General features: G+C 38.4%; 8 protein-coding genes and 1 long non-coding RNA gene across 13 annotated transcripts; 3 read left to right on the top strand and 6 right to left on the bottom strand.

Annotated features, from left to right (window-relative positions):
• Positions 1-7,374: 7,374 nt before the first annotated feature.
• On the bottom strand, positions 7,375-9,021 carry LOC137965371 (WUSCHEL-related homeobox 3-like). The gene is made up of 2 exons (XM_068811672.1): positions 8,698-9,021; positions 7,375-7,744 (listed from the first exon to the last, which is right to left on the bottom strand). Exons 1-2 carry the CDS (start codon positions 9,019-9,021, stop codon positions 7,508-7,510), a joined length of 561 nt encoding a protein of 186 aa, XP_068667773.1. The 3' UTR covers positions 7,375-7,507.
• Positions 9,022-12,764: 3,743 nt separating this feature from the next.
• LOC137965370 (embryo-specific protein ATS3A-like) lies at positions 12,765-13,337 on the bottom strand. The gene has a single exon (XM_068811671.1). It carries the CDS (start codon positions 13,335-13,337, stop codon positions 12,765-12,767), a length of 573 nt encoding a protein of 190 aa, XP_068667772.1.
• A 269-nt stretch (positions 13,338-13,606) lies between these two features.
• On the bottom strand, positions 13,607-19,242 carry LOC137966549 (uncharacterized). Its single transcript, XM_068813211.1, has 6 exons — positions 18,938-19,242; positions 17,407-17,542; positions 16,939-17,023; positions 16,800-16,847; positions 14,176-14,276; positions 13,607-14,058 (listed from the first exon to the last, which is right to left on the bottom strand). The coding sequence occupies exons 1-6, from the start codon at positions 19,104-19,106 to the stop codon at positions 13,926-13,928; spliced, it is 672 nt and encodes a 223-aa protein (XP_068669312.1). The 5' UTR covers positions 19,107-19,242; the 3' UTR covers positions 13,607-13,925.
• A 7,595-nt stretch (positions 19,243-26,837) lies between these two features.
• Positions 26,838-28,189, top strand: LOC137965369 (two-component response regulator-like PRR1). Its single transcript, XM_068811670.1, has 3 exons — positions 26,838-27,203; positions 27,476-27,649; positions 27,761-28,189. The coding sequence occupies exons 1-3, from the start codon at positions 26,838-26,840 to the stop codon at positions 27,941-27,943; spliced, it is 723 nt and encodes a 240-aa protein (XP_068667771.1). The 3' UTR covers positions 27,944-28,189.
• Positions 28,190-29,948: 1,759 nt separating this feature from the next.
• LOC137965496 (uncharacterized) lies at positions 29,949-34,505 on the bottom strand. Its single transcript, XR_011116082.1, has 3 exons — positions 34,451-34,505; positions 33,503-33,577; positions 29,949-30,145 (listed from the first exon to the last, which is right to left on the bottom strand). It is a non-coding gene; the product is annotated as an uncharacterized lncRNA (long non-coding RNA).
• Positions 34,506-36,920: 2,415 nt separating this feature from the next.
• Positions 36,921-44,926, bottom strand: LOC137966722 (protein GAMETOPHYTE DEFECTIVE 1-like). 3 transcript variants are annotated; one of them, XM_068813413.1, is made up of 3 exons: positions 44,517-44,926; positions 40,012-40,092; positions 36,921-37,144 (listed from the first exon to the last, which is right to left on the bottom strand). In XM_068813413.1, exons 1-3 carry the CDS (start codon positions 44,844-44,846, stop codon positions 36,947-36,949), a joined length of 609 nt encoding a protein of 202 aa, XP_068669514.1. In that variant the 5' UTR covers positions 44,847-44,926; the 3' UTR covers positions 36,921-36,946. The 3 variants fall into 3 exon arrangements, 2 of the variants coding, with proteins under 2 accessions (XP_068669514.1, XP_068669515.1); XM_068813414.1 differs by lacking the exon at positions 40,012-40,092 and having other exon boundaries at positions 44,526-44,926; XR_011116239.1 differs by lacking the exons at positions 36,921-37,144; positions 40,012-40,092 and adding an exon at positions 42,037-42,454.
• Positions 44,927-47,305: 2,379 nt separating this feature from the next.
• Positions 47,306-49,995, top strand: LOC137966642 (uncharacterized). Its single transcript, XM_068813328.1, has 4 exons — positions 47,306-47,523; positions 48,143-48,318; positions 49,341-49,539; positions 49,628-49,995. Exons 1-4 carry the CDS (start codon positions 47,451-47,453, stop codon positions 49,855-49,857), a joined length of 678 nt encoding a protein of 225 aa, XP_068669429.1. The 5' UTR covers positions 47,306-47,450; the 3' UTR covers positions 49,858-49,995.
• Positions 49,996-51,103: 1,108 nt separating this feature from the next.
• Positions 51,104-54,771, top strand: LOC137966479 (serine/arginine-rich splicing factor RS2Z33-like). Of its 2 annotated transcripts, none has more exons than XM_068813105.1 (7): positions 51,104-51,126; positions 52,308-52,421; positions 53,079-53,118; positions 53,248-53,343; positions 53,630-53,826; positions 53,907-53,984; positions 54,134-54,771. In XM_068813105.1, exons 2-7 carry the CDS (start codon positions 52,315-52,317, stop codon positions 54,555-54,557), a joined length of 942 nt encoding a protein of 313 aa, XP_068669206.1. In that variant the 5' UTR covers positions 51,104-51,126; positions 52,308-52,314; the 3' UTR covers positions 54,558-54,771. The 2 variants fall into 2 exon arrangements, with proteins under 2 accessions (XP_068669206.1, XP_068669205.1); XM_068813104.1 differs by having other exon boundaries at positions 53,630-53,829.
• Positions 54,772-55,137: 366 nt separating this feature from the next.
• On the bottom strand, positions 55,138-57,665 carry LOC137966196 (glycine-rich protein A3-like). Of its 2 annotated transcripts, none has more exons than XM_068812745.1 (3): positions 57,566-57,665; positions 55,631-55,934; positions 55,138-55,523 (listed from the first exon to the last, which is right to left on the bottom strand). In XM_068812745.1, the coding sequence occupies exons 2-3, from the start codon at positions 55,923-55,925 to the stop codon at positions 55,273-55,275; spliced, it is 546 nt and encodes a 181-aa protein (XP_068668846.1). In that variant the 5' UTR covers positions 55,926-55,934; positions 57,566-57,665; the 3' UTR covers positions 55,138-55,272. The 2 variants fall into 2 exon arrangements, with proteins under 2 accessions (XP_068668846.1, XP_068668847.1); XM_068812746.1 differs by lacking the exon at positions 57,566-57,665 and adding an exon at positions 57,353-57,519.
• Positions 57,666-61,788: the final 4,123 nt, after the last annotated feature.

Raw genomic sequence — 61,788 nt, 5'->3', positions numbered from 1 at the left:
AAGGGAATCTTGTCACTTGGAAAAGCAAAAAACAGAAGGTAGTATCAAGATCAAGTGCTGAAGCTGAATTTCAAGGTATGGCTCATGGTGTATGCAAGTTGTTATGGATACGGAATATACTGAGAGACTTAAGGATTGAATACGACAAACCTATGAATCTTCACTGTGATAACAAGGCAGCTATCGCAATTGCACAAAATCCAGTTCAACATGGTCGCACTAAACATGTTGAAGTTGATCGTCATTTCATCAAAGAGAACCTCGATGCAAAGATTATACAATTCCCCTTTATTCAATCTGCGAGTCAGATGGCTGATATGCTCACGAAGGCAGTATCAGGGAAAACATTTCATGGTATAATTGACAAGTTGGGTTTAACTGATATCTATGCACCAACTTGAGGGGGAGTGTTGAAATGTATAGTTGTATAACGTGATCGGAGGAAACTGTATAGCGTGATTGTTTCCTCCGATCCCGTGATTATATTCTTGATTCTATTCCTTGATTTTAGGATCTAAATTGATCCTAAAATCAACTTGTAATGTATTATAAATAGTCTCCTAACGGAGAAGAATAAATTCATCGGAAAACCATTCGTTCAATCTCTGTTATTATTTTCGGCTCTCTGTTTTACACAAACAAAATCAACTCTTACGTGAAGAATAAAAGACTTAACTCATACTAAATATTTGATGCACTCATAAACTTTATAGGTAGTGGGTCTAAGCATTGCTTTGAAGTAGTGAAAATTTGAATAAATACTAGAAGAAAACACTAAGAGCAATAAATATACTTTAACTGGAATGAGGCAGTTATGCAGCACTTGTACTTCCAAACGAATCTATGAACTTTAAATAGAAGGAGGCGACAATGCAACACTCTACTTTAAACTGAGTTCTTTAAACTGAGTTCTTAAAGAAAATAAGAAGAACTTGCTTATCAAATCGATAATGAGTGTCCTATTTTTATTTTTATTTTAAAAAAGACAGCATAATTTTTAGAGATGACGATATGGAAGATACACAACCAATGCAAACAAGCAAATTGCTTGATGGATGGGACGACGAACTTGATTGTCACATCATCAATGAGGAGCTGGTATGCTCTCACTGTAATTTAAAAGCCATCCCTGTTTTTTTTTTTCCTCCTTCAAGAGAATTTCTTTGGTAGAAGTTCTCATCTAAGCTCTATGATTGAGTTTCTGGTAGTGCATGAAATTTCCCGTGGTTGCTTCCAAAAAAGTTTCCTGCAGCTTCTGTCCTTTGGGGTTGTTCCGTTGCTGTTTGGCCTGTGGAAATAGTTGAAAATGCATCTTGTTATTATTTCAAATTTGAAAGTTGCAATGTTGGATCGTCAAATGTTAAAGAACTAAAATGATTGATAACTCAAAGTTAAGATGACAATACACAAAGAGAGATAGTCAATTACATTGTCTAGGACACTGCTATATGGGTAAAAACAATGCCTGTAAAATTCATTAGCAAGCTCTTCATTTGTCTGATTTACTTCCCCTCTAACATCCCTCCACTCAATGGCATGTGGTTTAGGAATTAGGGTTACTCAATCTGCTAAAACATGGCTGCTGCTGTATCAACATCATGATCTCTCTTGGGTAGCCACAAGAATAGAATTTTTGGAACTTCGTGGTGCTTACATCAAAGAGAGCTGGGCAGTGATTGCTGCAATGCCTATCAGCAAACCCCATGCTAACCAGGAAGGGCCTGCATTAATCCAATGTTATTAAGATGAATTTTGATGGCAACTCCATGGGCAACCCTTGTCCAACTGGTTTTGGTGGCGTCTTTAGACCACTACAGTACCAGCTTACTGTTAATCCTTTTCATCCTTGTTTGCTAATAAACTTGGAATCAGAAGCCTTCCTGTTACGATTGAATCAAATTCTACATGCCATTGACAACAGACTCCAGTCAAAGTGAGGCTTAATAAGTTGCAAAGAGGTATGTTTATCTAGTACATGTTATTCCTTCCAATTTGACACTAACTTGCAAGGCCAAGGAATGGCCCAGACCTCGGAGGAACTGATCCAATACCGGGTGGTAGTTTCACAAAATACAGAAACTTGTCACTCCATTGTAGTGATCTGAAATGTTAAGGCAGGTAATTTGGCTTGCAGGTTGTCAGAAGGGTGACTGCTGTGGGACTAACTACGATCTCCACAGGAAATATACTCAAAAAGGGTGACCGACTATGTATGAAAGCCAGTGTAATTAGCAGAGAGAGTTGCATAAAAATGGCTCTTAGATGAAACAGAAACATCTATTTTTCATTTGGATTAAAAGGGGAGTTTCAGAAAGTTTCCCCTCTTAAGCTTGTTATCAGATTGAAGACACAGAGATTTTGTTAGTTCGGTGCTCGAGGATTCTCCCTCGAACTGAAGTCACTATTTAATCATAAAATTTTTCTATAGGCATCTAAATAAGATAAAAGAAATCTGTTTTCTTTTATTTTCTCTCCATTCTTGTGTTCAAAACCCACAGGAATTGTAGTTGTTCAGGAGGGGACTCAATGCTGTTCATTTTTTATAATTCATTTTCCTCTGAGGGTGTGCCAAGTATCAGCCATAAAACAAGCTGCACTGATTATGGGAGAGGAAGAATCCTCTCGGGAACTCCGGAAGAAAGCGCAGGATTCCTCCTCTCAGGAATACTGGAGATCTTATGAAATTCTTGGATTCTCTGTACCGAATTTGTGGTAAATGATAGTTATGGTGGGACTCTGCAACTCTAAATTGGTATCATCATCCTAGGCTAGACCAAGAAATGATTCCTTTCTGATGTGAAATAAATCTCATCGAGTACAGTCAAATTCAAGGCAAAGTTCTTCCTTCTGTCATCATCTTCTCCATCCATCGTGCGTGAAGCCAAAGAAAATTATGTTTCAGAAGCACAAACGAGGTACAGTCAAGCATTAGCCCTCGTTACTCTTTCAGTTTTGTCGATCATGGCATTGTTCTTGTGTATTTGATTTCTGGGTTCATTCAATCTTCTCAACAAACACGGTGGGAAAAGATGCAGTTATAAATGGAATTAACGGCCTAATTTCAAACTAACAAGAGCAATAATAATAAATACAGAAAAAAAACAAACATGAAAAAAGACAAGATTTATTATGTTCTGTTTTTTGCCGCTACAGTAATTACTAGGGGTGGCATCGAGTCGAGCCCGAACCTGCCTATGTTTGAGCCGAGCTTGATTTAAATATTTCGAACTCAAACTCGAGTCTTAAATTGTTATCGAACTTGAGGCCAATAATTTTAACCGAACTCGAGCTTCAACATTCATTTTAAACTTTTTAAAAATTATATGTCTCGAGTTCGAGCTCCAACATATATTTAAAACTTTTCAAAAAATGCATGTCAAATAAATTGTATATAAAATTATACATACATTTTACATAAAATTGGGTATACATTTTACATAAAATTGGGCATGACCTCTACTTAAAATTGAGCATAAGGGTAGCATCGAATCCAGCTGAGTCTGAACCTTCCTATGTTCGAGCCGAGCTTGATTTAAAGATTTCAAACTCGAGCTCGAGCCGACCTAGCCTCGAGCCTAAAATTGTAATCGAACTAAAGCCTAATAATTTTAACTGAGTTCTAGTTCGAGGTTAACCTACATTTAATACTCTACATAAAATATATGTCAAATAAATTATCTATAAAATTATGCATACATTTAAAAAAAAAGAATAATAGGGTGGGTTCGAGATTGAATCTCGATAATATATTAGAACCCACCAATATTAAAAAAATTTACCCCAAATGTTGTCTAGCTTAATTTGTAATTTTTGAATATGGCCATAAATTTACTATGGCCTCCTTAGTGCCTTGATTGAAAATTTATATTCTAGGAAAAACTAGAAATGTTAATGTTTTTCCTAGGATACACATTTCCAAAAAAAACCTTTAAATAAAATCCTATTACTATTAGAGACTTACTAGAAAATTACAATAAATATTTTAAAATTTTCTTAGGAAAGTTAAATGGACCTCTTATTGCCACTTATAGGGAAATAAATAAAAATTAATAATCAATTTAATATATTACTATACTTATCGATAAAATTTTAATCAAATAAAATGTCAAACACAAAATTGCTATGAAAATTGCCTCATGCTAAAAGTATTATACCATCAATTGTCAAATACTTATTCAAAATTTTTCTATACAATTTTCTATCTCATCTGGGTAAGAAAATCTTATTTAAAAAATTATATATTTTTTAATAAAAATATATAATTAAAAAAATATTTCCAAAAAAATGAGGCACTAATGGTCCCTATATTTCTACTAAAAATATTTTTTTAATATTTATTGAGAAAACCACTAATAGTCTCTAGAAACGTATTTCTACTAAAATGTCTTTTCAATTTTTTCAAGAGCCATGAGGAAGGGACAAAGAGTTATTTTATTTATTTTTACTTGTTTATGATCTCACAAGTGTGATCACACGTGCGAAATCGTCTAGCGTGGGGTTTCATTGGTTTATGATCTCGCACTGTGACTTTCACACGTGTGAAATCGACTTCACGCGGGGGTGGGAGAAATTATTTTCTCCCAACTTAGGTATCTCTCTATGCTCTCGTTTTTCGTCGAGACGACGCAAAGCCAAGGTGTGGCGCCGGCGAGGACTTGTCGTCAGCAATGGAGGCGGCGGCAATGAAAGTAGCGGCGACGAAAACAGAGGAGGCGAAGAAATCGAAGGGAATGGGATGTAGGAACCGGCAAGGAGCTGTCGATGGCGACAGAGGCGGCCAAACCAGTGGACAGGAGGGGCTCTATGTCCCCTCCCCCCCTCTCCCCCGCTCCCGATCCCGCGACTCGCCCGTTAACGAGTTGACTCGTGAGCTTTCGAGTTGAACCTTGATTCGGTCGAGCTCGGCTCGTTAACTCAAACGAGCCAATTTCGGATCTCAAACTCGACTAGAGCTCGAGAGATACCGAATTAAATCGAACCGAACTCGAGCCGCTCGCGAGCCGGCTCGGTTCGAAGCCACCCCTGGTAATCACTATGAAAATGAAATAGTTTACTAAAGAAATAATTTATCTAACCTCTCTCTACTGCAACTAATGATCCTCCTCAATGATCTTACTCAGGGTGATAAAACCCTAACAACAACGCCCTTAAATATATAAAAAAAAAAAAAAATAGGCCAATCGAATACCTGATGCAAAATTTAATTACATCGGCTTTTATACCTCGCAAGTGTACGAATTGTTCATGTAATCTAGCGGGAAGCGAGGGTCATATCCACAGGGAGGACTGAATTTTTTGTATTCTTCAATCAACTAGCCTAACCAAATATGATGAATTAATCTAAACTAAACACTAATTATATCCTAAATTATCAAACCATCATCTGGTTAACTACTTCCACAACAGGAAACGTCAACTCTGGATTTTACCGTGATACATGCCTCTCTCGAGCGCCACGTAACCACGAATTCGAATTCTCAATTCTTGCATCTAGCCCCTCTCGGGCGCCTAGATTTAATGACAGAGATTGGATTACAATAGAATTTCCTATTGTGATGATACTAAAATTATCAACTCTGGATTTTACTATGATTCGTGCCTCTCTCGAGCGCCACATAACCACGGATCCGATTTCTCAATCCTTGCGTCTAGCCCCTCTCGGGCGCATAGAGTGAAAGACAGAAATCAGATTAAAATACCAAAATCCAACCTAAATTATAATCCTACCCTAACTATTTAATTTAATCAAATATCGGGAAAAAAAATATTCAATAAATATTAATTATCAAATCACATTTAATAAACATTCAAAACCTAAGTTCAAACTATAGAAAAATTAAATTCGAAAATGACGGATTACTCCCCTTCTCCTTCCTCTCGCTGGGGCAGCAGACTCGTTCTCACGGGTGCTGCAATTTCCCGAAATCAATGGCTTCGGGTTGGCAAGAGTGAGTGGCCGGAGGTAGAAACGACGCCGGCGACGAAGGTTGGAAGCCGACGGACAGAGTTAACATCCGGCGAAGAATGAAACAGAGCTGACGTTCTCTAACCGGCTCTCTCGAGTCTCGGTCAGAGTTGGAATAGCTCCGGGAATGGTCGAAAATATGTGATAGACGCCGGAGGATGGTCGAAAAGCGGAATTGGCACCGGAGAAGCCCTCTCGGATCCCCTCTCGGCCTGGCGAGCGACGACTGTCGAACTCACCTCGACGGAGACTCTCTCGAGCTCTCCTCGGGTTTGTTCTCGGTTTCTGGGCTCGGTGGACGGCGGTGGCGCGGTGAAAGGTCGTGGCCCAGCGAACGACGGTGGGGAACTCCTCTCGGATCCTCCCCTGTTTCCGGTCCAAGGTCCTCTGTTTTGGTCTCTGTTTTCTCTTAACGCTCCCCTCTCGGGTCTCCCCTTTCGGGTCTCCCCCCTGTTTTTCGTTCGACGCTCTCCTCCCTCCTTTAATACCATCTTATTTATTTTAAAACAATTTGACCTAAAAATCACCTCCATTTCACTAAGGGCATTTTGGTAAATATCTCCTTCTCCACCAAAATTCTCCTTAAATTCCATAATTAAATCTATAAAAAGCATTTCAGGAAGAAATAAATCTTAAAAATAATGAAATATAATTCAGGAGAAAAATATGCAATATCGACAGTGATTAATACCAAATTCAATAAATACTCATTTTATTTGAAAACCGATAAATAACCACCTATAACACAATTATAAAGATTATTCTATTATAATTAACATAGATCTCATGTCAGAATATGACATTTATCACCCTTAATAAAACAGTAGTTAATATATCATAGATTTGGCCGGGATTCCGTCCCCCTTCGACTGGCATACCGACTCAGGGTAAAACGTTAATTAAGATAGACAACTTGGACAACTTTCAATTGCCTCTTTGCTTCAAATCTTCGATCTCACTGCTGTCGGAAGCTAAAAACAATTTAATGAAATCTAAGAGATCAAACCCCATGAGTTATCTGGTAAGTGCCTGTCCGGATTCCTGTTTTTAAGTAGTTAAAAACCAAATTATTAGTAAAAGAAGATGACAACTAGAGAGAGAAGAATGCAGATGAGCTCAATTTTCTCTGTTCGGTCTGACAGGTCTAAAAATACAATAAAGCCTGATTCTACAAGTCGCTACTCGCAAGTACTGATTTGCTATCTGTCAGCTTTAAGAAGTCGGAAGCTGCTGCTGCTGCTTCTGTTCGCGAGAAAATGGTAGCAAAAACAAGAAGGAACCTGGTTAATTTTTCATGATCGGGAGATTCTAATTTGGAAAAAAAACAGTAACTGTTGTAGCGTACGAGTTAGACAAGAGGCTTCCGCGACCAGTCATTACACACCAGAGCATTAACATGATCGAGCAGGAAAAAAGAAGCACAAAGAAAAAAGTGAGAAGCAGATGGAGAAGATTGAGGATTGGAAGGATGGAGATACGGGAGAGCTGAGTGCCATGCAGGAGAAGTATTAAAAAGTTTCAGTTGATGGGCATGGAGCAGGCCTAGGAGGTTGTTTTGGACGTGCTTCCTTCGTCTTTCAGGCTGCCACTGCTTTCGACGGGAAAAAGCTCCAGGGTTTTGACGGGTCTGCAGAAGGGAGAAGGAGAGAAACTCATGCCCATCATCACCAACCAGTCTTGCTCGTAAGTAACTGGTTGCTTGCCCACTTCTTCCCTCTCTGAAGCGTCCAACTTGCACAGAAAATTCATCACCTGGCTCGTCTCTTCCATCCCTCCTCCCTATTCACACAGAAAACCAGCAGGGAACTCGAGTGAAAATGAAAATCAACAACCAATAACGAAGATGACCACAGTTCACAACATTTTTCGCTGTTTGTTATCTTCAAGAAATTCACGGCTCGTATTTTACATCAAAATCAAACTCTGTCCAAATCATACATTAATTATGCTGCAGAATTTCATCGAGAAAAGCAACTAATAGGTCTCTAGGATCAGAAAAAATAGGCGGATCAGAAACTCTACTCTACACTTTGTCTAAGATCTTTAGGGATTTTCTACTGAAAAAACACATTGACCGAAGAGCGATGAAGTTGATGTGAAGCCTTTCAGGTTCAGAGAAGGCCCAACAGCGTTCATTCTCTTGTTGTTTCTTTTTGGTGAGGAGTTTCATTTTCTCAGAGAAAGAGAAAACAAACAAGGGTTACTACCCCTCTTCAATCTTCATCCCTAGTATGACTCTTCAAACAGGTTTCTGGGGTGAATGAAGAATGAAAATCTCGTCAAACCTCAACAGTATTTAGGAAGTGAAGATATGTGCTGTGTTCAGTCTTTTTCAACTGATGTTTTCTGTAAATCTTATGAGAATTTCTCGTCTGTTACAGTGAGAAAACACCTTATCTAGCTGACCATGCAGAGTTTGCAATGCTTTTCATGGCATAAAGATAGTAGGTTGAACCACTCTTCCTTCTGTTACGAGTAAAGGGTATTATTCCTCGTTTAGAGTAAACTTATGGAAGCTCATGATTCATGAAGTGCCTTATAATGAGATGGAGCTTACAAAGAGAGAAACTATCATGCAAAATCAGAACCTAGAACTGGAGGGAGAACCTCTTGACTTCTCAATCTGGGTCAAAAGACATGAAGTAATAAATCTTGAAGAACAGAAAGAAAAGAAAGAGGGAAATTTAATGTTTTCGTGTTTTTTCTTTAAAAGTGGGGAAAAGTAGCATTACCTGGTGGAAAAAGTAAGGTGGGGTTTGATTTGGAAGAACAGATGGGATAATTTCAGTATGTTGGTTACTCTGATGCTGCTGGAGGTGTTGCAGTTGCTGTTGCTTACTGAGCCTTCGGCGGAGCTTTTGCCTATCCCTGGCCTTGTGATTCTGAAACCAGTAGAAAACGTTCTTCCCCTCAATTTTCCCATAGAAAGAGAGATGGGCAGTTATATGTTGTATCTGCGACGCATTGGGAGTTCTGATCCCTCCTCTGTACATTTCTTCCAGGATCATCAGCTGCTCCGGCGTCGGGCACCACCTGGTTGAAGACGCTTGAGGCATGTTGCTAGAGACCGCTAAGACTCAAGAAAGCAAGAAAAGAGGGAGGCAGAAGAAGGAGAGACAAAAAGGATAGTGACGAGAAGCTGCTAAAAGAAAGGTCGAAAGGGAAGAGAAGTACTGAAGCTTGTCATGCTGATGCCCCCACATGAGAAGAGAGAGTTTCCCTTGTCTTTTCAAATAAATTATACAGAGACAAAGAGAGAGAGAAAGAATGAGAAGGCATCTGCCCGTCGGAGACTTGATGGGTTGGAATGACTGGCTGCGTAATACAGGTCTTGTGTGCTGTAGAGAAGTAAATTATATGGTGATGATGACGGAATCATTCCAACAAGTAATCTTCTTCACTCCCACTTTTTTATTACAGAGAATCGAAGGAGACTGACCCAAGCATTTCACCATCGAAACCAAGAGTGCATGCAAAAGTATGCAGCCCTAACCCTAGATATGGGCCATTTGCTGTCAGTTTCAGAAGCTTAACTAGTCGGAGAGGAACTGTCTTTCTGAGTGCATTTCTTGTGTTTAAAGTTCCATGGGGATTTTACTGATTTAGAGAAGAACCAAGCTCAAGCAAGTATACTCAGAAAGATACCTGATCACCTTTGGATCATGGAGATGTTAATGCTTATACTCCACATAACTAAATATACATCAAACGATCGCCACTCCTCAGATGTAACCGCTGAAAAGGAGGATGAATCCATTAACGTCTCTCTTTCTGCTTCAGGCTCACTGGGTTGCTGGGAATTCTCATGATGTTTAACGTCGCGATTGATCAATAGACTTGCTTTTGTTTCGGTTCTTCATCTCAAACCTCCAGAGAGAGTTCAATTTGATATCAGCCAAGATCCATGGATAGCCAGGAAGAATTTTAAACTGTGTTCCTATTATCACATTGTTACCTCGTCGTCGCCATGGAGATTTCCGGTCATGGTGACATATTGAGCACCAAATAACTACGAAGAAGAAGAATGGAAACGGAGAGTAGAACTCCATTTTACATGCTTCATATATTCGAAAAGTAAGCTCAAACATCTGATCATCACCAAACACACTCCTAAAAATGAATGAAAATCTCGCTCTCATTTTTGGAGCAAGAATGCCGTCAAAAGCAGAAAAAGAAGACCCATTTCGATTCGAATCCCAACAAGATTCTTGCAGTATGACTGGTTAAAGCAAATTAGAACGGGTTTAGCTAACTTTCATTCTTGAATCATTCTCTTCATCTTCCAACTCAATCTCCAGAACTTCATTACAGGCAGACGACTTCAACTGTGTCATTTTTCTCCAGTCTACACAATGATTCATTGCATTAACTTTTAACTGAATGATAAAACAAATCTATTTGGATTCTTTCAGTGAAGAAGCCCAAGCTTCATCATCAAAATTCTGAAAATTGCTTAAAAAATTAAACCATAGTAACACAAGCCATAACTCAATTTTTTCGTTTCCTTTGCAGCACCAGTAACTCTTCCATGGACAGATGCACGAACTTGAACTAGAGGTTCTTCTTCTGCTAAAATGGTAATTAGCCATCATGGCACCAAAGGAGTTTCAACCCAATAAATTGAGGTCAATGAAAACATAAGAAAACATTTATCAAAGACAAAAACCTAAATATTTCAAAAAGTTAAGCTAGCCTAACCAGTCAAAACAGCTAAAACTCCTAGATGCCAAACTAGCAGCGAAAAACAGAAAAATAGAGAGGATGACACCTTTACCTGACAGTTCTTGCCATCCATCTTGTTGAGACGAAAAAGCATTCTAAGCTGACAACCAGCTTAAGTTCGATTTATAAGTTTACTATGCAAAAACCATCCCCATTTATGTTGATCCAATTCTTGAAGTATAAAGCATTAATGCCAAACCAGACAGGAATAGTTTCTAGAGTTCCCATGAACATGGCTTTCTAACAGTAGACATTAACAAGGCCATCAACCAGTTACAGGCTTGACAATTATGATACATAAATGCATCATTAAGATAAAGATGACTAATGGGTCTGCTGCAACCACCCAGAAGCAAGTTTAAAACTTCACAAAAGAAAAAAGAAAAAAAAGAAAAAAAACGAAAAGAGAGAGAAGGGTGAGTACACCAAATGATATAAGAATCTTACATCACTTCAAACCAAAAAAATTCTCTTTCATGAAACAATTATTCAGGTAGTAACAAAAGTTCAGAGGGCAAACTGGAATTTGGAGACTGAAGCAACTTTTGATCCGGTTCTTAGAGAATGGACAGTGAAGAATCGAGACGAGTAGTCACACTCCATTGACTAAGAAGGCTATGGCAGTGGTGACATCTGATTGGAGTCAAATCAATATGATATCAATGAGATCATCTCACAGCTACCAAACTACTGCATTTGTTTCAGCTTGTCTCGATAAATATGAAAAACCCAACTATTGGACACAATGGAAATGCTCGCGGAAGATTAAAAATGGAATTTGCTCATTGTCTCATTCAACTCGAGCGAGAAACGGGGGAGAATCTTGTTATGAACCAGTTTCACTCTCGTGTCTCATCCATCTTGTTATATGTGTGGAGATATGATCGATCTCCATTTCAACCAAAGCAGCTTCTGAACTTTAATTAAGGCTGACAACTCAACAGTTAATAGAAGAAACTAGAGGAATGAGGCGTGCAATCTTCGGAAAGAAGAGAAAAATTTATTAATCGTTTCACTGAGGAAAGGGGGAGAGGATACTTTTCATGGGTTGCTTTCTCACAAGTCGCTCAGCTCAATCAGAAGCTTAGTACAGATCCTTCGGCCCTTTTTGACCTTGGCTCCGGTCATGTACAGAAAAGCACAGTAGACGGCACTTCAGTTCTGCCTCCAAAGACGAGCTGGAACAAAGGAAAGAGAGAAAAAGAGGGTTGAATCGTGAACTACGTCTCTCTCTCTCCCTCTCTGCAGAATTGCAGATTCCATTCGCGTACGGAGGGATTGAGAGATGATGACAGGAGCGGTCAGGGGGTTCATCTTCCTTCCCCAAGACCCATCATCTTTACCTTCTTGAATCACCCTCTTTTCTCCCACTCTAACGCGACCCGAGCAGAGGGGCATCATCTGATTTCTATTTATTTCTCGCTCGTACGTTACATCTTGGTTTTTTTTAGCAAAAAATCGTACGTGACCGTCTGGCAAAATAGATTTTCTTCTCGCTGTTCGATGAAATTCCAGTTTGGACTCTTTCTGCGAAGACAAAACAAGGCCAGATTTTTTTCTTCCATATTCAATTCGTTTATCCAAGTCTGCTGCAACTCCTGCCCCTCCTCGAAATCGAATATACACACCTCTCAAAAACTCTGGTTGTAGTCGACATTACGTAAACTTTCATTGCAGAAAATGACAGAACAATGGAATTCCAAGCCGGTTCCAGTGATACTGGAGTCCAAGGCAGGAGCCCAAAAATCGAAAATCAGGTGTGGGATGGGCACCTGGCATACACTGGTACAGATTTCTTGAGCAGCTTCTTAGAACGAGATAGAATAAGAATCATTCGTAAAAAATTCTCGAAGATTGAAAACAGCCCTCGATGGGAATCCATCAATAGGTACTTGATTCCATCCATATTGCGGCGTGTCACTAGGGAAGATTGAAAACAAGTACTTTTATACCAAAGTCAAACCAAGTACCCATGTTACAGAGCTACTACATGTACATGAACAGCCATTAACAAGCTCGCTCCAGATAGTTACAGCCTAAAGTTAAGAGATACAAAAGCAATCTTCCAGGCTATATCTCAAGTTTCCCCGTCAAGATCATTCACAACCTCAGGCAGTGGTGGGCGGTTTGAATCGCAGTAATTAAACCCAAACCACACATTTTCAGGCACAAATACGCGAAAATAGAAAGGATAAGAAAAGGTTGAGGACCGGCCATCTACCCGGAGTCTGACGACTTTGATCCAATCCGGCCTCCACTCGTCAGAGCCCAACCGCTTGACGTAGAGAGAGCAAACCCTTTTGTTCATACAATCTCCATTGGCTTCGAATTGATCGATCGCGCACGCCTCCAACCCATTGTAGTCACTTCCTTGTTTGCTACCTCTTCTTGGGCTGTAGAGCAGCTTTGGGTTCTTGAGATGTCTGACAACAATGGCGTTTTCAATTGAATCCCCAAACCTAACACCGATGATGGAGGTAGTTCCGGCGGATGGGGTGCAAGAGGTCTCCACCTCAATAGCGTACGAGCAATTGCGCTGAGAGAGAGAACGTTTTGAGGGGAAACTCCCATTAGCCAAATGGGAAAAACCCAGAAGATAGATGGTAGTGGTGATGCAGATAAGGCCAAAGGCTTGCCTTGATTGCTTCATTGCTTTCAGGCTACCCAAGATTGATTGGTTACTGGAGTTTCTTCCATTTATACATACGCAGCTCAGGTTAGATTCGCCAGTGAAACAAAAAGTGAAGGGACAAAGGGAATCCTTAAAAGGGTAAGCGTCTCCATTATGACAAAGCATCTATCATAAAATAAGCAAATAGCTTTCGAGAAAGATCTTCATGGCCTTCAGTCATCCTTAAAGATGACGCTTTAGCCATAGCTTTTCTTTTAATAAACTTTATTTTCACATTTACAGTTTTAATATGGATCAGATCGCAGTCATTTCATTTGATCAGAATCAGCCCACAACAGTTACAGATAAAATGCAGACATGATGCTCATAAACAAATTTGTGCTTAATCTAAAGCTGGACTGGGAAGCTACTAAAGAAAACCATTGCCTACATCTATGCTCTTCTTATTCATAGCCAACATCAAACTCTCATCTTTTTCTTTTTTAAAAGAAAGGTAGGATCTTCCACATCTATGCTCTATCCATTTAGAAGAAAAGGAAAAAGAAAAATCTGAGCTAATCATGGAAGCGGAGTATACAATAGAAATGTTCCCCCTGCCATGTATTCCTATTGAAGAAGCTTCATGGTTATAAGGTTATTGAGAATAAAGCTTCTATTCTTCATACGGATGGCATTTGTGGCTTCAATTTGTGATGGAAAGTTGACTGTAGCCATTCTTATGGGTTCAGGAAAACCAGGCCTGCAAAAGTTTCAAAATTGTCACCCTTTTAAAATACTTTTTGGATGTTTTGAGTGGTAGAGAATCTAAAAATAGCAGAAATTTATAGCAATAAAATATTGGTAAGCTGCCTCTAACCTGATGAACATTTGAAGGCCAGATGCATCAAAATCACAACCAGAGAGGAAGCGCTCCACGTCTTCCGCAAGTGCGGCACGAGGAATTCCACTCAGCAAAGCCTGAATGATCAACGACATCAGGAAAACAATTGAAAGTTTTAAACATTTTAGGCAAGCAAAACGTTTGTAATGTAATCCCAACAATTGCAGAAGAGACACGTCTACTAGCAGTAACATAAATCACACTGAGTTGAAGTACACATATCTTCTTTGACATTAACAATCTAGTGAGAACTCATCATGTGCTAGTTTGGAACACTTAATGGAATAAAATGACATAGAACATGTGAGAAGAAATGACTAACAACTTCCAAGTAATTTACAGTAATCCAACACGTTTATATATCCTCCAGATATCATTTGCTATCTCCATTGTTAGGTTACCCTTGCCCAATTTCTCATGGGTCCAAATATCAACAACATTAAGCCCTTCAATCTAATGAACAATTCACTCTATATTGGTGTCTCTATTGTTGCCACTTTTATAACCTTTGTCAAATAAGTTTTTTCTTACATCCTCTTGGGTTTGCCACCCATCCATCTCAACACTTTCTTCTCCACGGCAACATCAACTGTTATCCTTGTTCCTTTGCTGTTCAACCTACATCTCCATAAATAAATTTTACTCTAGAAGCAGGTGTCTATTGCATTGGATTCCCAAACCAACCCATTAGGCTCTCTATCTTTATACTATTAACAGCTTCCTCAATCTTCATTTCCTACGAAAATAAAAACTTATCTTAATTTAACCGTTTTGTAAACTAATGCATACTGTACCATCTGGAAGGAGGTTGCATCAGATGAGTTGATAGCTGAACTAAAACCTCTCACAATTCGCATATTCCGCAAAGGACAAAGACGATTTTTACTACAGCACCTAACATAGTTTGGTAAAGGCCTTGACAATAATAATAATGACAACAATGGGCATTCACATGAATCCATCAACATAGTCTACATCTTTCCTTTATTAAGGGAAAAAAAAAAAGTGTCAAGGAGCATAAATGTGTTCTGTTATGGATGCTGTAACAGAGTTCCTGGATGGCAAAATTTGAAAGCCTGGATAAATTTTTCTTACTTGCATTTTTTCTTGATAACCTCACTCACCATTTTTCAATTAGGTTTTGGAAACAATATAGCTCATCCTCTTCTCAGACTCATTGTTTATTGAAAAGTATTGCTTTACTAGAACTGGATGGAGTCACAAAATTTGTTTGCAACCATAAGTAGTTTTCTTTTCTTGTCAGCATGCATTCCTCCAATCCTTTACCTACCAAAACTCTCTCTAGCAATCTCTGCTTCTAAATGAGCAATCGCATCACTCTTCTGAAAGAGAGAAGACAATCTTATCCCTAGAAGACAAAGTCTTTCCATGTAATATCTACATCTAGGAGAGTTAAACGAGGCTGAAAGAAAATTAAAAACCAAGAAAAAACAATAAACCAGCTCTTCGCCCCTTTAGCATCTGAATCTACTCATACTGCTGAGTTCCTCCACTCCAAATTCTGATTAACCTTGTTCTGCTTCTTCACAAATACTAAGAATCCCTCACATCAAACTGGTCAATGACCCTTGCACACTTTTTTCCAAGGCGTGTTAGAAATTCATTGAAGAAGAGAGAAATACAACAGTTAGCTCCCCCAAAAAGGAATAACATAATACAAAATCACAACCTTAAAATACAAACTAGAGTTGTTATAACCCCTTTTAGTCTCCAGGCATAGGAAAGAGAGTACTAACAATGGGGAACCAAAATAGCTCGTGAGGAGAGGAGAAGAAGTTTGGAACTCGGCTAGGGTTTTATGAGAAGGCACAACAAAAATAAAAAACAAGTTTTGGGTTTCTGGGCTGATACTCTCCTCGTCCATCTCCTTCCATTATATAAATTTCTTTATGTTACAAAGGTCTAATTAATCCCTAACAATTGAGTTATCACTATGAATCGAAGTTATTCCTCGTGTCCCAATGATACCCAAGTTCATAAACTACCCCTACATATCATCAGAAGCACTGGAAATACCACTGGGTTGGCATCCAAGATCCTCAAAGAAGAGCCAAGTTAAAATCGCCTACAAAATCAGAGAGCGAAACACCCCCAGATATATCACAACTTTAGTGATTAAGGTGTCGCAAACAGTGTTAGCTATCAGACTATAGGTTCAAGTTCACCTTCCACAGATCTTTTGCACAATATTCATCAGTTATCTCTTCAAAAAAAAAAAAAATCATCAGTTACCAATACGCAACACACGCTCTGGAAGAGTTTTTCTTCAGATATTTTCTATCCTCCACAAGACTTACAGTAACTTCCTGGTTGAGTTTTCACACCATGCTTGATTTTTTTCTATTTCTCTTTCTATAGACTCAAACCAATAGCAGCCAAAACAAAACAGAAGAAGAATAAGGAAAAAAAGCAGAACCTTTATGTTCACGACAAAAGAGTTATCAGAAAATATTATGAAAGTTTATCACAAATAACACTCAACAGAGCAGAAGAAGCACACTGTGAAGAGTTGAGAAACATCCATGGATTTGAAAAGAACTAAATTGAGGAAAAGAGAACTACTTCGCTTGTCTACTTACAACTTTGCCACTATATGAGGTTTGAATATTCCACAGACCACGATCAACCTACCTCCAAGAGTATATGATACAATCAGTCAAAAAAAAAAAATCTGAAAAACTGAAGTTTCATTTTAGAAAGTGCATTAAGTAGTATTACCTCCTCCAATTTATACAACCGACCCTTCCTTATAGTTGACCTAACCGCATTCTGAAAAACAGATCGTGAAGAAAATTGGAGTATCCTGCTTGCAGAAAATTATGTAAATCAGCAAATACAATAGGGAAAGTGACTTTCACGTTGACTACTATAAAGTGTCTGTCAAGTTTATTCTGTTGCATGAAGTTTGATTCCAACTATGTCAAATTGAAATAACATAAGAATTTTGTCTAAAACCCAAAGGTTGGTGGTTGGATGACTTAAACCTGATTGAAACAACTGAATAAATGTCTCATTAGCTTAAAGTAGTATAAGACAACGAAGACTTGCTTTACATGAACAATATGTAGAGCTGTAATCAACTTACACTCCCAAAGAGTCTTATCATGTCCCATATATATAACCTGTGAAAACTCCAGGAGTAATACAACCTATGGCTATGGAAGAAATGAGAGAAAAGGAGCACACATGCTAAGTGATGCAAATGTCCGGCTGTATTCAACTCTAACATCCTCAGTAGTCAGGTCACATCCTTCAAGAAAATGGATAATATCGGTTTTTAATGTATTTTTTCCAATTCCTGTGAGCTTTCCATAGATTGAACCTGAAATTAAGAAAAGGAGAACCATTAAAGTATATGAAAGGATATCAGTACATGTGTGTGTGTGTGTTTGTGTAAAATTTACAACATTGAAAAGAATTGAAAAGCCTACCATCAAATAAAACAATTATCAGAAACAGACAAGTAAAATATTTCTTCACTCATCTGCTCAAGAGGCAGGAGTATATGATGTATTGGGCACATTGTTGAATATCTAAAATCCCTAATTCTATACAAAAATCATGCCTAAAAGTGAATGCAGTTCCAGTTTAGCATTGGTCAAGGGGAACTACCACAGAAGACTATGGCTCCAAGATCAAATTGCTTGGACTTATGATGTGAAGATCACTAAAACTAATGCCAATCCATATGTGAAGAGCTGTGTGGAAACTACAAATCAAGATCAATCAACAGTTACAAACATCTAAAGATATGGGTATCATTCAGAAAATTGTCCCGGTCTTGTGAAGAAATAAAGTTCATTCTTTAGCTTCTTATGCTTTCTCTATGTCAAATATGAGTGTACAAACTAACATTTTCCTTTCCTTGAAAGCCTGTGGACACTAGAGCCAGTGAAACGGTAGCTACTAGAATGTAAACTGCTCGTTTTTCCTTTCCTGTGAGTATAGCATGATGAGCCCAAGTTACGGCAGCAGAGGATGAGCGGGGAGTAGTGGTACTAAGAAAAGGGATTTCCTTAGGATTTAAAACACCAATCCCTTTCTGGGGCCAACGACCTCCGATCTCTACGGTAGGCGCCAAAAAAGAATGAGAAGAAGCCCAAAAAAGAGCAATGCCCTCCTAAAGGTTAAAAATCACCTGTGAAGGTGGAGAAGGATAAAAATATAGTGTACTGAAACAGCATCAAATATAATGAGAAGAAGCCCAAAAAAGAGCAATGCCCTCCTAAAGGTTAAAAATCACCTGTGAAGGTGGATAAGGATAAAAATATAGTGTACTGAAACAGCATCAAATATCTATAGAATCTTGGAGTTTATAACCTATTAAAACAATTTCTATTTCAAAGTTAAGCATCTCCTTCATTTACTTCATCCTTCATCACAAACTTTGTCCCTGTACACCTGATCTCATTGTATCTGCTGTTCCTTCTATTCCTCTTTATCTGTTTACTTCCTTTATCCCAGTAGCTCCAGCAGCGTTTGCAAAGGTTTCGGCTTTCTCAATAGTTTGTTTAAAGTGCATTCGTATTTGGTGCCAACAAGGTCATCAGAAATCTCAGAAACAGAGAAACAGTAAATCATTCCAGACAATGCGCAACTTTAAAAGCTCATCAGGAAGAACAACAATAACGCCTACAATTAAGAAAAAATGCACATCCACATTTACTGTACACAGCAGACAAGCGTCTGAAAAAAAACTCCTGCCAGAAACGGATACCTCTGCTTGGGTTCTGAAGAAAGGGATCCTTAGGAGGTGCTTCCTCTTCCCCACCTTCCCCACCGGTCGCATAGCTTCTCGCGGCCACACGCATACACGGCATAATGGATTGATTTAGCACTACGCCCTTCGATTTGAACACATGAGCAAGCAGACTTAGCTTCTGCATTTCCTAACACCAGAGCAAATTCGACTAAACCGATTCGTGGCAAAGCACAGCCAGAGGCAATTGCGAGGGTTCAAAATGCTCTCTCCAATGCAACGCTAGGGCTGGTGAGCAGCTACAAATGGCAGAGACAGTGTGACCAGCCGGCCCATGGGCTTTTGATTCCATGCCTCAGATATTTGAATATCGATTAAAGCGTGTATGCCGCTATATGAAAACAATAATGACAGAAATTTTATTTTTTATTTAATCAATTTTTTCCTTGGAAATATTTTTCAACCAGTTATTTTATTTTATTTTATTGTGTCATCATAGAAAGATTGGAAAAATTAATTATAATATTTGTGTATCTACAAAAATATAATTAAAAAATTTTAAATACGTAAATGTAAATATAAATAAGAGGCGAGCGATCAAAAATAAATTTAATTAATTATATAAAAATCCTCAAAATAAATATATATTAGATTTAGATGGCAAGATAAAACTGTGCAAATTGTTGTGTACTCTGACTCAAATTTAAGAGGTGGACTCTTCCCTTATATTTTTTACAGAGTCCCTAAACCCTAAACTCCAACTTTTGGACTCGAAACCTTAATAAAACCATTAACCCTACCAAAATTATAATAGGAGGTTTAAATCAAAAAATAAAAATTAACACAATGAGACACAATCCATAGTACCCCTCATGTTGCAACATATCTATATTGCATAACCATTTTCTTATTAGAATTGTTGTAATCTTACTCTTGCTTGACCATCCAGACTTAAGAGTCTATGAAGAACATTAAGTAAAATCGATCGAGTTCGATTAGGACTCACAGATGTGGTTATTAGATTGAAACCCACACTAAACAGAAGGATCAGACCTGCCCCTCCTGAACCCAAAACAAAGTTGACGTAATCGAAGGTCAACTTGACCCTATTCTAAAGAATATTTTAAGAACTTGGAACAAATGTTTCAAAGCCCTTTTGAAAATTCCTTACAAATTCATTTATATTATACAATGTTTCATAAAGAAGTGATATGCCCTTATATTTTAAAAATCAAATATTTTAAATTGTGAACTTGATTGCAGGAGAGAGGCCCCTTGCTACTTTCCCTCCTATTGTGGAGAGAAGGGAAGGTGTGGCCTTCTTTTCCAGTTGAGTGACAACGTATGAGACATTTTAAAACTAACCCTAGACTTTAAACCCTAAACCTTAGACATTCCATTGAAACCTCCTTCCTTATCTATGCAAGAGGGAAGGATGCTCCTTGTTAACTCCCTCTCTCATCCACAATGGGAAGGGAAGGAAATTAGGACAAGGTCCACCTTGAGAGAGTTATATTTTAAAATTAACCTTAAATTTACGACTATTTTTGCGCTTCTTGTAAAAAAAACAAGATTGGGGAGAGGAAATTTTGACTTCTCCACCTCCTTTGCAATGGCTTGCATGAACACAACCACTTCAGTGAGACACTCCCATCAAAGCCAATAACCACTAGAGAGGACAAAAGGAAGAAAAAACTGAAGCCAAAAGGGTAAGCACCTTGGGTCTTGTCAAATCAGCTTGACATCGATACAAACATCAATCAAACCAGTGTCACAACAATCAGTTATCACTAATCCTCAGCCCCAATAACTAAACCCATTTTGTCCCTTGAAACACCATTATTCTTTCCTCTTCTCCACTACCTCTTGGCATGAGATCCTCCGGATCCGTAAAAACAGAGGAAGAAGTCGTCTGTAACAATGGCTTCAGAGATGATCCGAGAGACAAGTTAAAATCAATCGTAACTACTTGTATGAAATCAATGGAAGAATAAAAAAAAAAACCAGAATAACTCGTTTGGCGATGATTGCTGAAGAAAAATTTATGCGTTCTGCGACGATGCAGGAGAAAATTTCCGTTCTTTCTCCCTACGTCATGCTTCCTCGCCAGAATCGCTCGTCGCCATTTCCAACGTCATCTTCTCTACCTGTCGGATGTCTGCTCCAATGTCCTCCGCTAGCTGCCCCCAAGCGGCGCTTTTGTCGACGTGAAAACTAGTGAACTTTCCCTCGCTATGAAAATCTTCAACATCTACATATGAGAAGCCCAAAGGAGCTTCTTCGCTTCGCTCACCGAAATCTTAAGAACACATCCTTCTCTGGAATCCCATCCGGTACCGAAGGAGCCAGTCCTTCCAACCGAAGACGCTCGCCATTGGTCACTTTCAGCCTCTCCATCAGCTACTCGCCAACTGGCAGCCCCAGCCGCTCCGCTGGCATTGCTAACTAGAATAGTTCTCGACTCTGTGGCAGCAGCCACCGCAAGAAGCCTCTCTCCTCCGAACCCTCCAGGGAGAGCATCTTCCAAAAAGAATTCATCGTCAACGTAGTCGAACGGTGAACATGCGCAAGGTTCAGAAACCTCCACTAACCGACTACACCTTTCTCCATCAATGAGTCTCACCTGCTAACCACTCCCGGATCTTTTTACCAAGCGCAGTGGGCGGAGATGTTGAACAGGTCTCTCGTCCCGCGCGGCTCAAAGGCAGCGTCGCGAGGACAATGAGGGTTCGAAATTAAACCCTTCCAAAGTTAGGGAGTGGGATTTAATTTTGCAGACCAACGACTCAGATCGGATCGGATCCAGACCGGACCAAATTCAGACCTGATTCAGACCGGATCAGACTCGACCTGGACCGGATTCGGACTAGACTTGGACCAAATTCGGACCAGATTCAAACCGGACTCGACTCGGACCTATCCCTGGCTATCAAGATGTATATTTCAAGCAAAGACAAACTAGGGTATTTGAAAGGCGAGCTCCTTTGATTTCCTCTACTCGTGGTCGACTTGACCACGAGAATGATTGAAGCTTTGAGCAAACCTTCAACCCCGACTCAGACCACCGACATTACTATTACGTATGTTAATGGCAATGACACTTACCAGGTATATGATCTCTGACGACATGTGACACCAGTGACTATCTTGAAAAATTCTACAATAATCTCGAGAGTCTCTGGCGTGAAATAGACTTCAGTTGACCGAACCCGATGGAACGCTCAAAAAGAGTAGATATATGGCGTAGACTATATCTAACCATGAAGAAAAACCTTTGAAGCCAAAATAATTCAATTACTATTTGTTAAATCTGAAGACCAGTTGGCAGACATACTTACAATAGCAGTATGCAGTAAGAACTTCTACAACTCAATTGGCAAGTTGAACATAAAAAATTTATACACACCAACTTGAGAGGGACTATTGGCGTGAAATCCTTGAGAGGAGGATTTCTTCCAGATCCGTAAAAACAGAGGAAGAGTCCTTCGTGGCTTCGGAGATTATCCGAGAAACCAAAATAAATCAGTTCTAATCTCTTTGTGTATGAATATAATGTACTTAGCACGAAATAATGGAAAAATAAAAAACGAAAGATTTACGAAAAGTCGACACCTCGTTTGCAATGGCCTGCGAGAACAACAGTGACCATCAAAGCCAATAACCACTAGAGAAGACAGAACTGATGCAAAAAGTGTAAGCACCTTGAGTCTTGTCAAATCAGCTTGACGTCGATACAAACATCAATCAAACCAGTGTCACAACAATCAGTTATCACTAATCCTCAGCCCTAATAATTAAACCCATTTTGTCCCTCAAAACGCCATTATTCTTTCCTCTTCTACCCAGCTACCACCACCTCAAGCACATCCCAAAGAGGACGAGTCCCTCCAATTCCACCAACTATCTTACTATGGGAACTACAGAACCTTTCTTGGGAGTCCTTTCAGTCCCACTCAATGGTGAAGATAATAATGAAAACCCACTTCTCACAAATCTCACTTCAGAGTGCCAGTTTTACTTCCAGTCACAATTGAAGCACGCTGAACAGAAAGAGATCGGAAGCAAGTGAAAATGATCCATTGAGTAGGCAGAAGGAAGAACAGATTCAAAGCATCGGGAATCCTTGCTTTCCTTTTACCATCTCAAAACTTCTTCAGTTGACATGGAAGCTAGCCCCATGATTGTTTTCCCACTACTTCACATAGTGGTGAAACTATTTTGAGTGTTGACCCCAAATGATCAAAAGCAAGCGTTTTGATGAGTTTACTGGGCCACAGCCATATCTCAATCACCTTATCTCTCCCACAAGTTGGCCTCTTCAGAAAAAAAGCCAGAACCTGTTTCTCATTCTTTTTACTCCATCTTTCATATCAGGCTTTGCTCCTTCAGCGTCAAGGATTTCCCATGTAATGTTGAACTTCCCACTGAGCTTGACTGTTGAACTATTTGTCTCCTTAAATCTTTTATTTTAAACATGAAAAGCGAAAAAATTAAAATATTTAACGTTTCGAGAATAGAAAATAAACAAATAGCTTCCAAAAGTCGATTCGATTGTCGTAACCTTGAACACTTTTTGCAAGACAATTAAACTAAACTAATCAGCTTATATCATAGTTTGTGGTGTGATGGAGTTTAACATTAGAAATGTCATGTCTCCTCACTTTATTGATCATTCGACTTTGCTACTTAGTGGGTGGGCGGTGGGATCAGGATGAAACGATCAACACCCAGCAATTATCCTTCTTGACCTCAAGTTAGGTTCTGTGATGATTTCTCGTGAAAAAACATCAATGAGGTCTGATATCAACGCCAATCTGCAGGTTTATGGCCAATCGGAAGGTCCATACTGTGGGCCATCAGATGATTCTAAGCTGATTTTTCTTCTGCATGGTCTATGATTGTGAATGTTTTCACATGATACGGTTTTGAAAATTGAAGTGATAAAAAGGATTCAGGAGGACCCATCAGGAAGATGCTTGAAAGGAGAGTCAGAACGTGCAACGCCCACATCTTTCTGCTTGTTTACACACATTGAGGAAATATCCTATCATCATGAAAGACGCGACCTAACTTGGACAAGAAGGTTGCTGTGTCAAAATTAGTCTCCATTTTGTGGGGTTCCTCTTCCAGAGAGAGAGAAGGAGAGAGAGAAAGAGAGAGTTCTGGGTATTTGATATTGAACCTGAAATTGATCTGATATATTAAGAGCTTTCCACGGATTTTTGCGTGGATTCAGATATAGTAAGAGCTTTGGAAGCTGTGAAGTTCCAACTCGACTTGTCTCCACCATGCAAATCAATGGAAAACAGCCACGAAGTTTCTCCCTGAAGTCATGTAGCCGCTATGCTGCTCTTTTTTTAATCCAGGCAGCAGTGGGAAATCATGAAAGAAGATTAGTTATGACTTTATAAGGGACAAGTACACGAAGCTCTTCCTCATAAACACTAAAATAACAAACAACTGCAATAGCTTGCTGTCTGTAATGAAATTTTTCCATAAAACCTTCTCTAATTATCTCCTACTAATATGAATGATTGGGAAGATTGGTTTTCACATGGCTATGTGTTAAACTAAATGAAATGGAAAAGCATATGCCCAAATGCTTCTCCCTCCCTCTCTCTCTCTCTCTCTCTCTCTCTCTCTCTCTCCATCTTTCATCAATGGTTGGTGACTTTTTTTCTGTAGTCAAGTGCAAGTTGTATTTGAAGTGATATCTGGTTGAGCGTTTTAAAGCCCAGGGCCAGAACAATGAAGAATTTTATTCCATTCTGTCATTAAGTACAGTACTTACATGGGAAACTCACCAAAGATGCTCTCAGCCCAAATGCTAATCTAAGGCCTATATTAAATGGAAACATACAGGTTTAATCTGCCTCTTTGATTTAAACCTAGCTTGGCTAGTGTCTCAATCACTTTTCCATGTGGTGCATCAATCCAAACATGGCATCACTGAAGGGAAATCAATTGCTAACCTGACTTTTGTATACAGTGACCACCAATATCAAGCAAAGGGGAAAAGATAGGGCTAGCTGTGGCTGACCCTTTGCCTTACCCAATTGCCTAAGGTAGGCTAACAGTCTTCCATATTCAAATAAAGGGGTAGGTTAAATAGGTAGATATCCTACTTTACATCTCTTAATCTCTTGTGAAGGCTTGAATCTTCAAACCCCTTTCACATCTGCCTAACTCCATTGATCTTTAATGCCAAACTTTTGTCCCCTTAAAAGTATCTGTCCAAATAAGAGACCTGTGTATAAAATAAAAGAACTGGGGTTTGTTGAAACAACAAAGAATTGAAAAGAATCGAACGAGACTGGTTCGAAAAATTAATCTGTAAAAGAAAAGATATGCACTCTATCCCCTAAACTCATGAAATGACCAGGTTTTCATACCCTGTTGCTTGTTTGTATTTTCTTACATATTTGATACTGTTTCTGTACAGAAATTTTTTACTTAAAGAATACATGGTTCAAATTTATACAGCCTGAGCTTGCAAACAATCTCACTGCAACATCATAGAAAACATATATATGCACCCCAAGGCATACAAATAAATCATGTAAAGAACCCTAATGAGCACAAGAGAAGTGCATGCTCCAATGGGATCTTATCCGAAAACTGAAGGGATTATGTTTATCACCTATCACTCGTCAAATCCTGTCCGGCCTAACTCGGTTGCCCTGGATGTCTCCATCTCCTCTCAAAAGGCACAAAGCCGCCCCCACCCCAGCCCCAGCCCTAAGTCCAAAAGAGCTGCTTGACTTCCTCCTGTTGACTTGCTCTTCAAAAATCCTGTTTCTTCTCAAAAGAAACTGTGAAATTCACCATCTTCTTCTGTGAGTGAAAGCAAACCGAGTCCTGCTTCGGTCTTTATCAAGTCCACTGGTCTCCCATTCGCTGCAGTAGAGTCTACGCAGCAAAAAAAAAGCTCACGAGTTAGTGAGTTAGTGAAGACTGACTTGCCCATCAAATGGTGCAAGAGACACGTCGGAGGCTCTGGAGCAGACGCTAACTGAAAGGCTGCTTAGTGCAATGAGAGCACAAAAGAGATGAGATAAATAGTGGAGAGACACCGGAAAATAGACATTAGTGGGAAACTACAGTTTGTCTAATTACCATTTCTAAGTCTATCATCCACTCTGGGTATGAACCATTTTGGAGACTCTAATGAGATCCCCACCACCTTCCTTCTCAATCCAAAACTCCTTCATCTTTTGTTATCGCGCAATCGTTTTCTCTTGTGGAATACATAATCGATAATCCTGATTATTAGATATTGAACTGAACCACATCTTTGTATTGATCATCAGATATCTTATCTCTTAAACCGAACGGAAGATAATCTCTTATCAGTGATCTCCCGACTCCATGTTTCTCTACATCGACTTACATTTGTTGCGAACGGAAGGGTCCGAAAGTGAGAATGGGTGACTACTGCAAAACCATGGAACTAGGACTTAAGTGATAAGCTTAATTTTTTATCAGTTTTAATATAATATAACCTTAGTTTATGGTTAATTTCTAGTTTGAAGTTCCAATTGAATCTAATTATTTTGGCAATAAAATGAAAAAATTAAAAGATGAATACACGTCAGCTGTGGGCCATAATGGGTCCCAGTGTTGGCTCTCATTCATGATGAGTACACGCTGTTCCCACTAAGACTCGCACTTTGAATTTTGAAGTACCTAGGGTCACTTACATAGCCCCCCCTACACCTAGCCCTAAGCCATAGTGGGTCCCACCCCGCGATCTTCACACATCGTCGACTCAAGTGACTTGGCCCCCCTACTATTCTCCCTCACGTAGTCCACTCTTCTAGTCAACGCTTTGATGACGTCATTACCTACATGGCAGGCCTCCACGCGCGAGTATAAAACCGTGGCACACACTCCGCTCCTCCCACGTCCACTCGCGCCAATGTACGAGTACGACAGCATTGACCACCTCTTCCCCCCGCCCACCACCCACCACCTCCCCCGCCACTTGGAATATCCCCAGCCCTTGCCGGAATATTCCTTACCATCTCCGATTTCTGTGCCCATCAATGGGTTCAGCTCCGTCAGGGAGGCCGTGGCAGCCTTGAAATCTGATTCGGGTAGTACCCCTCCGGCCTTTTGTCCTGCCGCTGCTTCTTCTTCTTCTCTTCCGACGTATCTACAACGCCCGTCGCCTCTTCAATTTCAGAGGAGTCTCAGCAGCCAGAAGTTCCCCTTTCCACGCGGTGAGTTTACGGATCCACGGGGTTGTGCGATTCGGAAGGCGTTCAGCACTGGCGACATTCAGGCAAGGATGAAAGCTTAAATCATGACAGACTCTAGCTAATCCTTTTTCTGTGTTCTCAATGCTCCACTATGGAACTTTTAACCAAGGGTGGTCAAAACTTAGCTTGAGCATGAAAATGTCGAATGCAATGCGCTAGACATGCTCTGTTTCGTACATTCTTTACTTGCTGGTTTTTTGCGTAAAATTTGCAGCAATTCCTTGAAATGAATGAAGGGATATCATTTTGGGAAAAGATAGTGAAACGATCATTCTTGTTTTTGCTTATGAAACAGAGAATTAGTTACTCGCAACACACCCATCGAGCAGAGTCTCCCCTTGGCCACGAGCACTGTGGACTACTCGACCACGGAACGAAAGTCGGTCGGTACAGCGCGGAAGAGCGGAAAGAGAGGATCGAGAGGTACCGAAGCAAGAGAAACCAGAGGAATTTCAATAAAAAGATCAAAGTAAGATATATCCTGACACTGGTTCTCTTTCGTCTCTTTCTCTTGTTCTTAGTTTCTTTCGAGCTTTCAGAAACTGAGAGATAAATTTCATCCATGTTCTGTGATGATCAGTACGCATGTAGGAAGACGCTGGCAGACAGTCGGCCCCGAGTGAGAGGTCGATTTGCGAGGAACGACGAAACAGGAGACAGCTCCGGGAGCCAGTGGGTGCCAACCGGACTGGAAGATGACGAAGATGACGAGGAAGGATGGATGAATTTCCTGAATTCCTTCTCGATGAGTTTGATTCCTTGAGAAACTGGGAAGAAGAAGAAAAGCAAGAAAGATTGACAATCCTAATAATATTACAATGGATTACGTCTGTTATTCAGTTTTCATTTCAGAGTTGCCAAATCAAATGGCCAAGTTAATTTTTGTTTACCATGTAAATAGAAGGTGATGATGATAAGCTGCTGGTGTGGCGAGTTTTTGTTTCAACTCACTATCTTGGCCCTGGCTCTGTACTACCTGAGTTAGTTAAGTCCGTGTTGACTCATCCCGAGTTGGGGGAATAATTTTTCATTAGTACAATGTATAAGTGCTACTTAGCAAAGTTCATAACAAGTGAGGATTTTCTGACCTCCATTTAAAAGTAATCTTATATGGACGACTTTGATTCTCTCCAATGCCATGCAATTCAAGCAATAACTCAAACTCACTTAACATTTTTTCCAAACTCAGACTGAGTCGATTGTAACCCATCATTTTCCAAAGGAACTCAAGAGGAAGCTAATGCTTGAGATAATAATAACTCTTTAAATATCTGAACAATATTATAATTTTGGACACATAAAAAGTACCTAGATTATTTATATATATTAATTCTCTTTTTAGGCTCACTAGAATTCTTATTGGTTGGAACTTCCGGTTATCTTGGCACACGACGGCTGGCCATCGCACATGCGCATGGATGAAAGAGGAAAAGAGCGGTGGCACATGGCGGTCGGTCGCCTCCGGAGGGCTGGGTGTGCTCCAATATAATTGGATCCAAGGGTTGCTACATTATATTCAAAGTAGCTATAAAATGTTTTATTTGTAAATTGTTGTGAGCAATGTGGTGTTGGATGACTTGTTAGGGCAAGGGGCATATTTTGTGCCATACTACATTGGGGTTGTGGGTGTGAGCCTGTCCATAACATTGGTCTTGTTGTAGATCCTCTTTTTGTCAAAATATGGTCAAATTGTGTGGAATAGAACATTGGTCTTGACCATCAACCTCAAAGTAAGATGCTTAATAGAAAGACATTTAAAAAGCTAAGAATAATACTGAGATTTTCAACACTCACCTTTCTATCAGTTTTTTCAATTAATGGAGTCAAGGACCACAAACTCGACTCGGCCTCGATTGAATCTGGGTTAGGTCAAATTTAGGTCGACCCACGAGTTCTACTGGTGTTCCTTTCCAACAAGATTATTTCAAAGGAAATAAAAAAACTCAAACAATCTCCCAAGGATGCTTCCAAAGTACAACAAAAGTGGCTTTGAACAAAACACCCAAAAAATTCTTTTACCGGTCAAAAGCAAAACAAATATAGAAAAGCTGTAAGCTGTCCACTAATGGTTGTCTACCTCTGATTTTGCCCTTTGAGGCATAAAGATGAGATTTTCTAAGCTTTGATTTCAAGACACTTATCTCCGACTACACTTAAACTAAACCAAACATAGACTTGTAAAGATAGTGGAGAGGAGATGCTGCTTATTTTTAGAACTCAGTGATTGAGGCCCTGGAACTTTAGCTAAAGGCTATGGGAGAGCTAGGCAGGCCTAGAATCTCCCCAAAGGTGTTGGCCATGTGATGGGCACAGAAAATCTTTCATGGTAGGCCCCCTCATGCTGTGGTCACTTAGTAACAAAGTCCACTGTGGAGAACAGGAGTGGACATCTTATTGTCATACAAAATATTAACATACAAAATTAGTAATAAAACTCAAAAACTGAAAATTTTAAAGAAAAAGATGAATAGAATGTACCAAGTTTAATGAATCTTTGTGATGACAAACTGTGATTTATGGCTGCTGGGTAATATCATCTATGGCCTCTCAGATAAGAAATGAGAGCAGGATATGACTTGAAAGATAAAAGGAAATAAGAAACTGATGAGATAAAGTTGTGACGATTATATGAAACAGTTAAGAAAACAAACATAATTATGTTTATTATATGCAATTACTTGAATGAAATTTTCATTCTATATCAAGAAAACTAGTGAACATTCATGTTGATGATGGCACTTAGAGACCCATTCATCAACACAAGTAAACCCAGGAAGATACCACTCAAGCATAAATCATCTAACCACAAGAATAAAGGATTTGCCATACTGGATGCTGACTAACACATAGTCTCCTCAGCACCTTCTTAAAAAATTCAGCAGGTTTCAGCAAACCTTTGAAAGGTAGTGGGTTCCTTTGTATTACTTGGCACGCAGACTCAATTTTCGCTTCGATCTGTTCTTCCCTGTATAAAACTAACTGTACATTAATACTATGAATGTAAAAACTAGGAACTTGAAAGATAAAATCATGTTTAGATCCTGCTAAACCTGGAGAGAGACTTGAACAATACTAGTTCTAGTTCATGTATAGGGTTAGGCAACTTTAGAAACAGTTTTTTTAATGACAATCCAGTAAATCCAGTTCAACACTGATTGTGAACTGATGACATCTAAACATTTCAGATAGCATGGGGTATAAATCATTCAGGTAATTATTATCTAGATCAACTAGGATTCATGTAACGCAAGGAACCCAAGTAAAGAGTCAGGAAGCCAAATTAATTAATACTTAGAAATGAAACAAAATTCAGACACGTGGTTGAAGATAAGTAAGATGAACTCTTTTAAGGAATAATCCCTCACATGTCAAAGTCGATAAAAATTCTCGGATTCAAGGTCTCTTAACTTTAGCTAGTGATTTTGGGAAGGGCCTAGACCCAACTTATCCAAAATTTGCATAATATCAGAGCAAGGTATCTATTCTATTGCACTTAGTCTGTGCCCCATTTAGTTTGCACCTTATTTTTGTTGTCCACAACTCAAGCCTGTTGTCCATTTGTTCAAGCCTAATCATGAATCAGAGTATTAGTCAGAATAATTCCTGTATTTATTACGAAAAATCTCTTAACTTCAATTAGTTACTTTAAGATTGACCTGGACCCAATTTTAACATTAACAATACAAGTGATTTAATTCTGATCAATTATCCAATTTTCCAGTTCAAAAGACAAGAACTTCTTCCGAGCAATAAAAAAGGATATTTACATGTGATCATGCAATCAACCATTAATATTTCAAATTAAAAAATTCAGGTCACTGGATCTTGATCAGATGACAGCAGCTGAATCTAGAGATGGAAATTGCCCAAACCCGACCCAATTATAGGTGATCACTGGATCTCAATTTTTCTCTCGAAGGTCAGAGTGAGGAGCGAACAGGGGAACACAGTAACCTTGTTATGAATAGCAAATACTAAGTTTCAAAGAAAACCTAGACAAAATCTTATGCCTGCTGGATAGATGTGGTACCTGACTTAGCTCTGAGCTCCATGGGCATATTACTTGCACCGGCCATTTCGTCCTGTTCCTGCCTCTGCATTTGAACTAAATCCTCTTCGACTGTCACATCAGGTGTAACACGACTATCTTGCTTCCGTTCATCCGTTTTCATAAAATTTTCTTTTAGACGAAACTCATCAGGAGATACAACAGTGGTATCCTTCTCCACAAATGCCCCAACAGTGTCCAGTCCAGTGGAGAAAGTGTTATCGTATATAAGGGACAAGATTGTAAATATCTATTTTTCTAAGGGTGTTAGTGTAATTTCTGTTTTAAATCTCTATACCTATGTATCGAACTAAAAATCGGGGAGCACCTTCAATTCTTCGTTTTTGGAAAATAAACATGGATTTCGGAAACTTTGTCATGGTATCAGAGCTGTAAGTTTATGTCGTTCATGAGGAGGAAGATGCACAAAACAAACACAACCAAATGTCCGAAAACCCTGTTTTCCATGAACGCACCAAGCATATTGAGGTTGATTGTCATTCTATCCGCGATAGCTTGGATAGTCGGGTGATTTCTCTTCCTCACATTTCTTCGGATCTCCAAGTGGCCGATGTATTCACTAAAGCAATGACTTGGCAGCGGCATCAATTTTTGGTTGGCAAATTGTTGTTGGTTGATTTCCCAGCATCAATTTGAGGGGGGATGTTATCGTATATAAGGGACAAGATTGTAAATATCTATTTTTCTAAGGGTATTAGTGTAATTTCTGTTTTAAATCTCTGTACCTATGTATCGAATAGAAAATCGGGGAGCACCTTCGATTCTTCGTTTTCGGAAAATAAACATGGATTTCGGAAACTTTGTCAGAAAGTAGGCCTGGCAGCAGCAGCACTAATTTGATCTATGGATGCAGCAGCATTTACAAACATAACCCCATCAACCAAGTCAGAAGAGCTCGGTGCTTCCTCAAGGGGACGAGCAAATACAAGTTCCTTTGTTGAAAACTTGTATGATGATGTAACATCTGATGACTGAAAGAATATATTAGACCGGTTAACACTTCTAGGCACTTTCCTGGCATCAGAAAAAGACATTGCAATATCATCCAAGGACAAGTCGACTTCATCACTAGAGATTGGATCCCAGCTTTTTGACAACAGTGGTTCACCATCTAATAGTCTCTCAACTTTGATAGACTCCTTGGAGTACTGTTCTTTTTGCAGAAAACTGACTAGGAGAGATCTGCTTGAGACATAAAACTAAACAAAATCACGAGACTCACACAGAAAGTTTTTTTGCAACGATACCTTACTAGAAAACTTAGTAGTTGTTTTCCACAATTTTTTAACAGATATTTAATGTAGTTTGCACAGACGATTAGGACAATTTTCTGATGGCATCCCTAAACTTATATATCAAATTACATTATGTAACATTTCTTTTTCCTTTAAAGTTTTTGAGAAAGAGGAATTTATTAAGAAAGCTCCCAAAGGAGAGAGAACACAAAAGAATTTTTCAAAGGTCACCTAGGGTTAAAACAGAAAATGCTCATACAAGAAGGATGTGATAGACTTATATTATACAACAAAGGACAGAGAGGAAAGACCTCAAACCTTAGGATATAAGAGAAGAATAGCAAATCAAAGCAACATTTTAACATTAAGGTCAAGCACTACAAGAAACAGGATACTTTCATCAATTTCTTCCCACACCCCACATATACTAAACAAAAACAACTACTAATAACTTCTTCTGCGTAAAAGTTAAAAGTTAAAAAGAATTTTTTTTCAAAATTTCCAGCTTCCTTTTAGGCAAGGTTAGGTCTCAACAATCACATGGGAGATTCTTGAGGTCAGCAAGATGCTAGCTTATATTACATGTATGTTATAAGAGTGGAACTTGAATGCATATTGGTGCATGAGTTAAACATTGCCATTGTCAGCATCAAATAAGCACTATCACAAGTGACTAAGTTATGCAAATGGAATAAGATTAAGGGTATTTTCATTTCTATCCCAAGTCGTCATGTACTAACTATTGACTTAAACATGAACACTTCAAGTTCAATATCAATGATGCAGAGAAGCAAGATGGTGTCAACTTCAGGTTTCAATTCATTATCCATCAAGTTGATCCACATCACGGCTACAGTATTCATTTGTATATGGTACAGGATATGCCAATATTTTTTTAATGATGGTGATAAAGAAGGAATCCATTGAAGAAACTTAGGGGGAAGCAAAGACTACGAGGGATGGGCAGGAATAATACCAAACAAGATGCAAATAAAATTCAAAGAGGAAGAGAAGATACCATAGAAAGCTGCTGCCTGGGGACTCCTTCCTTAAGTAAAGAGTTGGCCATGCCATTAGATCCACTAGGAGTATGCTGCCAAGTGACATTCGAGTATTTACAAAGGTCTTCAATTTCATAAAATACATAAGAAAGATTTATGGTCTTCTACTTCATCAAAATACATAAGGAAGAGACAGGGAGGATCTTTCTCCCTGCTTGACAACTAATGACAACTGCAGAGTCCCCTTTTATGACTATAGGGGCTGAGAATATTCCAGTATATAACCTAAGGCCCTAGAGTAGGGCTGTCATCTCTGCCATGGTTGCTTACCATGACAAAAAGGGAGCAGAATAGGCAAATATGATGCCAATATGATGTGGTCGCAACTAACTATTTTAATGATCTAACAGGCTAACTTAAAACATATACCTCCTATAAAGCATGACCTGAACCTACATGCTAATGATTATATGTATACCTCTGCATATAAGTACTGTTATTGCGGCGCAATTTTTAGCAAATAAAAGAATGGTTGAAAATATAATTATTTTTAATAATATGAAACTCTCTTTTTTACTTTAATTATTTGGTACAGTGAGATGAGTCAAAAGCAAGAGCGAGAGGGAGACCAAGATAGAGAGCGAGAGGGTGATCAAAAGCGAGAAAGGGATCATGAGAAAGGAAGAAGGTTTGAGCAAGAACAGTGAGGAGCTAAGGAAAGCCAATCAGGGAAGAAACGCCGTAGAGTGTAAAAAATGGTGGCAAGAATTGAGAGATGAAAATAAGGTGAGGAAACATCAAAGAATGTGAGAAACCCCAGGAGCAGATAGCCTCTACGTGACGTTGATGCACGGCAACAGCAACTGGAGGCAAATGCAGGCAGACCGGACTCAATTTCTGCAACTGGAGTAGAAGGATGGAACACAGTGATGAGCAGGATAATGAAGCAGCAATTGGCAACCTACCCGTACAAGCAAACACCAGGCAGTTCTCCCCACCAACAGTCTTGAGATACGATAACACCACTATCAAAATGGAAAGACGCAGCTTAGAGGAGAAACTGCAATTAAAGTCATCAGCAGAACTGGATCCGAGGCCTGCAATGTCATTAGCAGTTTTTCCTTTCCCAGAAAACAACTTCCCTATCAGCCACAACATTTGGACCAAGGACATGCAGATATGTCTCATGGCCTTCCACAGGAACAACAATCTGGAATGAAAGCTGGTCCAATATAAAGAACACCAAGAAATGGCCCAGCTCGATTGTCCTGCATATCACGAAGAAGATTTCAACTAGAACCAATTCTTCACTGCTTGCCAATACTTCCTTCCACCAGAAAACCTACCCCAGCAGCCTGTCTTGGAATCCAACCCCCAACACACACACACACACACCTACCCCAACTCAGACATACCCCCCTTCCAGCCAAACCACCCTCAAGCTTGCACACCATAAACACAACTGATAACAACCATACCAACCATTCACAACCTGAAAAGACCCTAGTAGAGGCAGCAAACATCTCCAAACTTGCATCCTGATTACTACAAACTGGAAGCCCACCAATCCCGACAGTCTAGCTGAAAGATTATTTGAGTTGTAGGAGCACAGTTACACTCCAAGAGTTTCATTCCTTTCTTGAAACGAATGGTTAGTAAAATTCTTGAATCAAACCAGCTCTAAGCAAGTCCTCTCCACAGCCAAAATCTCCCATGGTGACCCGATCATAGCAAACAAGGAGTGGATACCTACTGAGCCAACAGGCCATCACAACAAACGGTGTCGAATTCATGGCATCTACCCAAAACTCTGGTGTGTGGAAAAACTCCGGTCCATTGCTCATTGTTTTGTCCGAGTGACGGAGATCAACCATGGAACCAAGCAAATGCACAGGCTGGATTACACCAAAATCCAAATAGCCCCAACATCTGCATCTCTCCATGCAATGCAACTCAATCTGGCAGTCAATACTGACCACTCCATCATAAGAATCATGGTAAGAGAAGGAGAAGCAAAGAACAACAACTAAAGGAAAAAATGCAAGGGGACAAACTTAAGGTAGAAGACAACGAGCGAGGACTGAGTCAACTGAGCGCAAAATCAACCAACCTGAACTGGATAAAAATAACCTCACTGGACTGAACCTGAGCAAGCTGGGGGCGACCAGGAATCAAGGCAAAAATCCTTCCAATTTCGAATTCAAATTCAAAATCAAGTAGTCCCTTGTGCCCGTAGAAAAAGCAAACCAATAACCACAAGACAACCAGTGCTGATAGCCCAACATCTAATGCCCCTACAACCCGTGCCACTCCTGCTACATAGTCCTGTACCCGCCCCCAAACAAAAATAACATTCCAACTCAGTGACTATCAACCCATAAAAAAAGCTGCTTACCTACCAAAAGGAGACAACATTCGTCACACTTCGCCACCAGCAGCCTGACCTTTCTGACTACCCTTTCAACAAACCTATAAGCCATTACACTCAGTGACCACATCATACCTGGTTTCTACATTACCCCTCCACATCAAAGAAACCCCACCAAACCTCCCACTTGGCGCCAAACAAACCCCATAGCAAGCCCAAGGATAGCACATTCACCCAAGTAGCCCAGCATCATCCTCCTCCCTTTCTAAGCCCCGAACAACAGAAGCCCATCAAACCTCCCAAAACAGAATCTCCTGAAAATGAGACCCACTTCCAGCACTTTCTACAGAGCTCTCATGAATAATGGCAGTCCAGCAAGCTATGGCTCATCCTCAAACCCGGCGGATTACACCCTCCACCCACAGAACTGCTGCTAGTGAATTGATGTTAGATGTCAATTGTTGGGTGTTGGGTTGAGCCTTGAACAGCATTATTTCTTAGCTGTCCATGCTGAACCTTTTTTAGCACCTTGAAGCTGGTTACATCCAGGAGAAATGGGCACTGATTGCTTCTCTAACTCAAAGCCTGTCTGCATTCAGCAACGACTCTCTCCTCGTGGCTGCATCAAACTCAACTTCAATGGCAACTCTTTCGATAATCCTAGGCCAGCAGGTTTTGGAAGAGTCTTTAGATCTAGTTCTGGTGAAGCTCTTCTCTCTTTCACCGGTCCACTTGGTCTGGCTAATGCCACCTTGGCTGAATTGGCTGCCCTAGTACAAGGGCTAAGGATTTTCAGAGACTGCTTTCAGGATAGCCTCACTGTGGAGGATGAGGCTCTCGTCGTCATAAGCTGGTACCAAAAACAATCCCAGCCCTGCGAGGTCTGTGTCACCTTTTCTTTGAAGCAATGGACCTCGCATCCAATGTATCCTCTTGGAACCATGTATTAAGATCAGCTAATAGTTGGTTGACTCCCTTGCCAAAGGAGTGTCCCTCCAATCCCTCATTGTTAGGAACACTCCTTCTCAGACCTTGTAATGCTCCTTTTGGCCTTGGAGCTGTTAATAAAATTATCTCATTCAAAAAAAAAAACTTAATATTTAGTACCAACAGAGGTACAACATAAAGCTGCTAACCTACAATTCTTTGAAATAGCTGCTTTAGCTTTCTCCATTGAAAGACCTAACAAAACTGACAAATTTGCAACATCATTTGGCCCCCGAAGTTCATTTGCAGTAGCGGCAGCACTTGAAATAATGATATTTTTCCCTTGAGTCCAATCCACTAGCATCTGCATATACAAGAAACAGATGTTTAATTGTTGGACAAATAACAGTAAATGGCACGACTGAACCTACATATGAAATAAAAATGCCAATGAGTATGCAATGAGCCATTATGCCAACAAGAGAAACATGTGCTCTGTAATTCTTCTTATTCAAATGAGATATGGTGGGTAAATTTGACCATAATTGAAAGGATCTTGCTATTAGTGGCAGTTCAAAACAGCAAGGAACACCTACCTACCCAACAATTGACTAACAAGGTGGACAGACCAAATTAAGAGTACATTGGTATGCATTGAACATGGCAAATCGTTTTCTTGGACAAGCTGACCAGGTAAAATACACAGGTTGGACAGTAAAAGACACAGTTTGTGGAACTTGAACTGGCCAAGAGCAATCAAGATAAGGTGAATGTACCATAAGTTGTTCAATTCAAAATTTAGACCAAATTTGGGTGACATCATAGTATCCATCTTACCTTCAAGAAATAACTATTTCAAATAATTCAACAAGAGAAGCTCATCCAGGTAACAGAATATCACTCACTCTTAATATATCAATACAGATCCAAGGAACAGGGAACACCTGTTAATTGGTCAGTTAGATATGCAGAAGAAGCACCATACTTGTGTATGTATATATATGCCTATAATGCAAAGGAGAAAGAGAATATGCAAGAAGCCAGAAATGGGAGCTACATTTTTATTTTATTTTTGAATGCCCACATTTTACATGCAAAAGGTCAGGGTAAATGCCAAGAAGAGTTGTAAAACGGGTCTAAGGATAGTCATTCGCTAAACTTCCCACGTTAGGAGTTTCAAAGCCCCTCCCAACATCCAGTAAGCCAATCCATATTGATGCATTAGGCTAGTTCTATCCCAACATGACTAACCAATGTTGGAGGATTGTTCATGACTTATGTTTGGATGATCCAAACCTGAGATATAAACCAACATTTCCTCCCATGTCCAACTCCAACTGAAAATGAATATAGGGGCCTAGGACTTTTTTTGGCAACTAAGGGTCCAAGACATGGAATGCTAATTGTGCACAGAATAGCAAATTTGAGATTAGATACTTTCAAATACCATGAGAAATTGAGCTACGCCCATGTTAGGCACTATCTTAGTGGTGAAATTATGTCTTTTATAAGGGTATTGATGTAATTCAAAGTAAGCAGAACATAAAGAGAACTACTTTAGTTCATAAGGGTGATATGGTCATTAAATGGTCATTAAAATTAATCTTAGGGTTGTAAACATCTATTTAATGAAAATTTTATAATTGAATTAGGCAGCCAAAGAAACATATCTGTCTTTTTATCTCTCTTCGTTTTTTTTTTTCTGTTAAAAGGGCACATTTTATTCAAAAGCCCGAAGGCAAGGAGAAAACAATCTGAGGGACCCTTTACAATGAGGTATTGGAGAGTAGCCCCTCTTTGTGTCTTTTTGCAAAAAGCTCAAGCACAAGCTCCAGTTAGCTTTTCTTCTTCTTTTTCCTTCAAGAAACCCTTATTCCCCTGGTCGAGCTCTATCATCCCTCTCCATTACAAACTTTAGAATGTTTGTAACAACCCACCCCAAAATGTTTAGCTGCATAGAAAGCAAATTTCAAACTTCAATGTCCAGGATTTCTAAACCCATTGCTGACATGGGACTCTTACCTAAAAAAATCATGTTAGAAAACAACCATTAACTGTTTCAAAAAAATCCATTCAGATAGTTTTCTTAGAAGGCCTTAGATGTGAAGCAAAATATTGAACAAAAATTAAGATAGATTCTAGTTGTGCACAAGCTTATCAAAAGACCTCACTATTTTGTTACTTCTCTGATCTCTCTCAATATTCACATCTCTCTTCAGGCTTCTCCCACACACGCAGGTGATCAACATGCTCAACTTTAATGGAAGCTTGAACTGGGTATCCTGTTCAAAATGGTTTTATGGGGTTTTTTGACATACAGAATGCATCTGCTTGTTCTTTTTCTCCTCACACTTTTTTTTGCGTCAAGCATATTGTGGAAATCTTTTTTACGTTTTCCTTCTCTCAATAAAATTATACACAGCTCAAAGGAAAAACAAATATAACTGAATGAGATATTACTCCCCTACTACTTATTTTCTGTATGTACAAGAAAATTCTCCATAAAACCTCAAAATTAGGCTCTAACCACCATATGTGCCAAAAAAGTACTTACTGATTTTCCTTTTTAAGGACAGGTACATACTTATATTCTTCATAAGTTTTAACAGTGTCTTAAAATGTGCAACCAAAATTTCAACTGAGATTTCAGCAATAGTGTCAACAAAATAGCTTTTGGAACCATGATCATGTACATACGTTTCCTATTCAAGCATGCAGACCTTTATTGACTAACATGCATTAGATTTGTTACTTTTTTTAAAAACTTACATGTTACTTTCTTTCATTTAACATGTTTTTCATCCAAATAAACTCTTACTAGCTGCAACATTCTCCAATAAATGCAATAAATGATGGCCCATAAGACAGAAGCAAGTCCAAATGCTTTCATTGGTGTGGCCATGCTGCCAGTTAGGTTAGCCAGAATAACTATTCAATGGAATGTTAGCATTCTGATTCAAAAGTCGCCATCGTCAAAACCAGTTAAGAAATCAGATTCATCCTCAATTCACATGAATTTTTTCAAAAAATGTTCCTAATGTTCCCAATATTAAACATTAATATTGTTTTGATGGAACAGGAAGCAGTGAGAATCTGATAAAAAAATCGAAGTAGCATATCCCAGTAGAACTCAAACAAAAAAATATGAACTACATGATACACATTTATTCATTTCATTGTATTTCACTTGAAAGACCCAACCATGTTTCTTTCCTAAGAATAAGGTATCACCTTGGCACCTGAAAGCATTTGTCTCCTGGCTTGGACATCAAATATTAGATGAGAGTACGTGATCTCAAAATAAATCCCTCTCTGCACAGGCAAGAATAATGCAAATAATCAAATATTAAAAGTTTAATATCCAGAGAGGCCCTCACGCTTAAGATAAATATTGTGGAATTGAGAGGATTTAAGTATGAAAAGAAAAATAATAGAAGAGAAGATGACAAGAAGAGAGAATAGATGGACTGATATCAGCCGCAGAGAAAGAAGCAGCTTGATTAGGGGACAAGCTTACTTTAACATCGGCTAAGAGAAAATTACACTTAAAAGACTCATAAAATTACACATAAAATCAGCGTATTTCGAAACAATAGAATGAAGCAGATACCATCCTGTGAGAAAGGGGAATAAAAATACCATAAGTATCCTTAAGTGAAAAGATCATCTATTCTTCAAACTATATTTTCCAACAAATACTATTCAGTATGGAACTAAAATTAATTTGCATACTGATCTATTCATCATACAAAATGTCACCAACTAGATGGTCTAAATTTCCCAGTCGACTGTCAAAAGCAGTGTTATAAAACCTAAACCAGACCGGCCGGTTAAACTGGATTCAACCAGACCCATTCTGCTGTTCGAGTTAATGGAGAGATCTAGCAATACACAAATACCTTAAAATTCGGCTGACCTGACCCCCACCAGTATGAAAAAGGGGCAGAGAGATGCACCCACCCCCTTCTCTCTGTATTTTTTCCATAGAGGAGGTGGTGAGGGGTTGTTGGCCCTCTCTTCCCACTTTCCTCTTACTCTTAACAACACCCTCCCCTGTTAAGAAGTAGGGGCATAAACAGATCCAAATATTATCAAGAATAGATGGGATCAGTTAGACCTTAGTCAGATATCCAGATCCAGAATCAAGTGATTTGGAACCAGAATTTTATGACTCATATGAAATATACCATCTTATTTGCCAACTGCACACCATCTAGATCAAAGTTTCTCAATCAGATAAAATCACTTGGTGCGTGGGTACAGATGGTGGATTTTCAGTATCTTCTTGCTACCGTTTACTAGCCTTTGATTCCTATTCTCAGTGTCCAGCAGCTATTACCTGGCCTCTGTCGGGGCCTAAAAAATACCAATTCTTCTTGCTATGGATGGATAGATCCTCTCTCATAATAACTTGACTTGCAGTGGCTCCCACATTGCCAACACTTTATGCCTTCTTTGCGGAGCTAAGAAGGAGTCCATTAAACACCTGCTCTTGCACAGCAAATTCTTGTGGTATGTCCGGAGCAGTTTCTTTAACCAATTTGATATGCCTCTTTACCTCCCAGCTTCCATCTCTGATCTTTTTTTCCTTTTGCTTTAGGATTCGCCTCGCAAAGCTTAGAAAGATAATACTTCAATCTTGCACAGTATTGGATGAGAGGAACCTTCGACACTTTCAGTAAGTGTCTTCTTCCTGGGAATTTTTAGCAACAAAAGGCCCTCTCTCATAAGGCTGAAGACATTGAATCTGTTTGATGAGTTTTCTGGTGATGTGTTGAGGAGTAGCTAGGTTCATGTGGCTATGCATCATTCTATTGCTCCCCCCAAGTTAGTTGAATGGACACCTCCTGATCCGCAATTCATCAAACTTAATTTTGATGGATCCTCTCTTGGAACCCCTGGGCCCTTGGCAATATTTTCAGAGACTCACCGGGCTTGATTTTGGCCTCCTTTTCAAGTCCCATTGGCATTTCAGATTCTTCTTTCACTGTGCATTATGCTTGTCATCTAAGTCTCAAAAAATTTCGCCCCAAATTCCTAGGTTAGCTCCATGCCGAAGGTCATTTCAAGAGTGTAATTAGGTTGGTGTACAGGCAAGAAAACCCAGCGCCACTCCCCCCCCCCCCCCCCCCGTCATTTTCTTTATAAAGAGAATCATAACTTAGCTGATTCTCTTGCTAAAGAGGGGGTCTCCCTTCAATCTCTCATTGTATGAGATTCTCTTCTGTGATGTTGTTATTTGTTGTTTTTTTTTTAGAAGAGTTGTAAATGTATTCAAAAAGAAAATACAAACCTAGAGACTAAAAAATCATTTCCTCCACAACAAAATGTTGGAGGGTAACGCCTTTTTTAGCTTGAACATCGGCTAAATGATTAGCGGATCTTGGAACATGTTTCCAAGTACATAATAAAACAGAAGTTAAATTACAAATTTCATAAAAAATCTTCCAATGACGCCAAGGAGGTTTTGATGGCTTGGAGCACCAGTTTATAATAACTTGAGAATCCCCTTCAATCAAGAGAGCACTGTCCTTTTTTTGTTTGAAGAGTTTCAGCCCGTTGAGCAAGCCATGTAATTCCGCACAAGTAGAGTTTGATACTCCAATTGGACCCGCATAAGTGAAGAGAAAATTCGCTTGATCATCGTGAATTACTCCACCAAATCCAGCTGGGCCTGGACAACCGAAAGCACTTCCATCAAAATTTAATTTAAAGTGTCTAGGAGGAGGTCTAGTCCATTCTAACATAATAGGAACCTTCGAAATAAGAGACATTTTCGCAACATTTCTCCAATTTTCCCTCATATTTGTTGCTCTTAGATCACAGAATTCTTTGCGAAGGATAACCCAAGAGCTAACTTGACCGACTATCTGATCACAAAGAATATTCCGAGGAATAGCTTTCTGATTTTTATTTGCGATTGTTTCTTTCTTTCCATAAATTCCACGCAATGTGTCCAACACAACAAGATAGTAAGATTTTCCCTAACTTCGGAAGACGAGAGCTAACCAAAGTTAAAATAGTGTTTTGCAAATCTTGCGAAGGGCAATATAATAAACCGATCTTGTCCATTAATTCGGTCCAAATCTTATGAGCATATTCGCAATGTAGAAACGTGTGATCTGCTGTTTCAGGAGATGTGTTGCAAAATGGGCATTCTGTTATTTGTTGTTTTGCCTTCAGGCTTATAAAATTGTGCCTTTTCTCAATATATATATATATATATATATATATATATATATATATATATGGCTTAATTACATTCTTCACTGGATAATATGAGAATAAAAATGAAAGATCGACATAACACCAGACATACCTCACTTGCAGCATTAATCATAGGAAGCTTCAAATGAAATGGCACTTTTTGGGAGAAATCTATTGCAATCAAGTCTACCCGCAGAAAGCAACAACTCCAGGTTGAGACTAAAGAAATAAATGGCCAAAAACCTCTCATAAAAAATATGAAGCAATAAATGACCTCATCGAGAAAAAAATCTGACGATTTTTAGACAAACCAGCAAAGCACCAGCAGAATCATGCCATCATCAATCTAATACTGATTGTAAAGATATTCAAATACCTTCACACACTGATTTGTATAATTCTCACCTCAGCTTATAACAAATACAAATATTCTTGTCTTGCTCAATGCATATGCTTAATGAAGAATAACATAAGAATCTGGGAAACAGAATGTATTTCAAGTTCTAGTAACCCACTATAAAACCATGACACCCAAAAAAAAGTCAATAGACATAAAACGAATGGTAAATTGCTAATTACATTAAATCAAACATCAAAGCACATTTCCCTTTGGCCAAATGGTGACCATGAGCATTAGAGCATCTACAAAATTTTCTCAATTATTATATAAAAGACCAAATCTAGAAAGAAATACGTCATATCAAAAGACTAATTTAGCCACAATAGCTAAATCTTCTTTTGCCTTGAGCTTTAGACACCATGTAAAGATTCAACTCATGCATGTCACCATAGATGGGTTTGACAAACTACCCATCAACAATAAAGTACCATAATAGCTATGATCCTCAAGTAAAATAATGTTAGCAGCATTTCCCAACTTAATGTTTTTTTTTCCAATTTTTGCTTCCCCCTGTAGTCATCACGTAATGAAAAGCCAATTCCTGTTTGGCAGTAATAGAGGAAAGAAGATCATGAAAATCTTCGTCAATTGAGTTATGCAAAGTGATGCCTTGGGTACTAAGTGTCATGGTTTCTAACAACTGATATAATATGATTTATACACACAAACGAAACTTTTTATAACGATAAACATATTTGAAGAATATTTAATACATTAGGAACCAGTAGCTGGTTCCCATAGTTTCCTCTAAGCATGTTTATTAGGTTAGAATAGATAACTTTAGTATCATCCAACTTTCAACTAATAACAAGACATGACACAAAAGAAGAAATCATAAGACAATCATTCTAACAAGAAAGATGTTACAGTTATTTCTATACCAGATATTTCCTCCACCGAACACAAGTTAAGAATCAAAACTACTGTACACAACATTACAAAAAGCAAAAACAAAAAACAAAAAAATTACTGTATTCTACGAACCTGCCATATTCTTTTGTGGCTAGGCTATTAGGGTGAAGACTTAACTACAAACACACCATCAAAGGGAAGAGAAGCACAAAGGGTAGCAATGCATGTATTACTTTGAGCAATTCAACTTGACTTTTGTCTCTACAAATTAATATACCTCGGAGACCTTGCAGGCCTGATCAAACGCCGCCTGATTCAAAGGCTTGACAGCAACCAAATCATAAGTTTTGAGAACTGGATTCCCAGAGTTGAGAGCAGCTGCATGTATGATGTTATCGACAGTTACAGTCAGACGCGTGTACTGACGGAAGGGAACGTCTGGTGGGACTCTCAACAAGTTCCTATGGAACTTAATGGAGGTGGACAGGGAGGGGGCAAGCTTGAGGAGAGATGAAAGAGGGAAGTGATGAATAGTGCATCTGTCAGAGTCGGACATAATGCCTCTGATGGAAAGGTTGTAGGCGATTCCACTGTATCCCAGTTCCATGGCCTTGACGGCGACTTTCAATCTCGCCTGTTTATGGGCTTCAACTCTTTCGCCTCCATGGTAGGGGACATAAAGGTCGAAGTACTCCATCCAAATGCAAGCCTCGTTCTCTTTGCAGGCGCCTATTAGAGTTCAAACTACAGCAGTTAAAACTATGAAAGCGGAAATGCCCAGAACTTCTTGCCAAGAAAGCTGTCGTTCTTGTCAATCATCCATTGCTAAAACAAAATCTCATTCTAGTGTCCAACTTCTCTCAATTAATCCCTTTTAACATTTCATAATTTTGCATTTGACATGTCAACATATATCCATTCATAACTCCACACATTCACAAATATAATTTTGTAATAAGAATAAATCTATTCGATAAAATAAATCTTAAACATCAATTGTTTGATAAAAAAACCATTCCATCTTAAATTAATTTATGAAGTACTCAAAATTGTCTGAAGTCGATCATCAACCACATTGTTCAATCTTCATCTTAAAAAAGACACCCCATAAAAACACTTACACCAGTGGAAATCTCAACAAAAAAGTTATCTTAGTGAGTTTGTCAAAGTTTATAATTTTCATTACTTCATTATACAATTCACGTGTTTGAGAGGTTTAAATGTTTTATGAAATACAAGTTGCATGTCCATCGAAACTTCCTTTTATCGATTTAAGATTTTAATCTAGGACATAAAAAACTCGTAGTTTTTTACGCTTCACCTTACTAGTTTCGGACGAAATAGAGGTTATAAGAATTGTTGCATCTTGATTATTACAATGCCATTCACTTCATTAGTGTCATCTTAAAGGGAAGTAAAATTATCTCCCAAGTTTGAATAACAATTTTAGTCAGCTAATTCCTAATTAGGATTTATGCTAAGACTTATATTTAAATATTACATTTTTAGTATAACTGGGACAAAATTAGTTTAATTATGTAATTGAATTCTACTTGTTTCCTATATTATAGATAGAGACTCGTTATACTTGGTCACGAACAAGTCAAATAATTATTTGTCTTTTTAAACAATTCAACAATAACTTTTTTGCATTAATTCCTCTTGTGTAACCCTCCCTTAATTCTGACACTTAACTAATATCTTTTCTACATATTAGATTTAGACAAAAATAAGGCAATTTATTTATTTGAGTATATAAGGTGTACCATTTTCATGTTAATAGTGGACTACATGATGATTTAGGTTAGTAAAGGGGAACACAGTAATTTGACTAGAAGAAATATGGAAAAGGAAATTGGTGATCCATCTGAGGCGAAGCTATGACACTTCTTTAACATACCTTGAATATTGGGGAATATAACAAGCAGCAAGCCATAGCCTTTTCAAAGTTAATTTATTTTCCCTAACACCCAATTCCTATTATGAATTATGGATTTGTTTGAATTCTTTTTTATGTTCAAGTGATTTTTTTGTTCAATAACTCCCCTCGTACTCAGCCGCATTACTCAGTTCATCTTTTGAAGCACTAACACTGGAAACTATTTTCCAATGCACATGAAGTCATTAACACTACAACCAAGTGCAAAGATGAAGTTCATGTAGATGACTAACATGAAGTTTATGTTGGAGATAAAGATGAACTTCAAATTTCCGTTTTGTTGACTTACACCCCTAAGTGTATGTATTTTGGAGCACGGACATGATAAAGGCCTTCTTAGTTATAAACAAGGAATTAAGTTCAAATGACAAACATATATTTTTGGCTACTAAAAAAGATGAATTATATAAAAAAATTTTTTCTTCAGTTATTCCTGAGTGTGATTTTTTCTTTAAAGTTTGTGCATCAAAGTGGTTTATTCCTTCATTTGTATTTATTCAATTGAATACATGATGTAATGATAGCAAGGTAATTCACCTGAAATCTCCATAGAAGCAAAATATTTCTTTTGGATATTTGTTTTTAAGGAATAATTAAGCAAAATTGCAAGGAGGCTATAAACGGGTAATGATCGAAATAGGTAATGGGTATTACGTTATCTATTTTATTTATCATACATTTATTTTGTTACTCGTTTCACTCGAATGGATAAGTAAATAGATAATTTTAAAAAATTATTTTAAAATCATATAATTATGGTAATTAAAAAATTAAATTTAAACTACAACATCACATAAAGATTCATAAAAAACTATAAATTAATAAAATATATTTTTAAAATTAAAAAATAGTTTGTTTAACTCTATTGGGAAAGGTAATTTGGTGTGGAAAATTGATTATCCATATTTTTTTGTTTATAATTTGGGTGATGGGTAGTTGGGTAAATTGACTTGAATTATTATAAATGAATAAGATAATTTATGTAATAATTTTTATAAATAAATAAGTAGAACGGGTAATTGGGTAATGGCTAAATTGCCACCCCTTGCCATGATGCGGTTTCTCAAGAAAGGTTTTTTTATTATTCAGATCAACATTAGGGATAAAAAATTGATTTTCCTCTCGAACCTCGGTAGTTTCAGGAGTGTGGAAAAGTAAGCCGGAGGAAAATTTACAAAGCAACATTTCTTTCCATCCTTGGACGATTTGCCCCGGAGATCTGCAGCTTGTTGTAAGTGCGTGTGTTCGTGGATTACATTCGAGGCAAACGTTATGAGGCATCATTTTTCTTCGCGTATTCCTTTCTGCTTTTTTCTTAGCTGGACTCTTCTCTGCTCTTTTCCTGGTAATTTCGGTTTTTCTGTTTCCGGATTTCATTATCATTGTATGTTTTCTTTTATCGTTATCTCATCTGTTTATGAGAGAATATGATTGAAGACCATTTCTTTATTGGTTGTTTGATTATTTACTGTGAATTCAAAATTCTATCGATTCTTTTCCGTATGTTCAAATTGTTGAACTTGTACATACCTTGTTTCTGGGTGTGTGTTTATATTTCCTGTGATTGGATTTTGCCCTTGCGAGAAATACTCTTAATTCTGGATTAAATTCTCTCTAAGATGGCCTATGATCGTACCCGTCTTCAAAGACAGAGTAACGAATAAAGCCACTAGGAGAAATGGCTTAGAATCATTTGTAACAATTTTTGCTAGGGGGAGAGAGATGACTGGGGAAGCACGCGAAAGGAAAAACAACAGAGAGAGAGAGAGAGAGAGAGAGATGCTCTTCTGGGGGCAGGATTGAGTAGAATAGCATCAATTTGTCGAGCCTTTTGAGATTGGTGTAAAGCTGAATGAGGGAAAAAAATTGTTAGAAAGCTCTTTTAGAGTAACTTCTTCAATGTATTTTGTAAAGGATACCGCTTCTTTTCACCAAATAAAACTAGGTGCTTATTTCTCTTGCAGGAAGCTTTTCAACCGGAGTTGTTATTCTTGATTCAATAGAGCTTTTTAACACCCACGAGTGGCTGTCTAGCCACCCGCGAGTTTACTTTCATTGTCAAGAGAAGAACAAAACCTTTTTGCCAGATGTGAAGAAAAAAAACATCGTGTATACTTTCAAAGGTGCAGAATCATGGCAGGTTTGTTTTTCTACAGTTCCACAACTTTGGTCTTATCTTTTTCACTCAAAGAAGGTTATATTTCAAATGTACAAATAAGAGTAATGATAAATTGGACATTAGGGTAAGGTTAAATCATCAGGTTCTTGTAAGAGACTGCCCCTCTTTTACCCTATTCAAACCATTATATTCTCTTTTAAATGTAGACTTACGGGTAGAACGAGGTGCCATGTATGATTCCATCTGCTCTGTGTTGGAATGCAAAATTTTTTTACTAGGGAGAAGTTATTTTAGATGGGGGACACCAACAATTAGGACTTAGGAGAGACATTACACCTCCATATGAAAGATGATAAATGTCCCTTCTTCTTATAACCTAAACATGTCCTTTATTTTACTTGCTCTAGTTCCTCATCAACATGCTCTCTCATGGATCTGAGATATGGTTCAACTTTATATTGGTTGGTTATATGTATATTTTATTTTTTTCTTTTTCTTTTAGAAAATGGTTATAATTTTACTAAGAAGAGAAAAGGAATGAGGAATTACAAGAATACAAACAAAAGCAATCTCTACAAACCTACCTATTGGAGGAGATACAATGAATCAGTTTCAATGAAAGGGTGGTGAGTATCCCTAAACATATTTGATTAAGAGATCCTACTTCTATCTAAAGAATTGCTATACAATTTGCATGTTGCACAACATGGCCTGATAACGCTTCAGTAGAATTAAAATCTCATGGATGTCATAAAGTAGACTCAAAGGGGGCCTCCTGACCCTCTCGACCAGAGAACAAGAATACTTAGTCAAAAGACCCGCAACCCATGCAAAAGAGAGATGATGAACTTACTATTTTAAAATCTTCAAGTTATTGATTCTTGTCTTAAACTAGTTTTGTTGATTGTGAACTTAAAATGGAATAACTTGGACACTGTAGTCATTGCATTGCCCACAAAATTTACCAATGAAATTTCAACATCGATGGCATGGCCTACAGCACTTACCAATGAAATTCCAATCATTATTACTCTTTTTTGCAGCCTCTTACTGAGCTCCCTGATAATAAATGCAAAAGGTGTGGCTTCTATGAGGAGGACACTATAAAATCAGACGACGTGTTTGATGAGTGGGAGCTTTGTCCCGACGAATTTGTGGGTCCTGACGGTAAATACACCCGCTTTAGGGAGAACGAATTCAATGCAACATTCTCTTGTCCTGAGTGTGTACCTCGTGAATCCGGTAACTGTGAACTTGCATATCTCAATCAACATCTTTTACTCTGAAGTATTATTATTTTTAATTGTTTATTCTCATCTACTCTTTGCAGGTCACGTTGAAAGTCCAAATCCCAAGGAAGTTCCTCCTGTGAAAGGAACGCATATAGCTGTAGTCATTCTAGTGATTGCACTGGCTTCTACCGTATCATTTGCTGGCATGTTGGCTGCATACAGGTATTGGCAGAGAAGAAAAAGGGAACAAGACCAAGCACGCTTCTTACAGTTGTTTGAAGAGGGTGATGACATTGAAGATGAACTGAGTCTTGGGCATATGATATGAACACCAATTTTTGTCATGTATCTAAGATGAATAATATGACAGATTCTATCAATGCTATATGTATCTAATGTACAGTTTGTGCATATTAATTTTTTTGCAGATCTTTTTACCACTATGATAATCCTATCTAGACCTTATTCAGAGTTCCAGATACATGAAAGAGTTATTCATGACAAAAATCTGTTGTTGTGAGGGTTTCTCAGATAGGATTCCTGTGTTTTAATGCTTCTCTATGGCCTCTTTTCTTTCTGCTGTTGTGTTGATGGCTTAATTATCCAATCATCCGATCAACCATGTCTGTTTCACATGGAGAACATATGCCTTCCAGAGGAGACCATAGTAGTAGGAGATGTATGGTTGTGCTCTCCTACATTGTATTAGTTGCTGAAAAACTTTAAGTCACCTCTCAAAATTGATGGGGACTCCTCTGTTGTCATTGGTCTGGTTGGTGCAGCAAGGGGACTAATGCTTCTTGGAAGCTTTTGTCACCTTTCAAAATTGATGGGGACTCTTCTGTTGTGATTGGTTTGGTCGGTGCAGCAAGGAGACTGATGCTTCTTGCAGGTTTTTGTCTTATGAGGAGGAACATCCAGTTACAGAGGGTTCAAGCTCTCTGCATCTAACCATTTTGTTAAAAAAAACAACCTCTATTAGACTAATAAATCCCAAAAGCTATGTTTTGATTTAGAAATTGAAACAAAAAAACTTGTTACTTATAAGCCCAAAATGACAACTAATCAAAGAAAAAACCTTTAATTAAGACGCCTTCTTCGGCTTATAGATTAGCTAAACTTGGGACTTCTTTCCAGACTCTTATTGTTTGGGATGGTCCCCTGAATCTGTAATGTAGCTCAGTTGTATCTTCGTGGCTGAACCAGTTCGGCACCCAATCCATTTTAACGACTCACGCATTTTGGGTTGGTCCACTCGAAGCTTCTCACAACTTCTCATTTTTAGTTCTTGTTGGCGTTATTAATACGGGGCGCATGCTGCATGGGCAGGCCCGAGTCCCCCGAATCACCGTGTTTTGGGTCGGTTCACTCGAAGCTTCTCACCAACTTCTCACCTTTAGTTCTTGTTGCCGATATTAATACGGGACGCATCCTGCATGGGCGGGCCTCGTACTCGGGCCGTTGGATTTTTGTCAGTCATTTGCCTCAAAGAAAATCTCATCCGTCCAAATCCGTCTCTTTTGTACTATATATAAGACCAGATCGTAACCCGATCCCCATTTGGAGTTTAGGGTTTGTTCACTCCGGCGCATTTCAGGTACGGGGTCTTCAGCTCCATTAGATGGGCGCTTTCCTTTCCCAAATAAATATTTTCTCTGTTATGAAATTTGTTTATTTTTAAAGATGGATATTTTTATTTAGTTTTTAAATTGGTTTCATTTGGTGAAAGCATATTTTTTCAATTCTGTTTGTTTGTTTTTCGGTGAAAGTTATGGTTGTTTGTTCAATTGTAAATTTCTGTTGAATTTAAGGCACAAACCTAAAATTGGTCATCCTGTTGTTGATTAAAACAAGGTTTTATGGATCTAGCGGTTAAATTTTTAGATTTAATAGTTGTGTTGTTGCTCTTCGTTAATTTAGGTTTGGATCCGTTGTCATTGCCTTTGCTGCGGATTGTATGGCTTTTCTTGTATGAACTGGTTTCTTTTCTTCTAGACATGGATCATTAGTAAGGAACGAGCTATACTATTGGTGAAGTCTTGACTTTTTTTATTGGTTCTTGCGATTGTGTTGATCTAGCTGTATCGTGTCTTATTGTTCAGAGTATATGTATCTTTTTATCATCATTTTTTCTGGAATCATATTTATTTAGGTGCTGTTCTATATCTTTTTGATAACTGACTGTGCCGGTATGGGATGACTTTATGCTAAACTAATTTACTTAAATCTAAGTGGCATTTCTGGCTTCATGCTTAGTGGCTGGTTATTCTTTGTTTTATCAATTTATTGTTTGGCTTATACGTGTCTCATATTTGTCATTTTTTGCTTGAAACATATTTATTTCGGTGCTTTCATGTGATGTTTACTCCACCATAGAATGAAACATTAAGAATTCTTTTGGAGCTATCATTTTAGAACTGATTGAACCAGTGTAGGAGGACTTTGTCCTATGTTTATTTACTTATAGTTATGTGGCTTTTTAGCTTCATATTTAGTGGTTTCTTATTCTTTGCTCTTTACACTGTTTGTGAATGCTTCTTTTTTGCTTTTTCCACTGTTGGTGGCTGCTTGTTCTTTGCTCTACACTGTTCATATAGCAACTAAATGCTTTGCTTAATCTGCACAATTTTTACTGTAAGTAATACATAAGTATTTGAAGTGTTAAACAAATATCTAAACAAAGATTGTCTGTTTAATTGGACTCTTTTGTTCTCCTTTATTTTCAACTGCATTGGTTACTGGTGTGCCTAAGTTGATTTTATTTTTGTTTGTCTGCAGAGCAAAAATGCCTCGCTATGATGATCGTTATGGCAGTACTCGGCTGTATGTAGGTCGGTTGTCTTCCCGCACTAGATCACGAGATTTGGAAGATCTTTTCAGCAGATATGGAAGGTAGTAACTAATTGTATGATCTAATGATGTCGTTTGTTTATGTGATCTGTAAATATGATAGGGTACAAACACATTCCCAAGAGGTTATTATGCATGTGCATACTTATTATTGATGAATGGTACACATTCTGAGATAAATATCTTGTTCTCTCTTCTGGTCTTAAATTTATCGAGGTTATAGTTGAAACAGTTAAATGCATGTTGCATTGATAGGAATAGGTTTCTCTTTGCCCTTTAAAGCTTAGCCAGTAGTCGGGACCTGTTGTCATTCAGGAAGAGTTGGGGTCTGTGACGTATTTGGGGTCCTTGCCAGGCTCCTTGTGCTCGGTTTTCTGTTCTTTTTGCGTTATGAGTGTGAGAAGGTTGCACCGCCGAAGTGGTCCTATGTTTAACTTGAATGATCTTGTTGAAGGTTTCTGGGCTTTTGCCTAACCTGGAGGTCTATGGTGAGAGGGTGGTGCCCTTGGTGGAATTGGTGGCTATTGTTGCTGAATTTATAGGAGACTTTGGCGATTCTTTCTATAATTAAATGCGTGTTTTTATGGAAATGGCAACCATGACGAGTGGTGTTTAGTTCATCTGCTGAGGGTCGAAGTGTCACACCCTTCGCTACTTAAGACATGATGGCCTTACTGTTTGTGGCAACCGTTTCCGCAGAGTACGAGATGTGGATTTGAAGCACGATTTCGCCTTCGTTGTATGTATTTCTTCAACCATTAACTGAATTTTGTTTATATATTTTAATGTCATGGTGCATATTTGTCAAATTGATTTGGTCAAATATGAGTGTTTTGTTTCCCTTTTTGGGTCCTGTTGCCTTCTGCAGGAATTTAGTGACCCTCGAGATGCAGATGATGCAAGATACAGCTTAAATGGCAGGGAATTTGGAGGTAGCCGCATCATTGTTGAATTTGCTAAAGGGGTAAGTTTCTTTTCTTATGCCTTTGTAATTTTTCTGTGGGCTTTTATATATATATATTTTTAAAATGACAACAGATGCTTAGTCATAGGTGTGAAGTTGACAATGACTGGTAAGTATGAAAGAAGAGTTGGTGAGTCATCTCATACAGCATTTAACTATTCTGATTGGGTTGATAGAATACATTGTTCTTTACTGTTTTTATCATTTCAGAGAAGTGATCAAATTATGTTATATATTTACCAGTCAATGTTGGATCTTAGGTATTTGCTTGTGATTGTGAATGCAGGGACCTCGTGGTGCTGGTGGTTCTCGGGAGTATCTTGGAAGAGGTCCTCCTCCTGGTTCAGGTCGCTGCTTTAACTGTGGCATTGACGGACACTGGGCTCGGGATTGTAAGGCTGGTGATTGGAAGAATAAATGTTATCGATGTGGAGAGAGAGGCCACATAGAGAGAAATTGCCAGAATAGTCCAAAGAGCCTCAAGTCGTAAACTTCTCACGAGATTACACTGTTTGTTGAAGTTTGTTTCTTTGTCAATTTTAATTATGAATTTTATACTGCAGACGTAGCCGAAGTTATTCTCCTTCAAGATCTCCTTCTCCTCGCCGTGGCAGGAGCTACAGCCGAAGCCGTAGTTACAGGTCTCTCATAAAGTTTGTCTTTTGACATTTTTTGCTTGGAAGGATGTGATTGTTAGCAGTCTCATATGTCTGACCTTTATAATACTGTTTTTTTATGAATTTTGTTTGAGTATCTTGAGGGGGTTTCATGTGTCTGTCTGTCCTTCCAGCCGATCGAGATCCCCACCAAGGAGAGATGGGCGTGGTGATGAGCGAGAAGAAAAGAAGAGATCAAAGAGTCCCCAGTACAGCAGAAGTCCTAACGCCAGGAGTCCACCCCCTTCCAAGGGGGGTAGGAAGCGCAGCCTCACACCTGAGGATAATAGCCCTCGAAGGGAGAAGGCTAGTTCTCCTACTGAGGAGGTTGTTGGTAGGCGTGATGGGTCTGAATATAGTGAAAGCCCTCGGGAGAATAGCAGGAGCCCTGTCAATCATGAGAGGAATGCTAGCCCCAATGGGAAGCGATACATGAGTCAAAGCCCAGAGGCTAATGGCCGAAGCCCAAGTCCTAGAGAGGAAAGAAGTCCTGCTCCTGACGATGATAATCAAGCCTCTGCAAGAGGCAGTGAGTCTCCGGCTAGTGGCCAGAATTAAAGCCGAAACTTATTTGGAAAGTGAACTTGGAATAGTGAATTAACGCTTTGGGTTGTTTGACATTTGTTATATTGTTATACTTTGATCTCAAGAACTAGTAGTGTACGTTGTTGTCTCTATGCCTGTATTTTTGTTTTTGTTGTCTGCTCAGCTAATTGCGAGTAATTACACTGATTTTGATAACGGAATGGCATAAAGAGTTTTTAAACTTGAACCTTTAATGTTGGTTCCAGTTTATCCGAATGTTTGATATAATGTTAAAAGTTGTTGCAGCAGATAGAACAGAATTACTGGTTTGCTGTACAAATGCAATAGATTTTGCCGTACAAATTTCTAATGACTCTAAACAAGTTTTCTAGCTGAGTAGGCAAAATATCCATGCGGTAATACGGTCAAGAGATTTAGTCAGAGAACCATTTTTGTGGTGTAAATACTGTCGCCTGAATTGTTTGCAAACAATACACATTCTTCGCAATAAAATATTACCATGATGAGCCTTCAAACTGGTTCACATCATGACACGAACTAGTAAAAATGGTACAATTACAAAACCAAACTGAACATATGTGTGTAGAAACCAATCAAAAGCTCAAAGAAAGAGCAATATACTCACAAGATCACCCGTGCAAGCTAAATGTACTATAAGAGTCGGTAACAGCAGTTTTATAGAATAAATAGCGACATAAGAGTCAACAGTTTTGGTTTAAAAACATCATCACTTCCACTTCCTGAACTTGCCACCGAACATTTTGTGCTTGCCGCCAAACCTCTTGTGCTTGCCACCAAACATCCCATGCTTTCCTCGCTTGAATTTACCATGCTTGAATTTCCCATGGCCGTAAAAGCCATGGGGTCCCATATGGGATCCATGGGATCCATGAGTAAGATGGTGAGCCCCATAAGCCGCTGCAGCGGCGGCTGCTCCACCAGCTAGCATTGCCCCCATACCAGATGACCCATGCCCACCTGTACATAAGAGCAAACTGACATCAACTGACGTATTGCAATTCAACCATGATACGGTAGTACGGAACCACAAGCAATCCAATCCACATTAAATTACTTGTAATTACCATGATGCTGGCCTGGATAACCAGTTGGTGGATATCCATGAGAAGGATACCCTGCAGGTGGATAACCTTGTGGGGGGTACCCTTGAGGAGGGTATCCCTGTGGAGGGTATCCCTGCGGAGGGTATCCTTGAGGAGGGTATCCTTGTGGGGGATAACCATAAGAAGGGTACTGCCCTGGTGGTGGTGGGTGCCCCCCATGGTGTGAATAGCCTCCTGCAAGCCCATGTGCAAGGTTTGACATGAGGCCTTTGTCATTGGAGTCTCCCTCATGATACTTGTCCTTGCCTCCGCCCATTATAGTTTACTGGAGAGAACAATGAAAGAGACCTAGCTCAAAGTCAGTCCATATGGTCAAACAAATTGAATACATTCACAAGCGCATAAGAAGATTATGAGGGAAAAAAAAAAACGAGGAATAAGAGGATGTTCTACTTTTCAGCAAGTTACTCTGTCTTCCTGAATGCTCGAAACCTACTCTAACTAGTTAAAAGTTATAGTGCCTCAGTTCATATTCATGTGCAATGTAAAACACCTACTGAGACAATCTCCACTTCCAAGTCGAATTTTTGTTAAGACTCCCAGCAAGCTAAACAGTTGAATAATCTTTGCAATAAAATATTTGAAAAGAAGAAGTCATGAAATATTATATGGGTTACAAAGTAGACAATCAAATAGTGAACAACTATAATGTTCCAACATATTAATAAAAGCTCAGAAAGTTTTCAAATTTTTTTTTTTCAAATAATTAACCATGACCACAAAAATAGTAGTGCAGAAATTGCCCTCCCAAATAATGGCCATTAGATAAAATGCAATCATGCAAGCTGCAGCAACTCTTCTACTTATATGAGTATGAAGTCTTATCAAAACAAGAAAAATTACACAAGCATAAAATTACACACACAAGCAAACTTATGGCAGCAGTGTGGGTTTTAGGAAAACTAACCCCACCCTGCAACTTTGCCCCTCAACTCCGTCCCCACCCCACAAATGATGGGGTTGATGTTTCAACCTAGTCCCCTCCCAAGAGTCCCAACAACCCCACCCTGTCCCACGATGGGTTTGATTCTTTAACCCTCATCTCCATGGCCTAAACCCAAATTTCCAGATCCTTTTTTTAAGCATCTCCATGGCCTGACGTCTCTAAGCAAACACAGATCCTTCAATAAAAGAAGAACAGTGTCTATTTTCTAGAGACAGCAGCACTAACATAACATTTTGTGAAAGCAGTTACATATTTATTCTAGAAGGAATCTCCAGTATTGATCTTCAGCGCCTACCAGATTCATGGCCCACCCCCAAAACTAGTACCCCCAACACTAATGTAACAAAATTAGATAAATATTTTTGCTAACATAATTTCAATCAAAGTTTGGAACCATCAGCAAATAAACATGTGACCAGCGGCTAGAAACGCAAGAGGATCGTTCCAAATTTGGATCTTCAACTTTCTTCGATTTTTCAACAGACATATCATAAACTTTCAAAGAATTGAACTTGTTAAAATAATTCAAATCTAAGATGCCGGTTTCACAATTATTGTTTTCTCTACCAGTTAGCTATTCTCAGAAAAAAGATAAGGAGCAGCAGAAACGCAAAGAACATACAAATATTCCTCTTCAAAATCAGAGATCGCCTCGCAACGTACAACAAATAAAACACAAATAAGTACACCAACTAAATCAAGAAAAAACTCTATCAATGCCAGAATTGAATCAATACCTTAACGCCTATTAGAACAAAAAAAAGATCAAGCCACATTAACTTTGCCCAAGAACGATAAAATTCGCAGACCTCCCAAACGAACAAATAATCATAAAAATGAGACAAACAAGAATATAATTCCACGGGAAAAAATACGAGAGAGATATCGTCAACAGAACAAACGCAGGAAAATCGTGAGCAGAGGAGATGAGGATGAAACAGAAGGATTACCTGAAGAACTCGAATGAGAAAATGGTAAAGATTCTTGGCGGGGTTCGCGGTCAACATTTTATAGAGCGGAGAAAGCGCGTGGACAATCGATGGTTGGGATGCTGTGTCCTTAAATCAACGGCTACTGTTTCAAGTTGTCCGGTTTATCCGAATTGTTGGCGTTATAACCGTCGACGCTTGCTCTCACGTACACGGTCGCCACGCGAAGAAATATCTCATGTTCTACGTTTTCCGGGTAGACGCGTAATAGACGCCTTGTAATGGGAACTTAGTGGGACCCATTTTAATGAAACTCAATAGACAAGCATCTTATCGTAGTTCGGGCTCGACACCGGCGGGTGATCGGGTTCTTTTCAAGCTTTATGACACGTGGAGCGGTAGGAATCGAGAAGTGTGCCAAGTGGGTTCCACTTTGACGTTCTAAGAAGAGCGGGCAAGATGTGTGGGCCTCGGTTCCTTGAGTTTAAGGAGGATAAGAGGAAATAGCAACTCCCTTCTTTGCTTAACGAGGAAGGAGACGGGAGAGGAGAAAACAGAGAAGTGGGAAGGTCACCAAGAAGGCTCTAACGCGTTCTATGACGTGGTTGATTAGAATATAGCTGCAAATGAGATAAGTGATACAAGGGGAGTTAGTCAACATGACTCAGGATATGATCTTTATGCACATTACTAAGTTCATGTCCTGAAGTCGTTAGGGAGCGCCAAACTTCATGTCATGTACATGATTATCCATGACTCAGGAGTTCATGTCCCAAGAGTAAACGGTGAAAAGTGTTTTCCACCCGATTTTGAGAATCAAGTACATGACACTATCGCGGGGCTCTCTGCCATTTCATTCCCACAACCCTCTCGTTCTCTGCTCCCTCTCTCGCCTCTACCGTCCCTCTCCGGTCTCCCTCTCTACGACGTCCATCTAGCTACGAACGTCCTTTCGGCGTCCTTCTCTTCATCTCAGACTCGCTCTCCCTCTGAACCTCTCACTTGATCTTGATATTTGGGCTTCGATTTTTTTATTTCTACTTCGATTCGGAATCGATCTCCCCATTCGGCTTTGATTTCAGCCATCGGCTTTGGTTTAACAGCCATCCTCTCTCTCCTCTCCCTCTCGACCTTCGTCGCAGAGCATGGGAGGTCGAACATCTGTTGCAGAGCTTCTTGGCATCCCTCTCTTCTCCTTCTCGGCGTACTGTCGGAGCGCCGCCTCTGTCGGCATTGCCCACCGCCGCCGCCGTCGCCGTTGCTCATTGGCTCGCCGCTGAGGAAGACAATGATGGTTTAATTTTTCCTAAGTTAGGAAAAATTAAACTATCGTCATAAAAATCATTAATTTATAAAAAAAATATTTTTATTTATAAAATATTTATTTTTTATTTATTTAATATTTTTTATAATTAATATATTAAAATAGTGATTTAATAGTCATAATTAAAATATTGTTAAAATAAATATTTGATAAATTATTTTGGCATAATTTTCCGATTGCTATAGTTAATTAAATCAATGATTTTAAATTTTGTGATAATATATTATTAATTAATAATACATAAAATATATTATGTACAAATATATAGTGTGTTAAAGTTATGAGTAGATCTATTTTTCTCTTAAATTAATCATTTTTAGGTTAAAGTATATCATATGTTATTAATAAATTAATAACTCAACGTATTACTTTTGTTTTTGTTATTTATTTATTATTTGTAATTAATCATGTACATATTTCATTGGCTCATGTAATTACCATATTAATGCATACTAAAATATCTAATTCAATTAATAAATATATTAATATATTTAATTGTATATTAAATAACTTATTCGTGTAGTAATAATGGTTGTTTTACCTAATTTGGGGTTTAAGGATTATGATGTAATTAAGTGTATTGTAAAGGTTTAGAGATTCTCTTATTTTTTATGTTTTTCTCATGCTGGGGCACTAACACTGGAAACTGTTTTCCAGTGCACATGAAGTTGTCTACACTAACACCAAGTGCGAAGATGATCTTCATGTATATGACTGACATGATCTTCATGTTGGACATGAACTTGAACTTCAAAAATCTAAGTGAGATGACACAAGAATGTGGTTTATATTCATAAGGGCTAATACAATACTAAGGGGGGGTTAGTTCACAAAGTAAGTGCGGAGGGAAAGTGGATTACAATGAAAAGTACTTTCCCTGGGGAAATTGAGAGGGAACGTGAAATACTTGTTTGTGTTAGTGTGCGCAATGAAAAGTGCAGTGTAAAATATTTATTTGAGTTAGTGTGCGCAATGGAAAATACAGTGTAAAGTACTTGTTTGTGTTAGTGTGCGCATTGGAAAGTACAGTGTAAAGTACTTGTTTATGTTAGTGTGCGCAATGGAAAGTGCGGTGTAAAGTGCATATGAATTATTTATTAAATAAAATATTTTGATATATCTCACTAATAGAAAATTAAATTAATATTAGTTAATAAATAAAATATATTAAATATAATAATTAAACAAATGCTTACTTTTATATTATTAAAATTGTAATCAAATTTTAATTTTGTAATATCTAAATATGAAATAATTATACAAATATCGTAATAATAAAAATAAAAATAATACAAATATAACTCAATCACTTTTTTAATATAAAAAAATATATGTTCATACAAAAGTACAACACAAAAAATATTTAGTGGCATTAAAACATAATTTATCAAATATTTATTTTAACAATATTTTAATTTTGACTATTAAATCACTAATTTAATATAGTAATTATAAAATAAATATATAAAATAAATAAAAATAATCATTTTATAAATAAAAAATATAAATTATTATTTTTACGATGATGGTTTAATTTTTCCTAAGTTAGGAAAAATTAAACCATCATCTTCCTCACAGCGCGCGTCGTCTTCCTTAGTGACGGGAGACTACGTCGGCGGGCCAACAGGGAATTGGCGACGGAGGTGGCGCTCCTACGGTACACCGAGAGGGAGAAGAGAGGGAGGCTCTACGGCAGAGGCTCGGCCTCCCATGCTCTGCGGCGAAGGTCGAGAGGGAGAGGAGAGCGAGTCAAGAGAAGAGAAAGCCGAAGGTCGCGAGTGAGTGAGAGAGAAATATTTTTTTCTCCGAAACCTCGTTCGACAGAGCTTCCTTTCTGACAGCTCGAGTCCGAGATGTAACTGAGCGATGGTAAGTGAATTCAGAGCTCGACCCCTTTGAATTCACTTACTATCGTTTTATGCCTAAAACGGGGGAAAGAGAAATTCATTTGTATTTCACTTTCCCCGTCACTCATGCTGCGCACTAACAGGTTTTGCCTCCAATTCCCCATCGTAAGTGCAATTCATTTCACTTACGCTGCACACTAACAGGGCCTAAAGTCATTTGGTGCAAAACATGCAAAACGCTATCTCAGTCGTTCGATCATAATCATATAGCAGAGATAACCGTTTTACATGTATCGCACCAAATGGATCAGTTGTGTATATTCGAATGATAACAAAGTTAAATGTTTCTTCTAGAGCCTAGGTAACCTAGATTGTAACAATTACTGACAAAATTACGATATAAAATAAAGTTCGATGGGTAAAACTTGAAGGAAAAAAAGTAAAGTTTCTACGACTATTAAGAAAATAGAAAATAGAGAAAATACAAAGAATAATTTTGTCTACTCAGATAAAAAAAATGATAACTTTATTCAATAACAAAAGACTAATTTTTGTATTACATATGAGGGTCTTCTATAGATACTTGAAACTCCTATATTGTCCATTCTAAGAAATAGACTCTCATTAGACTTACTAAATCTATATTTGCTTACTAGAAAAGAAACTCGAAAATAGGAAACAATTTTTAACTTGGAGACTTGTTAACTTTAGGCAACATTGATTTAAAAACAAGGACCCAAACTAAAAACAAGAAACTACTAATTGAAAAGACTTTCTAACTGGAGTTTTTAACCAAAATAGCAAGATACTATTTGAGTGATTCTTTCCATAAAACCGACAAGTTGTTCATCCAATAAAACATGTAATTTTATAAATATTAAAATAAAAAATATAATTTACAAAAACTCTTTAATTCGGGACTTTCTATTCTTGGAACTTGTCCTAAAATACGAAATTCATACATTTTTAATTGAATATTTATCTTTTTTTCCTTCTTCTTCCATAAATATTGATGGCCTTTAGGTGATCGCTTGTCCTTAGATCTTCAATATTATATATCCTACATTATTAGA

This window comes from Aristolochia californica, unplaced genomic scaffold (assembly GCF_029961685.1).
Source record: "Aristolochia californica isolate CCGP_79_NKW_82.1479 unplaced genomic scaffold, dmAriCali1.0.hap1 SCAF_5, whole genome shotgun sequence".
In the NCBI taxonomy this organism is placed as follows: domain Eukaryota; kingdom Viridiplantae; phylum Streptophyta; class Magnoliopsida; order Piperales; family Aristolochiaceae; genus Aristolochia; species Aristolochia californica.
This window is presented reverse-complemented; position numbering and strand designations above follow the sequence as displayed.

Excerpts from the sequence above, each read along its gene's own strand:
- LOC137965371 (XM_068811672.1), bottom strand. The coding sequence starts at position 9,021 with ATGCCTCAAGCGTCTTCAACCAGGTGGTGCCCGACGCCGGAGCAGCTG. Across the intron at positions 7,745-8,697 it reads CACCTTACTTTTTCCACCAG|GGAGGAGGGATGGAAGAGAC; the intron begins GTAATGCTACTT and ends CTGTGTGAATAG.
- LOC137965370 (XM_068811671.1), bottom strand. The coding sequence starts at position 13,337 with ATGAAGCAATCAAGGCAAGCCTTTGGCCTTATCTGCATCACCACTACC.
- LOC137966549 (XM_068813211.1), bottom strand. The coding sequence starts at position 19,106 with ATGCAGAAGCTAAGTCTGCTTGCTCATGTGTTCAAATCGAAGGGCGTA. Across the intron at positions 16,848-16,938 it reads GGTTGTATAAATTGGAGGAG|GTTGATCGTGGTCTGTGGAA; the intron begins GTAATACTACTT and ends TCTTGGAGGTAG. Across the intron at positions 14,277-16,799 it reads CCTCATATAGTGGCAAAGTT|GCTTTGCTGAGTGGAATTCC; the intron begins GTAAGTAGACAA and ends TTGATCATTCAG.
- LOC137965369 (XM_068811670.1), top strand. The coding sequence starts at position 26,838 with ATGTACGAGTACGACAGCATTGACCACCTCTTCCCCCCGCCCACCACC. Across the intron at positions 27,204-27,475 it reads TCAGCACTGGCGACATTCAG|AGAATTAGTTACTCGCAACA; the intron begins GCAAGGATGAAA and ends CTTATGAAACAG. Across the intron at positions 27,650-27,760 it reads ATTTCAATAAAAAGATCAAA|TACGCATGTAGGAAGACGCT; the intron begins GTAAGATATATC and ends TGTGATGATCAG.
- LOC137966722 (XM_068813413.1), bottom strand. The coding sequence starts at position 44,846 with ATGGAACTGGGATACAGTGGAATCGCCTACAACCTTTCCATCAGAGGC. Across the intron at positions 40,093-44,516 it reads AGGCCTGCAAGGTCTCCGAG|AGAGGGATTTATTTTGAGAT; the intron begins GTATATTAATTT and ends TTGCCTGTGCAG. Across the intron at positions 37,145-40,011 it reads AAATGCTTTCAGGTGCCAAG|ATGCTAGTGGATTGGACTCA; the intron begins GTGATACCTTAT and ends TTGTATATGCAG.
- LOC137966642 (XM_068813328.1), top strand. The coding sequence starts at position 47,451 with ATGAGGCATCATTTTTCTTCGCGTATTCCTTTCTGCTTTTTTCTTAGC. Across the intron at positions 47,524-48,142 it reads TCTTCTCTGCTCTTTTCCTG|GAAGCTTTTCAACCGGAGTT; the intron begins GTAATTTCGGTT and ends TTTCTCTTGCAG. Across the intron at positions 48,319-49,340 it reads AAGGTGCAGAATCATGGCAG|CCTCTTACTGAGCTCCCTGA; the intron begins GTTTGTTTTTCT and ends TCTTTTTTGCAG.
- LOC137966479 (XM_068813104.1), top strand. The coding sequence starts at position 52,315 with ATGCCTCGCTATGATGATCGTTATGGCAGTACTCGGCTGTATGTAGGT. Across the intron at positions 52,422-53,078 it reads CTTTTCAGCAGATATGGAAG|AGTACGAGATGTGGATTTGA; the intron begins GTAGTAACTAAT and ends CCGTTTCCGCAG. Across the intron at positions 53,985-54,133 it reads AGCCGAAGCCGTAGTTACAG|CCGATCGAGATCCCCACCAA; the intron begins GTCTCTCATAAA and ends CTGTCCTTCCAG.
- LOC137966196 (XM_068812745.1), bottom strand. The coding sequence starts at position 55,925 with ATGGGCGGAGGCAAGGACAAGTATCATGAGGGAGACTCCAATGACAAA. Across the intron at positions 55,524-55,630 it reads TTATCCAGGCCAGCATCATG|GTGGGCATGGGTCATCTGGT; the intron begins GTAATTACAAGT and ends TCTTATGTACAG.